The sequence below is a fragment of the Oncorhynchus masou genome, chromosome 15 (genome assembly GCF_036934945.1).
Source record: "Oncorhynchus masou masou isolate Uvic2021 chromosome 15, UVic_Omas_1.1, whole genome shotgun sequence".
Lineage (NCBI taxonomy): Eukaryota > Metazoa > Chordata > Actinopteri > Salmoniformes > Salmonidae > Oncorhynchus > Oncorhynchus masou.
In genome coordinates this window covers 12,425,333-12,494,851 of record NC_088226.1, presented here as the reverse complement: position 1 = coordinate 12,494,851, position 69,519 = coordinate 12,425,333, and the positions used below count along the sequence as shown (strand labels likewise).

The following is a 69,519-nucleotide window of genomic DNA, read 5'->3' as shown; positions in this document are numbered from 1 at the left end:
AGATATAGAAAAACAGGCCTCAATGAATCTATTCAAAGGTAGTTTAGTGTCTCTGCATCAGACTCTTAAGTTGTTTTGGTCCAACTATTTACATTTAAATATGTTTGTACAAAGCTAGTGTTAATAATACATGTCGATGTACTCAGTTCCGTCTTTCCCATTGTGTTGCCAGTTGAAGGTGGACTTTGGGTAACAATAACAGCTTTAGACTGTGTACATGATCAAATCAATATTCAAGGGAATTTTAATGCTTAAAAACTAATTGTTGAATAAGATATTTGGCTACAGAAGTGCCATTTCTTATCAATCGCTTTTGTCCAAAAACCAAATCCTGTGACATGACAACACATACCGGAGGAGTTACTGGATAGTTAACTAACGAACTCGCTACATCTGGTAGCTGCATGCATGACTAGAATGAACAACTAAAAGCACACCCTATTTCTGTTTGAAAATGGAGAAAGCGTAGGAGTTGGACTGTTTGTGCCCAAAGTCTACCTTTTAAAGCTGTTAAAAGGTTTTGAGTGACCTTCAGGACTGTTCAAATGAGACTGTACCTATGAGACAATCTGGTAACCCTACATAAGGGACCCTTTCAAGGGAGGATGTAACGGGTTTATAGATCCTGGTGGCCCGTCATTTATTTGGTTTTCTGAGATTAATGTTTTGTTTGCACATAAGACTAAAACGCCAACAAATCAGCTCCAAATAATTTTAATTTGAGATCTGTTCCAAAGTATTCCCACGCATAATAGACATGTGGTTTGTGAGCAGGTTTTGAAATTGTCTTGTTAAATATCTGTTAGTGATTCTTGCGGTCAATTTGCAGTCTGCAAATATTTGTTATGTTCTGGCCCCCTGACCATCCGCTCAAGGAAAACTCGTCCCGCACTGAATCTAGTTGCACTATCCCTTTAGAGCAGGGATCGTTGACATTTTGACAACTAAGACATGTTATCCATGAGTTCATATGACTGGGCAGGTAGAAAAAGGCAAAATAGCCAAAATATCTCTTATCCCTTTTAATCAATATAACTAGGGAATAGTAATTGACTTCTGTGTGTGCATGTCACACCTTTTCAAAGAGGGAATCCTCTTCGCTCTACGCTAACCCCATGGGCCCTTATGATTGCGTTTCACATTCTGGTTACAGCTAGCAATTAACACATCATGCAAATGTCAGGTTTTGTGATGCAAATGATATCATTAGTGCAGTCACCATCATGCACACCAGCTATACATCCTGTTGTGCCAGATTTGCTCAGGAACACATCAGTGTTGATATTACATGACCAACATGTTTATCAGGCTGTGTGATTTGAAGTGACATTCCTGTCTGATTGTCATTGACAGACTGACGTGATTATTTTGGGGGGCCTTTATTACTTAGTTTCCTCTGATCTTCCTCAAATTGCTACTCTTACTGTGTACGTGAATAATAACCAAAATGAGTGTCGCTGTGTTGATGAACCAATCCGATGCCATAAGGTGTTCCTTGGGTTGAAGTGGCATAATTCTGTAAGTCAGATTTCTAATCAGCTCAGTTCATCCACTAAGGCATTCACTTTCAGAAAATCTCCTTGGTGTCATACTTAATAAGCATGATACAAACATTGATTACACCTCAGTGACAAGATGGTGTGTTGTGGATGGCTATTGATTTAGTCAGTGTTAAGTCAGTGTTCGCTACTAGTGGTGCTGTTTTGACAACCCCACATTAAAAAAAAACATGGGACGTGGATCAGCTCAAATAGCACAACTGAAAATTTCAGGGTGAGAACAAAAAACTGGGTGAAATGGAAGAGTGTTGATGACTATCTGCAGGTTGGCTTTATGGGGCATCATTAAACATGGATTAAAGCTAATAATTTTTTGCCCAAAGTTATTTTCCCCTCCTTACTCCCTAAACTAGGGGGCTTGTTATTTAAAGATACTGTGCCACTGCCACTTCAAACTGTTCCATCCAGCTGGGGCGGTGCACTAATGATGTGGCCATGGAAACGGAGCTGCCAGAGGGTCACCCTGTGTCTTATCACTAAGCACAAAACATGGACAATCCTTTATTCCCTTCTGCAGATTTAGAGTTAGGATAGCTGACATGATGGAAGATAAACCATGGAATAAATGATTTGCATATTCATTCAGACATGCTTATTCACTGTGGAGGAATCTTACTTTTTAAAACCTTTTAACTGGGATGTGGGACACGCAGGAGAGGGAATCCTATACTAGGTTCATCAGCAAATGGAAGAGAGTCGCAACCTGTCCTTGACGAGTAGGTGGAGGAGGGAGTACAGGTGCTCCATCTAGCTGCAACTTCAAATGCCTAAGAGGACCCGTTGACTGGACTGTTGCATCCTCTTTCAATGCTGTACTTTCATTTCTAATTTCTGACTCTGAAACCCTGGAGGCCAAGTGCTGTGACAAGCCATTAAAATGTATTCCGATATAGTCACACTCCTAGAAAAAAACTTCCAAAAGGGTTATTTGGCTGTTCCCATAGGAGAAGCCTTTTTGGGTTCCATGTGAATCCTCTGTGGAAAGGGTTTTATATGGAACCCAGAAGGGTTCTTCAAAGAGTTATCCTATGGGGACAGCTGAAGAACCCCTTTGGGTTTTACATAGTACACTCTTTAGAAAAAAGGGTGCTATTGAGAGGTCCTTAGGAAGAAAGGCACCTAGCAGCAGACAAAAAAAATACGTTTAGAGTGGCTCTTTACATGGGAAACAGTCCAATCACAGTCTAACCCTTGCTCAACCCCGAGTCTCTAATTGTCAGTGACTGGGGCAAGTCATTCATTTTCATTATTAAAGGGGAAATATTAAAATAACCAACTCATCTGTTAATGCCATTGTCTGCCCACAGTCTTCCTCACTGTTTTTTCTCTCTCCTTTCGCTATAGGCATGACAAACTCTTTACATGACTCCTGAGTGACAACAACTATACCGAGCCAAATATAATTGCAACATGCTACATTTTCAAAGATTTTACTGAGTTACAGTTCATATAACGAAATCAGTCAATTGAAATAAATTCATTAGGCCCTAATCTATAGATTTCACATGACTGGGCAGGGGTGCAGCCATGGGTGGGCCTGGGAGGGCATAGGCCCACCCACTGGGGAGCCAGGCCCAGCCAATCAGAATGCATTTTTCACCACGAAACGTCTTTATTACAGACAGAAATATTCCTCAGTTTCTTCAGCTGTCTGAGTGGCTGGTCTCAGACAATCGCACAGGTGAAGAAGCCAGATGTGGATGTCCTGGGCTAGCGTGGTTACACGTGGTCTGTGGTTGTGAGGCCGGGTTGGATGCACTGCCAAATTCTCTAAAGCGATGTTGGAGCCGGCTTATGGTAGATAAATTAAGATTTAATTATCTGCCGACAGCTCTGGTGGACATTCCTACAGTTAGCATGACAGTTGCACTCTCCCACAAAATTGGAGTTATCTGTGGCATTGTGTTGTGTTTCAAAACTGCACATTTTAGAGTGGCCTTTTATTGTACCCAGCACAAGCTGCACCTGTGTAATGATCATGCTGTTTAATCAGCTTCTTGAAATGCCAGACCTGTCAGGTGGATGGATTATTTTGGCAAAGGAGAAATGCTCACTAACAGGGATGTAAACAAATTTGTGAAAAAGATTTGAGAGAATTAAGCTTTTTGTGGGTATGGAACATTTCTGGAATGTTTTATTTCAGCTCATGAAACATGGGACCAACACTTTACATGCTGCGTTTTATATTGTTGTTCAGTATAATTCTATCCACATAACTGCTGCGTTTATATTGTTGTTCAGTATAATTCCTTCCACATAACATAAATGTCAATTAAAACTCAAAAGAGCATGACAAGTGCCCTTGAATTGCCTTTCCTTCAGCAGATCAATGGATGTGAACAGCCAAATCACAAGATTCTGTTGCGCCTTGGCTTTTCCGCTGGCGCAAAGTGGTTCTATTTGGGAAGTGTCCTTCCCTGTGCCATGAAATGGTGCCTGACTGGAGCTTTTTCTTCACTGTGTGTGGAATAATTGCTGCACGTGGAGAGGCAACCTACCCCAGCAGCCGGGTAATTAATATGTGTGTGCAAAAGAGAATGAGAGAGAGGAAGAGTGCGATGTGTAGTATCTGACAGGGAAGCTAAGGGTTGTTGGTGATGGTGCCTTTCACTTGCTCCATGCTGGTTCATGGAAACTAGGAAGGAGATCCTCTGAAGTTGCCATCGTGTTGTTGTGTGTGAAAGAAAAACACATTTTCCTTGCTGACAATATTCTCATGTAGCTTATCACTTCTCTAAAAGACTAATTGTTGGCCTATTGCAAAAAGTCTGATTACAATTTGAAATCTTGGTTTCCTGGCTGAGGGGAATAACATGTAACTCAGGCTGAAGATGATCTACAATCACACTGAATAATGTGGCATACTCACTCTCAAGGCACAGGAGAGACCTTACAGATGTTTGGGGCCCCGTACACTAGTTAAAAGTCTGTAATAATCCAATTACAAAATCCCACAATGTGTGCATGGATGCCCAGATGGTTGCAGCACAGATATTCTCAACAGATCACCTCTGAGCAGTGCCCAGGAGGTGGTAACACCCATGCTGTGACTCAGAACCCCTGCGGGGACTCTTGGACAGCATTTGAATAAGCAGGCAAAATAGCCTCCACAATCCAGAGGGAAAAAGCTTCTGATCTGAAAACCTGTCAAAAGCTAGGAAAGAGAGAGCCTGTTCTTAGATGGGTATAGCATGTATCAACCTGTTATGGGATTTGATATCCTGCAGCCTATTCACAACAGTACACCATATGGCCCACCATCAAATAACATGGAACCTTAAAAGTCATGCTGGCAGTATTGGTGGCCATCCTTCAAGTGCATAATAGGTTCACAAGGAGGAAGCCAGCTATGGTCTTTTCTGAGCCAATGTCTGGTTTAGTAGCAGCCCTTTCCATATTAGACTAGAGCCAAAATACCACTCAAAAACTATCTTTTGGTATTTGTTTCATTTATTGTAAGTTTTCTTCCATATTAAGAGATAAAATATAAATATAAAATAAGAATAAAAAAACTAACAAACAGATGGAAATTGAACACTAAAGCTCGGTTTAATAAAGGAATTAGCCCCAATAGATGGAATGTACAGTATAATCAAGAGACAAGTAAACAACCATTCTAAGAGAATCCTTGCAGCATGATAGCTGATAAATCAGGTTATTGGTAATTCAGGTAAGGTTCCCACGCTTTGTACAACTGATCTGTTTTAGAATGTGATGTACATGTCAAATATTCCAACGGAACCCATTGAAAAAGCATCTTATGCCAACCTTTAAAAGATGGGACCTTGTCAATAACTGTAAGAGGATGTTTTTCCTCTCTGCGAAGGTAAGGATGTTTTACAACCTCCTTTTACCCATAGAGGTATCATGCCTACTAGGGAGACCTAATAGCAAAGAAACCAAGTCCAAATCTAGGTCAACCCCTAGAATTTGTTCAATTTCTTGAAGGACATTAGAACAGTACCTTTGTAATTTGGAAAATGACCGTGCATATCTCCAAATGTCCTCCCACATCTTCTCGTCGAATAGTAACAGACAGTTCATTCTCCCACACTGGCTTGACCCCTTGTGTGTCTACAGTAGAAAAGGGCCTTAAAGCATCCTAAAATGAACTTACAGACATTTCCTTTGTGAGGAAAAAATGCATTCTTTCAAAGACAGACATATCAGGGTTGCCAACTAAGATGGTGCTCTTCAAAATATGTCTGATTTGTATAAAGCGGAAATAGTCCTGCTTTGGGAGCTGATATTTCTCAACCATCTGCTCCAATGACATTAGAATCCTGTCAGCTAATACATAATTTAGTCTGCCTATGCCCTTATTAAGCCAAAGGTTAAAACCAACATCCAGCAATCCTGTTACAAAATCGTGGTTGTTAAGAATCGGGGTAAGAGCAGAGGTTAGTTTGGACCTTCCCTCAAAACGTTGAACTGATCTCCATGCTTTGAGTGTATTAAGTGTAATGGGATTATTGCAGCTATAGATTTGAAGCTTCTGAAAATAAAAGATCCTGCAAGGGGTATTTTGAAAAATAAGTCACAATATCTAACCAAATAGAGGAGTCATCATTTGTTATCCAACCAGTAATATGCCTTAAGTGGGCACACCACTTATAAAAACTCATATTGGGCAGATTTAAGACCCCTATAGAACTTGGCAGCTGTCTAGACTTGCGTTTATTCCATATAAAGGAATTTAACCAGCCATTTTAACATTGTATTACTTTATTGGAAAATAAGACAGGGATCATTTGGATTGGGTTAAGTAGTCTAGGTAAAACATTCATTTTCAGAAGGGATATTCTACCTAACCAAGAAATCGGAAGATAATTCCAGCGCTCCAGGTTAGTCCATTGTTGATACAGTCCCAAAATGTTTTGCTTTACAGCAATTGAGTGTTTAAGATATAGAACTTTGATCAGTGGTGTAAAGTACTGAAGTAAAAATACTTTAATGTACTACTTAAGTAGTTTTTTGAGGTATCTGTACTTTACTATTTATATTCTTGACAACATTCCTAAAGAAAATATTTACTTACTCCCATACATTGTCCCTGACACCCAGAAGTTACATTTCAAATGCTCAGGCAGGACAGCATTATGGTCCAATTCATGCACCTATCAATATAACACGTTGTCATCCGTACTGCCTCTGATCTGGCAGACTCACTAAACACAAATACTGTGTTTGTAAATTATGTATGAGTGTTGGAGTGTGCCCATGTCTGTCTGTAAATGAAAATAAAAAATATGTGCGGTCTGGTTTGCTTAAAATAAGGAATTTGATGTATAGCATTTACTTTTACTCAAGTATGACAATTGTGTACTTTCCCCATCACTGTACTTAAGTACATTTAAAACCAGATACTTATAGACTTTTACTCAAGTACTATTTTACTTGGTGACTTTCACTTTTATGTGAGTCTAACCCTAACCCACTTTCTATTAAGGTATCTTTACTTTTACTCAAGTATGACAATTGAGTACTTCTTCCACCACTGACTTTCAAAATACAGAAAGTGTCACAGTATGATGCGCTTTACATGGTATTTTCCTTTTATTAATTAGCCAAGTAGCTAACAGCTTGTGGCTATTGGCTATGCTAAACTGAGTTGGGGTGGAAAAACATCCCCCAAGCAGGAAGCCTTTTCTGCTGTGCAGGCCAATTAAGCATTGGGTATAGGAGATTCAGAGTTCACACAAATTCGAAGTTCACACGCATTCTGATTTAACAGCTCATACAGATCAATGCCTGGCATTGGGTCCAGTGTGGCTCAGTTGTCTTCCTGCAGCGATGGTTGTGGGTTCGATTCCCACAGGGACCAGTATGGAGAAAAAAATGAAAATGTATGCTCTGGATAAATGTCAAATGTAATGGAGTGAGGAAAGATTGAATTGAGTACATTTCCATGTCACTCAAAATTACATCCCATTGGGTGGTGGAACCTCCCCTGAGTGACAGCCATTCAAAGTTATTCTAGATTGTCTTCAGCTTGACCCTCATGACCGGGTTCATTCCCAAGGGTGTATGCTAGGATGTGTAAATTGAACTATTGAACCAATCGATAGACAATTTGAAACATGCTTTTGAGAGACCTAGGAGTTGTTTCGAACCTGCGTCTGATTCTTGGCTCTCCTTTCACACCACACAATTGTTGTCAATCAATCAATCACATTTATTTACAAAGCCCTTTTTACATCAGCAGATATCACAAAGTGCTTATACAGAAACCCAGCCTAAAACCCCAAACAGCAAGTGGCTAGGAAAAACTCCCTAGAAAGGCAGGATCCTAAGAAGGAAACCTAGAGAGGAACCAGGCTCTGAGGGGTGGCCAGTCCTCTTTTGGCTGTGCCGGGTGGAGATTATTGCCATTAAGGTCAGATTGTCTGGTCTACCTGAAAGATATATTTTTGTTCCATAGATAGTGTGCACATCGCTGAGCCTACCTTGTGTCATGCTATTTGTGTGATACATTTCGCAACACTTTTCCCCCAGTTTTTTTCTGTTTGGTTATGAGGGAACAAACTCACAGTCAATTTTATATCTCCCAATGTTTTTAATTAATGTCTTCAGTATAACTCTGTAGGATCTCACCTCTTCTCAGTAGCCCCAGTACAAGGAGTGACCTTGAGAAATGTCAAGCCTGTAAGTTAATCACCATGTTGGACCTTTAATACAAATACCATAAATGTCTATTTGGCATCTTCACTCAGTTGAGGGACACATTTATTTCAATATCATGAGTTTTGTAAGCTTTTACCAGAATTTGTATATTTTGGATCTGATTGGGAGGCAGACAGTTCCACCTCATTACCTGTTATCATGTTATAGCCTATTATTTAGAATTCCCATCATTCACAGAAGGGATCATCAACTATATTCAGTCGGGGGTCAGTTTTTTTTCTTGAGCTGATGGTCGGGGGGAAGGAACATAATTATAAATCATTTGTAGACTGCAATTTGACCCCAAGTAGCCCAAACAAATACAATATTTGACTAAAACAATAATTTCAAACCGTGCTTACATTTGTGGGCAGTTACATGTGTCTCTCAGATTTCCAAAATTTAAATCACTTGGAGTGATTTCATGATGTTTTACAGTCTTTTATGTCTAATAATAAAACCACTTGCAGGCCAAATTTGGCCCGTTTACAGGTTGACTTGATAATATTTGACTTCAGGTACATCGACTGTTCCCTGTACCAAATAAACAATAACCTGTTATGTTCATGTTGGTGTAGTTGGCTGAACACAAATATCCTTTGTTATTGTATAATTTTGAAGCTATAGCAAATGATTATGACAGAAGACACAGGTAGAGCTAGCTAAATGTGACAGGTGGATCTACCCTCTTCTTCACAGAGCATATTTCTTTCATCCCTCCGCAACAGCCCGAGGCGGGGAAAGTGTGCCTTGACTTCCTGTGACTATATATGGAGACCACCGGTATAGCATGAGTGAAGAAGAAAACATCTCCGGGAAAAATGAGAGCGTTTGTCTGTGATCAAATAAAATTAATTAACGTTTATTGCGGCCGATGACTATCTCCTGTCTTAAAGAGACAAACACGTATTTACCGTCGATTTTGTTGTGCTATAAAACAGAAACTCAGAGACGCAAGCAAAAACATACGCACATCGCAACTGTGAATGAGAAAGCTACAGGTGAGCAATATTTTTCTTTATCTACAGCATTTCAACTTTATTTAGTTGCACGTATACCATCTCTATTCCATGTCTGTTTTAAAGATGAAAAGAGCACTTTGCATTATTGATTGTGTGCTGTTTCAAGATGTGAACATTTTGGAGGGGGCATTTCATTTTTTTCATACCTGTTGATTTGAATTGTAACCAACTTGCGTGCATAATCAACGAATATTTGAATAAGTTGACAGATAAATATTTTATGCCATGGTAAAGCGTATGTGTATGAATGTCGTTTTGTTGACACTTATGTGATAGTCCCCCTTTAAGTTTATTATTCCAAGAAAAAGTTGTTTATCCATCACCTCAGAATCCCATAATATTAATTTCGGTTTTAAAATGAAATCCTAGTTAATCATGATGCTTTTGGTTGATCTGTTGTTTGATTATTGACCAGAAAAAAAGTACGAACGGGTGATTTCATTTCCTCAACAAGGTGTTGTCTAAATGGTACGCACAAATATATTATTCAGTAATTTAGTTGTAGGCCATAATTAGCCGACTATCTTTCAGAGGATCTTGTGTTCTCTAACATGCACTCTGCATGTGATCTTTTAAGGGATTTCATCCTGTTGTTCCATTTTAGTTGTTCATGTCAATAATACGTTTTGAAAAGCTACTACAACCTGTTCCCTGCATGGGTCAAGGCAACCCAACCTTGCTGAACTGAAACTCTTATTTGGTATGTAGAAATCATTTTAAGAAACAGACAGGCAGAGATTCACACACCTTTTTTTAAATACTCAAATATGTTTATCAATTATTATTTTCATTTAAAGGCTAGATGTGTGAATGAATAATAACTGCATAGTTACACAGATCCTTTGTAGAGCATACTTTTCCCCAATCATCCAGTCCTGCAAAATTGTCATGAAGCATAGTTTTCTGCATGAGGGATGTATTTGCCAAGGGAACCTTTATTGTGTATATATCATGCAGTTGTCTTGGAAACTGACTAACCTGATGTAGGGATGGTTGGTGTGTTCATTATAGCAATCACTCCTGGTAACCTCCCTTTTAACTTTTCTGAAAGTACCGACGCTCTCGCTTCAATAATTGTGCGATATTGGCCCTCATTTGTGAATTTCAATGAAGAGGGTTGATGCATAATCAGCCTGGTCTTTGTGGCAATACGCTCTGCACTCAGACGATTTGCATGTCCTGGAGAGGTGAATGACTGTTATGCAGATTGCAGGACTATGCTTTCCTATTTTAACAAAGCTCTTTAGAGGTAAACAAAAACAAGTGGGGTCCTAAGTGTTCACTTAGAAGGAGCTCGTTAAGTATCTTAAGGAGACAAATAACTCAAGCAGGTGTTATATTTCCACTGCACCTAGAAAGTAATCACTTTTAACAATGACTTGCATTTCATCATCATGTACCCAGTGGATGCATTCAGTGAAGAAAATATTGTTTCCTCCACTGAATTTTGCCTCTCCTACATGAGTAGTCTCATAGCCTGTAATTAATCCTGCATCATATTACACTAATCAAAATAATTTAACAAAATGTGCCTCTGGACACGTATCGTAAAGTCCCAAAAGACAGAAAATGCTGAATCTGATTTTCTTTTACCATTTTGTTTCACATAATTCTTAGATGTCCCCCTTGAGTTCTCTTGCGAAAATAGGTCTCTCAATCTTATACAAAGAGAACAATTACAGAATAGTCATGTTATGTCTGCACACTGCATCTACAGTGCTGTATTGAGAGTAACATTAGCACACAGTTTGATAGTGCTGTTATTTTTGGGTTATGCCTAATGTATTGTGACATGTGATTGTTTGATTGCTTGGTTCTGTAACGGTCACTTCAGTTTGTGATATGAAAAACACGGTTAATTAGAAATCACTGTCGCGGAGACATCATTCTAAACACAACAGTCACTTGAATAGTTGTTCCCACATCTATGGTTACATCTATGGCCATAAAAAAATCCATTCTCTTATTGATTGACAGTTTAAATCTGTCTGTGTGGTACAGTTTCTTCCCTCCGAGCTTTGAGAAAGCCTTCTGTTGCAGGTTAGAGACTACTTGATTCTAGAGCCTAGCCCTATGAGTCACACTCTCAGCACTACTGGTGCTATAAAAAACACTGGCTAACCCTGTCTATTCCCCGCACCCCTCTCTCTCTCTCTCTCTCTCTCTCTCTCTCTCTCTTAAACATCCAAAGAGCAACTTGTGGAAAGGTTGAGTGAGAGGGTAACATCATTTCGATGTGTCCGTATGTCAGTTTGGCCCTTATAGTAGGCCTACGTATGACTATGAGTCTAAGGATCCAGGCCGTATTATGTTGGTTGAAGGGTTCCCCCAGTCCTTTTTTCTAAAGAGAGACGAACACGCTGTGAATCATTCATTTGTCACGTCACTCAGGATCATGGTTTATGTAAAGGATCGAGCTCATAAGCATTTACCTTCACCATCATGCAACCTTTCATATAATAATGAATATCCTGTCCTGTGAGTTGAGTAGCATAAAGAGGAGACCTTCATTATCTACATAACATAACCAGTCTGAATTGTTTTGCATATCATGTAATGCATTGCATGTACCCAGTGTATTCAGAGAATAGTCCTAAAAGTACATTCTCATTGAATAGAGAATTGTGGCTCTCTAAGTAGTTTCTGCTCTATTGTCAGGTAGTAGCTTTGTATAGCCTAACTAGCACAGAAAGACTTTACCCATGCTGTAAAACAGCTCCCAGACTCTTTCCCACCAACACTGACGAATATTCACTGCCTATCGATCTCAGATGCAAAGTGTCAGTCTTATGTCAATTCTGAATTGAGCGCCCGCTGATCACCCTAACAGATTGGCTCATTGGCTGTGCAGGGGCTGCTGAGAATAAGCTGCTACCGTGGAACCTTTGATTGTCATCCGGTGGTTCTGCCAAAGCCTGGAGGGGATCAGAGCCCTTATCTATCGAGACATGCACACAGATCCCAATGATACTGTAGCTATGTCTCCCCATTCCATGTGAGGAATTTTCTCTCCATGTTCAACAAGATGTGGAGCTCCCAGCCCAACACCTTCTGTCTGTCATGTCGTAATGCCCAGGACTCTAGTATGGCTGTTATGTTTGTGTTGGACATAAGTGAGCTCTTGTTAAATCAATAAGGTCCCCCCCCCCCTGATTATCTGTGATGAGCCATTCACACAGGTTTCAGTCTGGGGGCCTGAGTGACCACTTGTTTGGTCCATGCACAAAGGATTCATCAATCAAATAGATAGTTGTTAATTGGGTTTGTTCCACAATTATGCTGTTTTTTGTGTGTCTTTTAATGTAATTACATTATGACAAAGCTGAAGGTCAACATGTGGATATCTTTATTATGTAATTACCACTTTCAGTCTATGTACCAAAACCACAATAATATTGAGCAGTTACAACTGTGGAAAATACAATTGGATTAGAGAAGAAACACACACACACACACACACACACACACACACACACACACACACACACACACACACACACACACACACACACACACACACACACACACACACACACACACACACACACACACACACACACACACAGTAGGCCATATACAGTACAGTCCATGCACATAATCAAGTAGATCTCCCATAGGACCAAAGAAGATCATTTAAATAATCTATATTCTGAGGGACTGGCAGGACCGCCACCAAACATGGCTAAATAGATGACACTTGTGGACTAATTGATAACAACGGCATTCAAATGACATTTTCTAAAAATTCCTGCCCTCTATTTTGAATATGATATCATGGCAGAATCTGTTCACTCAATCCTGAAGAAATGAGACAAAGAAAGCTTGCTGTGAGACTCCAGGGTCCCACTGGTGGATACTCTTTACAGCAGCAGTCTAGGCTGGCTGATGTCATTTAACCAGTAGGTTAACCAATCTATAAGGATGATAATGACATCAGCGGCAGGATGAGTCCCCAGCGACGGAGTGGGAGATTTGTTTTTATAGATATGAGTCATAAATCCATTTTTATCTTCATCACAATTGGCATTGGAAATAACTGTGTCATACTGGCTCCCTGGGAGTCTGATGATGGGGTATTTGCAGTCCTTTAGCCTCCTTGAATACGGAGCTGAGGAGATGAGAATCCAGGTGTGATCAGGACCAACTTTTGCCTCATTGGTGCTATGGTGTGATAAGTTAGCCTGGCCAGGGGAAGACTGATATAATAACATCAAGTGATTATTAATGCAGCCTGCCTCGGTAGAATTCTGTCTACCTGGATTTACCAGCCCTTTTCTCTCCCTCCACCGTTACCATAGAGACCCCTCCATCCCCTAACAGCAAGGAGCCTTTCGCTGCCGGGGCTCGCTGGCTTCTCACAGGAGAAACACAGTGTTGAGCATCGCCGTCAGTCTCTGTTAAGGTTCGGGCACCTGTGATGTGTGAGAGTGAGAGTGTGAGTGTGAGAGTGAGAGTGAGTGACATTCACTTGGCTGTGAGTGTTTCCTTGGCACGTTGACTCGTTTTTGTCACTGGGACTTGATGACTGAGACAGAGTGACATCCAGTTGGGAGGCCAGCCACGTCTAATTGAAATGAGCTGCTCACCTGGGAGAAGGCTTCTCCCTGACTGTGATGCTTTGCTAACTGTCACTAGTCAGAGCTGCAAGTGTATACCTAACATGTAAGTCGCTCTGGATAAGAGCGTCTGCTAAATGACTTAAATGTAATGTAATGTAACAGACAGGTATTGGATCTGAGACACAAGCAGGTATCTGGTGTTTGTAGTTTGCTCTGTTAAAACAGCATCAGGTGTCTAATGACCTTGGGGAAACATGAAACGGTGCACACAGATGACCAATATATGAACAAATCTCTCTCACAAAAGCCTCTCCTGAGAAATGAAAGTGTGACATGAAAATAGTACTTCTTATCATGTGGGTTTAACTATGGTGTCACTGCATAGGAAATAGTGGCATGAGATTCAAACCCACTTCATTCATAGGCAGTAACTCTTTTGACCCATATCCAAGTGGCACTGCACTGCATTCCAGAACCTTCCTCAATGGAGGCGTTATAGACATATGAATACCTACATCTATGATATTGTTCACATTCTAACTAAAAGTGCGAGGCAAGCGCACTATCTGTCTCGACCAGTTACATTGAATTATTCCTTATTACAAATATATTGTCTAGCTAGATGTGTTATTTAATGCGTCACTTTCACTGTTTGAGAGAAAGCAGAACACAGAGCTGCCAGTCTGTCTCTCTTCCTCTTCCCTCAGAGATGTGACAAAAGAAAAACATTTGCTGTCAGCTGATGAAAAGAATGTATGTCTGTCCCCTGAAAAAACGTTGCCATCAATCAAACCCTCTCTCTTGTATACATGTAAGTTCTTGTCTTTTAGTGGCTTTTAGTTTTTTTCTCTACCTCTGCATTGTACTGTTGCTGCGTCTACTGGTGTCAGCCACCATACAAGCTGGTCGGAGGCTGGAGAGTGACTCATACTCACTGAGGTGGAACCTGACATTGGACTTGTTCTTTAGAAGTCTCACATCGTATCACAGTTTAACTAGGACCCTTAAGAACAAAGTCAGGGATGAATTAGGCGTCTGTGATGATGATACTTCTATCTTAGCAGCACTTCTCTCTGCTATAGTAGATGGGGGTCGGTGGAGGAGGATTTGAGAGAGCATTGCTTTAATGAGAGTTATTGCAGGTAGGTTTGCCACAACAGTGGCCAACCAGCAAGTCTATGATGAAATCAACCAGCATACGATATCAGTCAGCTTTGGACAGAAATAGCACGTACCTTCTGCCATGGGTTGAGTATAATTGAGTTAAGAGGGTGTGATTACTGTGATTAACCCTGTGTTTATGTAGCCAAAGGGAAGCTCCTCATTTGGATATATCACATCTGTGTTAGATACTGTATATCCAACTATAGTTCAAATAAACACTGGGATAAACAATTACAAGGATTTTCAGACATTTACTGAACATTGATGTACAACCTAACACTTGTTTTAGGCTCATGTTCATGGGAATTATTCTCCTTGTGACCCCAGGTAGTGAATGAGCATGACGACGTTGCTGGACCTGAAGAGCAGTGTTCTGAGGCAGGTTCAGAGGAGCCAGTCTCTGAGGGGGAGGAGGGAGCCAGCAACCTCAGCAGCCAGCAGCATCCCTGTCACACACTTCCCTGACCAGTTACCTCACGGGTGAGTCTCACACACTGCCCTGACCAACTACCTCATGGTTGAGTCTCACACACTACCCTGACCAGCTACCTCACGGGTGAGTCTCACACACTACCCTGACCAGCTACCTCATGGGTGAGGCTCAGTGGCACACAGAAGTAACAGCAGTTATAATCACACACATGCATGTAAACATGGATATTCACTCACTCACTCACTCACTTACTCACTCACTCACTCACTCACTCACTCACTCACTCACTCACTCACTCACTCACTCACTCACTCACTCACTCACTCACTCACTCACTCACTCACTCACTCACTCACTCACTCACTCACTCACTCACTCACTCACTCACAATAATAATATAGCACTTTTTATTACAAAATGGAATCTCAAAGAGCTTCCAAAGAAACTAATTATAAAAAATGGAAAGCGAAAGCTGTCTCCAGTCAGCCTTATAGGCAGTTTGAAAAGGCAGTCAGTCTCTGGTATGGCTTGAGTGGAGAGAGTGGCATTGATGTTAGCCAGGGAGAAAGCCAGTCTGACAGATACAGCTACAAACACAGGAACATTCAGACTAGATGAAGGAAAGGTTCCCCTGTCTCTGAGAAGAAGGCCTAGTCTGGTGCTGGGGACTATAAATATTCTGGACAAACCCAATATGTTTAATGTGTCCCTCTCCTCTACTCCAGAGATGGGACCTGTTTCTAAAATGCCTCGATCATTCTGGTCTTCTCCAAGGAGACATCAAACATCCCAAAATACCAAACAGCTACATGCACAGTCAGACACTCAGTGAACGGGGAACATTGCTTTTGGGGGGAACAACACTTAGAAATACTTCAATGGTCTATCATTTATCTTTAATATGTAACTCTAGAACTTTTCATAACTTGTATCGAAAAAGAACGACCCAAATTAATCCAATACGTGTCAACATAATTTTCTTATGTTATTTATTAACACATTTATTTGATTGATTAACCCCAAACTGGGATGGTTGTGATGAGCTGTCATCCTAAGGATATTGGCAGATGAATAGGCCACAGCAGAATTGACAGGGGCAGGTGAATAAATCAATTGTTTTTCCAGTCATCCTTTGGAGCGAGGCTTCTGTTTTGATTCCTCTTCAGCTGAATGTCAAAGTCAAAAGTAATGGGCATATGAACCTTGAGGTTTCTATAGCAACCCAACAACGTCTGTTTGTTACAGCCTGCTCCTAAAATATGAACAGCTAGATGGTTAATGATGGCGCCTATTTTATTTGTGAGGGAGAAAAACACCTGTGATGCTCTTCGCAGAATTTTTTGTCATTATTACTTTGATCTGTTGAATTATCAAACACTGGCCCTTTAAAAGACTTGAGGAGCTACAGCGACACAACACTATTGATACACAAGGGAGATTGGGGTTGGTTGTCTCAGGAGTGGGTTGTCTCAGGAGTGGGTTGTCTCTCACTTGTTTGAACTTGTTATCAGTATAAAAGACACCTGTCCACAACCTCAAACAGTCACACTCCAAACTCCACTATGGGACCACGCAGCCGTCATACCGCTCAGGAAGGAGACACGTTCTGTATCCTAGAGATGAACGTACTTTGGTGTGAAAAGCGCAAATCAATCCCAGAACAACAGCAAAGGACCTTGTGAAGATGCTGGAGGAAACAGGTACAAAAGTATCTATATCCACAGTAAAACGAGTCCTATATCGACATAACCTAAAAGGCCACTCAGCAATGAAGAAGCCACTGCTCCAAAACCACCATAAAAAAGCCAGACTAAGGTTTGCAACTGCACATGGGGACAAAGATCTTACTTTTTGGAGAAAAGATCTGATGAAACAAAAATAGGACTGTTTGGCTATAATGACCGTCGTTATGTTTGGAGGGAAAAGGGGCGATGCTTGCAAGCCGAAGAACACCATCCCAACCGTGAATCACTGGGGTGGCAGCATCATGTTGTTGGGGTTCTTTGCTGCATGAGGTTCTGGTGTACTTCACAAAATAGATGGCATTATGAGGATGGAAAATTATGTGGATATATTGAAGCAGCATCTCCAGACATTAGTCAGGAAGTTAAAGCTTGGTCGCAAATGGGACTTCCAAATGGACAATGACCCCACGCATACTTCCAAAGTTGTGGCAAAATGGCTTAAGGACAACAAGGTCAAAGTATTGGAGTGGCCATCACAAAGCCCTGACCTCAATCCTATAGAAAATATGTGGGCAGAAGGAATGGGCCAAAATTCACCCCATTTATTGTGGGAAGCTTGTGGAACGCTACCCGAAACGTTTGACCCAAGTTAAACAATTTAAAGGCAATGCTAACAAATACTAATTGAGTGTATGTAAACTTTGGACCCACTGGGGATGTGATGAAAGAAATAAAAGCTGAAATAAATCATTCTCTCTACTATTATTCTGACATTTCACATTCTTAAAATAAAGTGGTGATCCTAACTGACCTAAGACAGGGAATCTTTACTAGGATTAAATGTCAGGAATTGTGAAAAACTGAGTTTAAATGTATTTGGTTAAGGTGTATGTAAACTTCCGACTTCAACTGTATCTACCTACAGTGCATTCGTAAAGTATTCAGACCCATTGACTTTTTTCACATTTTGTTACGTTACAGCCTTATTCTAAAATTTATCAAATTCAATGTGTTCCTCATCAATACCCCATAATGACAAAGCTAAACCGCTTTTTAGACATTTTTACTAATTTATGACATTTTTTAAACTGAACTTATTTACATAAATATTCAGACCCTTTGCTATGAGACTTGAAATTGAGCTTAGGTGAGTCCTGTTTCCATTGATCATCCTTAAGATGTTTCTGCAACTTGATTGGAGTCCCCCTGTGTTTGGACGTGATTTGGAAAGGCCCACACCTGTCTATATAAGGTCCCACAGTTGACAGTGCATGTCAGAGCAAAAAACAAGTGATGAGGTCGAAGGAATTGTCTGTAGAAGTCCGAGACAGGATTGTGTTGAGGCACAGATCTGGAGAAAGGTACCAAAAAATTGTTGCAGAATTGAAGGTCTTCCATCATTCTTAAATGGAAGAAGTTTGGAACCATCAAGACTCTTCCTAGAGCTGGCCGCCCGGCCACACTGAGCAATCGGGGGAGAAAGGCCTTGATCAGGGAGATGACCAAGAGCCTGATGGTCACACTGACCGAGCTCTAGATTTCCTCTGTGGTGATGGGGGAACCTTCCAGAAGGACAACTACCTCTGCAGCACTCCACCAATCAAGCCTTTATGGTAGATTGGTCAAACTGAAGCCACTCCTCAGTTAAAGGCACATAACAGCTCGCTTGGAATTTGCCAAAAGGCACCTAAAGGACTTTCAGACCATGAGAAACAAGATTCTCCAGTCTGATGAAACAAAATTGAACGCTTTGGCCTGAATGCCAACCATCATCTCTGGAAGAAACCTGGCACAATCCCTACAGTGAAGCATGGTGGTGGCAGCATCATGCTGTGGGGATGTTTTTCAGAGGCAGGGTCTGGGCTGCTAGTCAGGATCGAAGGAAAGATGAACGGAGCAAAGTACAGAGAGATCCTTGATTAAAACCTGCTCCAGAGTGCTCAGGACCTCAGACTTGGGAGAAGGTTCACCTTCCAACAGGACAACAACCCTAAGCACACAGCCAAGACAACACAGGAGTGGCTTCGGGACAAATCTGTGAATGTCCTTGAGTGGCCCAGCCAGAGCCCAGAATGGACCTGATCGAAAAGAGACCTGAAAACAGCTGTGCAGCAACGTTCCCCATCCAAACTGACAGAGCTTGAAAGGATCTGCAGAGAAGAATGGGAGAAACTCCCCAAATACAGGTGTGCCAAGCATGTAGCGTCATACCCAAGAAGACTCGAGGCTGTAATTGCTGCCAAAGTTGCTTGAACAAAGTACTGAGTAAAGGGTCTGAATACTTATGTAAATATGATTTATTATTATTTATTTTTTTATATATTAGCAACAATTTCTAAAAACCTGTTTTGCTTTGTCATTGTGGGATATTATGTATAGATTGATGCAGGGAAAAAAAACAATGTAATCAATTTTAGAATCAAGCTGCTACGTCTGATTCACATTGGAGGGTTAGGGGGTTGGTTGTCATTATCAACTCCTTTATAATACATCCCAAGCTCTTTTGTGCTTTTTTGGTTGTTGTGCTTTTAGCTTCCTTCATTGCCTCTCTTTCACAAATATAATTTCTGTCACACACCCAGACACGCACACATGCATGTGCAAACACACGCATACACACACACACATTTACTTAAAATGTCATATGGTATTCTCATGGTATAAAAAGCTTTATTTCGTTAGGAATATTGTTTATTCAAAGAAAGGCTTTGTTATTTCTAATACGCTGTATCCTATATAGCTTAATTTCCTGTTACAAAAGGAATGAGCTAGTAGCGAACAACCAACCTCATACTGTGACATCCAACCCCATGATGGGGCTGAGTGTGTTTGATGGCTTATAACTCCATGCTGGAATAAGATCAAACAGTACTATTGCCGCTTTTTTCAAGTTTTTCAAGCAAATGTCTTTTAAGGGAGTATGCGAGCACACTCGTTCGGTTTGACCGAGGCATGCTGACACCTTAAAACTTCACTAGGCTAGGGGACGGTATTTTCACATCCGGATGAAAAGTGTGCCCAAAGTAAACTGCTTGCTACTCAGGCCCAGAAGCTAGGATATGCATATTATTAGTAGATTTGGATAGAAAATACTCTGATGTTTCTAAAACTGTTTGAATTATGTCTGTGAGTATAACATTACTTATTTGGCAGGCGAAATCCAGAGGACAAACTATTCAGGAAAAAACAAACATTTGAGGTCACTCTCTTTTCAATGGAGTTTCTATGTGGATCTAAATTTCTAAGGCACTTGCTTGCAGTTCCTATCGCTTCCACTGGATGTCAACAGTCTTTAGAAATTGGTTGATGTTTTTCCTTTGAGAAATGAAGAAGTAGGGCTGTTCAGAACGAGGATTGAGTCTAGTGTACTGTTGTGGTTGGGGCACACATCCTGAAAGCTCACTCCACTCTGTTTTTATCCGCTATTGAACGCAGTTTAACCCATCTCAAATTTGATTGATTATTTACGTTTTGAAAATACCTATAGTTGCATTAGGAATGTTGTTTGAAATGTTTGGACAAAGATTACAGGAAACCTATTAGATATTTTGTAGTCATGTTGCGCGAGTTGGAACCGGTGTTTTTCTGGATCAAACGGGCCACATAAATGGACATTTTGGAGATATGATGATGGAATTAATCGAACAAAAGGACCATCTGTGATGTTTGTGGGGCATTTTGGTGTGCGAACAGAAGAAGCTCTTCAAAGGTACGGAATTAATTTTATCGTTATTTCTGAGTTTTGTGTCACGCCTGGCGGGATGAAATATGATTATCTGTGTTCGTTTGATGGGGTGCTGTCTCAGATAATCGCATGGTTTGCTTTCGCCATAAAGCCTTTTAGAAATCTGACACCGTGGCTGGATTAACAAGACGTTAAGCTTTATTTTTACATATTGCATGTGTATTTTCAAGAATGTTAAATATTTACAATTCTGTAGTTTGAATTTGTCGCCCTGCACGTTCACTGGATGTTGGTCAGGTGGGACGGTAGCGTCCCATCTAGCCCAGAGAGGTACTGGTGTTGAGAAATCACACAAGTAAAAAATAAGTGTGACAATCAACCCCGTTGCACGGTGTTTCCTCTGACAAATTGGTACGGCTGGCTTCCGGGTTGGATGCGCGCTGTGTTAAGAAGCAGTGCGGCTTGGTTGGGTTGTGTATCGGAGGACGCATGACTTTCAACCTTCGTCTCTCCCAAGCCCGTACGTAGCGATGAGACAAGATAGTAGCTAGCTTGGATATCATGAAATTGGGGGGGGGGGGGAAGAAGAAAAAAAGAATTAAAGAAGAAAAAAAGAAAATGTGACATTCTCCATCCCGCCATCATTTTGTACCTACCTGGATTGCAACGAGAGAGATTATAATTAGAACTGGCCCCTGTGTCCCCATGATGGCTCTAAATGATCACTCACTCTATCACCACTTGGAGAGAAGATGGTGGAAGGAGTGGTAGAGGGAGATGGAGGAAGGAGATAGAGAGAGACTTGTCTTCCTCTGCCAGGCAGGCAGCAACCATGGTCATCGTCTCCCACTGAAGACTGCTAGAGAGAAGTGAAGTCTGACTGAGCCGCTGAACGCTCATCATTAGGTTGTATGAAAGCCTGTTTGTGTCCTTCATTAGCCATAGAGAGGGATAGAGAGAGAGCCGACACCTATGATCCACACTGGCGCTCATTAATACCAAAGATGCAAATGAGGCATGGCTAAAGCACCAGTGTCCGACCCAGTATAGACGACCCAGGGTGTAAATTACCCAGATGGGCGTCTGACATAACGTCAGTTCCAGGTCAGAGACAAACACACATGGGGGAAAAGATTATAAGCAGTTGTTTCTTCAGTCAGAACTAAATAATCACAATGTAGCTTCTCATCCATGGATGGAAGGAAGTCATTATATGTTAGTCGTGCATAAAGAGACATCACATGTAGGAAGTAGTGTAGATCCCCAGTGAAGAAAGGTACCCTGAAGAGGAGATTATTAACCAATAGACAGACATTTCCTGAGGGTGATCCATCCTCATAACCCTCAGGATGTCTATTCATATGGGGACACAGGCTATGGAAGATACATGTAAGAGAAAACGTTTATTTTGTAAAAAAAAAATGTCATGTTTCAGCATATACTCAAACACATGAAGTATTCCTCTGTATTCATCTGTTCGTCTGAGTCTGCATGTCTAGTTGCCTCTTTCAGCTCATAATTCACCTTTTAGACAGCAAAACATGAGCAAAGATTTTGAATAAATATTCAAAATAAAATGGAATATTAATAATAAACTGTATTGGAAGAAGCTGTTTCCTAGCAACATAAAATTGTGTGTGTGCGTGTGTGCGTGTGTGTGAGAGAGAGATAGAGAAAGGGAGGAGGTAGACCGAGAGGGAGAGAGAAAGAGTGACTGACTCACACAGACCCCTATAATTTGTGATTGTGGGTTTTTCTTAATCATACAAATCTTCAAAGAGAATCCAGACATCAGAAAATGCACTTACAAAGGTTAAAAGCGAAAGGTGCCGCTGGTACACTGAACACTGAGCCAAAGTCTTGTTTTGGATACATAGTGTTAAATGTTGATAGACTCAAGTAACCTATTTAATCACCATATGACTCATGATGTAACCAACCTGTTAACAAAGCAGACAAGCTTGGCATGCCTTCATGCTGCTTCACAAAAATATCAGGCTAGCTGTCAGATATGAAAGTACCTGTTTAATGGGGCTGACACATTACAAGACTACCATTTTCCAACGTAAATAAAATATCTGTACCTTGAATTCTGTCACTGTATTGAAGTAATGTTTTTCATGCTCATTAATTAGATTTCTACAGAAATGAGCTATTTTAGCTCTTTGGGGATCCTGTCAAGCTTCCATTGTAAAGACAGACAGACATCCTCATTCCTCTGTCATCCTCGTCCCGCACTAAACGTACCCTGGCCACAAATAATCAGGGATGTTCCCACCCACTACCTCCTGCTCCCTGGAGACATTGTCTCAGACAGGGGCGTGGAATGCAATGCATGGGGAGATCAGTGGGCGCTGTGTCGGCTGCCAGCAGACTGCCACCACCAGACTGCCATGCACCCGCTGTGATGTGACAGGCAGCGCTAATAAAGGTGCGTGACTGAGAGGGGGCCATGTGGACAGCTCCTCTGTCCTCTCTCTGCATAATGAGACCGGGGGTCTGGGCTAGGAGACAGGTGGGGGGCAGTGGGGGTGGGGTGGAGGTATCAGGCCTGTATTGTTGCTCCTGGTGCTCTGCCACACAACTCATTCCAGAACACTCCTCTAGTCTGGGAAGGGAGGAGAAGAGGGGAGGGGGGTATTCCCAAGGTGTTCAGCTGTGCCAGTGAATCCCTCCGCCACGAATGTGCCTCCATCACCATGGCGACTGGGGCTATGAAATTAGCAAGTGGCAGGAGTCCAGGAGTTCACCAGCTCAGAGAGAGAAAAATTGAATGTATTTTGTATCTTCCTTGGATTAGAATAACGTTCTATGGCAGACATGGTAGAGTGGCTTTGAATCTTTGTTGAGCTTCATATTTTTGCTATTACTCAAGGGAGCACAGCAATTCCCAAGGACCTTAAGTGTAGTGCAGTGAGATGATTCTTATTAAATGATTCACCACTGAGATGGGCTGCTTTCTCACCTTCTATCCACTGTCTGTTTATACTGGTCTTAGGCTACCAATAATTCCCAGACACACACGTTATTTAAGTGATAATGCCAAAGAAGCTGTTATTTGGAGGATATATTGGCACGGGTGTTGTTAGGCCCGAGACTAAGTCGGGGCTGGCAAACTGTGCCAATATATCCTCCAACCACCGGCTTTGAGGGCATTATCACTTTTATACAAATCAAATAATAATGACATATTTTCATTCAAAACTTTATTTTGATGAATTTATTCATACTTTATTTATTTACTTTATTTCATCCTTCCACAGGATATCGTCCCGAAAAACAAATCTAGGGTTGCTACCCAAGCCGGCTGGTCGTTCGTTCTATTGGCTTGGTTGCCAGGGATGCGACCCAGTCGTTCAGTCTTTTTGTTCTGTATCTATGGACCAGTCGTTCGTTCTAAATGTTCCATTGCCATACTGGCTGGCAACGTTCTTATCCCTTGCTTGCTAGCTGACCAACGACGACTAACTTACAGTCACGTCAAACAGTACAGACAGAATAACAATAGCAATTTGTTTATACTGTTTTCTAGTGACATTTAACAATGAGCTAATGAGGCATGATTTCGCTGGCATAGAAAATGTGCTCTCTCGTTAGGACACTGTTGTTTAGAGAAGCGAGCCAACAACACAGCAAACACAGTAACTTGAAACTGAAGCTGGAAAGACTGCAAACTGGCTGCACTTAATTTCGTTTGACCTTTTTTCAATTTACATTTCTTTGTATATATCCATAAAAAAGGATGCCAGCTGATTCATGATTTAGACTGGCTGAGAAACGCTGCCTGCCTCTCTCTCTCGTCCCGACTCCCAACCCCTACACGTTCATTACTATGGGACAGTTGGAGATCGAATTTGAACATTGAAACAATGTTGCAAATGTTGGAGAGACAGACAGTAAAGTTTAAACAAATCTTAGTAAAGTTTAAACAAATATAAATGTTAGTCTAAAAGAAATGTGAGAGAATGTCTAGATGCTTTTTATAGTGGAGATCAAGTGTAGTCAGATGGAACAGAATAAATAAGCATTTTAAACGTCATAGATTTAGCCAGTGGTAATTTTTGGAATAGACACTGTCTGGAATGCGCTTTTAACCAATCAGCATTCAGGATTAGACTCACCCGTTGCATAATAACAGACAATTCCCCTCAGATTTGTTGCTGCAGGAAGGAATGTCTGTCTAGTCTAGTGAAAGACATGGGCTACTGAATCATATATAATGTAACAGTTTGTTCATGATACTCTACTATATGTGTTGCTGGTTGTGATTGACAGCTCAGCATTAGGTCTCCTTTAGTCTTTTGCTAAATGGAAACCAAGCATAATAAAGCTAATCCACATTTACTAAGGACGATAGAAGCATCTGTGAGTAACAGTGTTTACTGAGGACTTAAGAAAGCGTTTCTCTATATAGACCCTTTAGGACAGTTTTGTTTCTATAATCTTAACAGAAAATTCACAGAATGTGTCAAATGAGAATTTAATTGACAGTGTTATCCCACTGTATGTTTTACAGGCTGTCTGAGGGGAATGGAGAGTTCTTTGTGCGTATGAATGGCATCCTCCAGAAACAAGAGAATCTGCTGCGTGCTGCCCAGGCTGAGGTAAACCCTAAACCTCCTTATGTTTGTTTAAAGGGGCAGTGCATTCTAAAACGCAATTTAAAGAAAATATTTCCATTCTATGAGGTTGAAATAACAGTCTGAAATTGTGAAAAGTATGATAATGCCCTTTAAAAAACAACAACTAACTAACTAACAAAAAAACGACTGGAATTTCAGCCTGTTCAGGTGGGATGGAGTTTTTGGCCCACAGCATGACATCACAATCTGATCTGATTATTCTGACCAATTACCAGTAATCTTTTATTTGTATATGTATCCTCTTACTTTGAAGGGGTAGGCTCTAGAGTCTAGACGAATCTATCTCCCAATCAGGGCTGTGCATATTAACATATTTACATTTGTAACAACACACCAACACAATCAGACTGAGCAATGATAAAAAGTACATTTTCATGAACTAACCACATGCAGGTATTTTTTTTAGACATACAGTGATGATTTAAACAATAAAATAAAAAGACTGCATGTGGGCTTTAAGTAGGAAGATCCTTGAAAGGAAAATAACTTGTTTTAAGGAGACTATAGGGGAAAGGTCTTGGGTAGTATACACATACTTTGCTCTCGCCGGTCCCCTCTGCTATGCCTATGTAACGGGGGTCAATGTGCTGCCAACAGCTTAGCATCCTCCACTGTCCAACTGCCCCACACTGGGCTCGAACCAGCGATCCTCTGCTTCGCAACGCACGTGACCGCCCTCCTTAACAATGTTCCAATGGGTTGAACTAGCCAAAAGGTACCGACTGGATCCCTCGGTCTGGTACATTTCAAGCTATTTCTGGAGCTAGCTTACGGTACGTTCATAACTCTCTGTTACACAGTGGGCTGAGGGGACAGACGGACAAGGTTGAGAAGGCCACTCAAAAGGCTGGAGGCTCAGCTGTCAGAAGAAGCTGCTCTCCATGGCTCTCTACCCCCTCACTTCCCACACAAGAGGAAAGAGACTGGGACTGAATGGGGCGCTATTAAGATGTTTATCTGAGAACACTTGTTTTCCAGCCTCTTCAGGTTTTAAAGTGGTGAAAAGGGAACAAAAAGAAAATCAATGATGCAGTCATTGCCTCTGTCTGATTGTGTGCCGCAATTCAAAACGAAAGTGTTTGGTTGGCGATACCAGCTCATTGTGACTTATTCCTCACAACCCTTTCCAAACCTTATTGAAGCAGTCATGGTGATGGAGCCTGCTTAAGGTTTAAAGTTATCTCTCTCTGTGTCTCCGCAGTGCGAAGGGGAAGGTAACACAGCCGCACCACCAGCAGAGCACGTAGACCAGGCCTTCGTTCCAGAGAGGTCCAGCAGGAGAGAGGTGAGTAGCCTGGGCTCCCTAGGGGTAGAACATTCAACTCTAGCGATGGAGGGGTATTTGACTTGTTATTGGCCTTTATTGGCCTATCTCATATCTAGCTCCCCAACTAGAATCTAGTGTCCTGAACCCAGTTTGCCTCTATCCTCACATGGCTGTAGCTAGCTACACTGTTGCGTAAAACTCACACATTGTTAGGTACAGTAAGGTCACATCATTCTATTGACAGAGAATTGTTTCCCAGCTCTCATTTAGCAGTGACCCTGATTTAAGAAAGAAAAACGGTAGTTAAGGCATTCACTGAGGTTGTTTTCTTCCAGCTGGACCTCCTGTATGAAGAGGCCGTTTACACGGTAGTCAACAGGGTGGGCGTGCCCTCGCCAGAGTACATCACCAATGAAGGCGACATCTTCAGCTATCTGCTGAAGGTTCACACACTCTTTTGATCAGCTAAATCCGTTTAGTGAACAGCCCACCTGGCCAAACTCTCACACACACACGGCAGAGACTAACAAACACTTGCTCTCATACACATAAGCACACACACACACACTTATGAATGCACCTGAGTGTGCTGTAATTTACACTTCAAATACTGACTAATAAAATAGACAAGACCAGAAAGAGCCAAGTAAGCTGAAATAATTACTGTCCCAGAAAACAACAGCAGAAATCAGATTGTCTCGTCATGTGACTCCTGTTGTAAACCCCTCCTCTAATCTCTGTCCTCACCAACTGATCCTAGAGGTTCAGTCTGGTGGTAGAGAGCCATTTTTGCTTTGAGACATCTGTAGGAGACTGAGCAGATGTGCTTTGGCTTAGAGCTGATTAAACATCAAAGCCCAGGCCCACTGAGTATTGATGTTCAGCTGTAATATTACATCCATTCAGACTCTGTCACTCCAAAGCTGCATCCTTGCTTCCTCTGTCGCTCTCTGCTTGAGGTGGTGGACCAGGGCACTTGTCCCCATGCTTTGAAGTGACCCCTGGTTCTCTTTGGCCTTTTGAAGATAGTGAGATTGAACCTGTACAGCCATCTTGGATCGGGCTTATGAGGACGCAAATCATTGGCAAGGGATGTAATGCGTATCACCATTGTATTATTGTTTCAAATAGTTGAATAGGTAAGCTTTGATTTATAAACATACAGGTCAAAATGCAGGCAGGAGTATAGTTGGATGTGTATTTCAAATATGCTCACAAACCTATGAGGCTCTCTTGCAAAGAGCACCCTTTTCCACTGTCGTCCCTCTCCTAGGTATTTGATATGGGTCAGGAGGAACATGACATCATTCTGCAGAGAGTCCAAGAATCCAAGGTGAGATGCTTTGTTCCACTTCCCATCTTGTCAATTTACATCTCCTGTCTCCTCTCCTGTCACTTCCTGTATCTCCCATCCGCAGACACACGCCATGTAAGCTGTATGAACAAGATAGCACCGCTGAGTTGTCACTGTGAGGATCTTCAAGTCTGCACCATTTAATGTGCCTTTCTTTTGTGTTTAGCTGTACACTGAGTTTACAAAACTGCTATTTCCATGACAGACTGACCAGGTGAATCCAGTTGAAACCTATTGATATCACTTGTTAAATTCAATTCAATCAGTGTAGATGAAGGGGAGGAGACAGGTTAAAGAAGGATTTTGAAGCCTTGAGACAATTGAGAACTGAATTGTGTGTGTGTGTGTGCCATTCAGAGGGTGAATGGGCAAGACAAAATATTTAAGTGCTTTTGAATGGGGCATGGTAGTAGGTGCCAGGTGCACCGGTTTGTGTCAATAACTGAAACGCTGCTGGGTTTTTCACGCTCAAAAGTTTGCCATGTGTATCAAGACATCCAGCCAACTTGACACAACTGTGGCAATCTTTGGAGTCAACATGGGCAAGCATCCATGTGGAATGCTTTCGACACCTTGTAGAGTGCATGCCCCGATGAATTGAGGCTGTTCTGAGGTCAAAATGGGGGGTGGGGTGGGAACTCAATATTAGGAAGTTGTTCCTAATGTTTGGTATACTCCGTGTATAGCACGTTGCATTCACAAGGTTAAAGTAAAATTCATGGAAAGCACTAACAGCCCTATGTACCCGGAGAGACTGAGCTGATGGAGTGTATTGATAGCCTTAGTGAGGCTCACTGTGCACCAGGAGACATAATGATCTGTGAAAGCCCACTTTGTATGATGCCCTTGACTACCAGCAACCTTTCAAATGTCAGTTTGAAAGAGATGCTGGGCTCTTCTGCAAGACTCCTTGAAAGGTTGTGGGCAGAGAAGAACATATTGTGCCATTTAAATGTTCCATTCTACAAGGATCTCTGTTTCTCGCCGGCGCAGCAGTGTCTTTCCACCTTAGTGACACACAAAGCCCTGGCATTATACACCAGACAAAGAAAACACCCATTGATTATTCTCTCTTGACAGACTCACGTCTCACACTGCAGTGATAGCTGGTATTTTGTTTAACACTAATGAAAGTGTATTTTTCGAGTTAAAGAATCCAAATAACAACAAAGTTCACCGACTAGCTGTTGTTTTCAAAGTGCACTCTATGCCATGTTCAAGGCCCGGTTTTGGAATGCAGCGTGCTTATGGATAGTTTCAGCGAGATCTCTCACTAATGCATGACTCTTAGCCTGTGTACTGCTGTTACTTTGTGCACTTTGTTTTGCAGAGAGCCAGTTTCACCATGAGAGTGTCTGTCATGAAAGGGAAAAATCTAATGGCAAAGGATGCAAATGGTGAGGGGTGTTTGTGTTCGTTTTCTGCTATTGATGGGAAGCAGCATTTGTTTTCTGTGCGTGGATATGAAATGTCATCGTATCCATTTGCCAACTCCAACTCCCCATTGACAATGAATGCAATTGTTTATTATTGAAATACGATTAGAACTATATTGAGTGAGCCACATTGTTCTTTCTGTCTGGAAGAAAAATTAAAACTTCTCATGATACAGTGGTTCAACCAAGACACTACAGCCATCATCACATCACTGTCCACTTTAGATAACACTGGACCACTTTGTCTAAAAGTACACAGGCTGCTATTACTAGCAGATCAATTGCTTTTGATTCCTGAACCTCAATAAGGTACATCACCGTCATTCTAACAGTATAATCTCAGTGTGTCTCTATATTAGTTTAACCCTTATTGTGCCTGGGTAGGGTACAGCGACCCCTATTGCATGCTGGGAATCCTCTTGGGCCAGAGCCCTCGGGAGACAGAGGATAAGAAGGAGAGGAAGTTCAGCTTCAGGAAGAGGAAGGAGAAGCTGGAGAAGAGGTCCAGTACCAAGGAGGTTCTAGAAGCCACGTGCATCCAGGTGACTGAGGTTAAGCCAGAGACTCTCAACCCAGTCTGGAATGAGCACTTTGTTTTGTAAGTATAGTACTGACGGTATGCCGATTCTGAAAGTTGTTGGCAGAACGCTTGACATTTGTATGTGTCTCAGAGCCTGACGGTAACAATGTTTGTTTACACAATGTTAAATTATGATCTTTTTTTTCTTCTTCCAATAGTGACATTGATGATGTCCACGGTGATCTACTGCATATGGACATATGGTAAGATTAAACACAGTATGGGCCTTTCCACTTTCAGTCCAGATTCCTGAAAACGGAATCTGCATGCTAATGCTATCCAACTGTCCTACTAACCTTTTCTCTTCTTCTCAGGGACCATGACGATGACGTCTCTGTCGCAGAGGCCTGCAAAAAACTGAATGAAGTCAGTGGACTTAGAGGAATGGGCAGGTAGAACAGGCTTCTGTTTGCTAATGATAAAGTCGGTGAAATAGGCCCTTTAATATAGTGAATGGAGGTCTTGACTGTCAGGTCATTGAGACGCAGTGCTGGTTGATTGCTCTGTGTTATATTTCATGTGTTCATCAGTACCTTATCCCACCAGGTATTTTAAGCAGATTGTATTCATAATTACCTTATCCCACCAGGTATTTTAAGCAGATTGTATTCATCAGTACCTTATCCCACCAGGTATTTTAAGCAGATTGCCAAATCGGTGCGGTCCAATGGGACGTCGTCATCGGGATCATCTGAAGACAATGCTGATGACTTCCTGGGCTGCATCAACATTCCGCTGAATGTAATTCTTTAAAGTTACGGTGTTTTCACTTCCCAACTGTTGTCTACTGGTAATGTTTCTTCTTTTATACAGTAGAAATACATTTGACTTGTATGCAGTTTATTCGAATGTTTGTATCTATTAGCTGTTATAAGTGTTAAATAACATTTATTAATTATACTCCACCAAACTTGCTTCCTGGCTCACTATCTATCAGAGACACCCGTTATTAATTAACTGTAAATCCATCAAAAAGAGTGTGAAGTTTCAGTCTTCACCTTCATCAGACCGGAACGTCACTCGGTTTTAATGGATTTAGAATAAATTATAGTTTTATAATGGAGAGAGTGTTGCGCCTACATCTAAAGAGGCTATTATTTAAGGCAGCACCTCTGTCACAGTTGTTTCCTGGCTTATTGTCTAGCAGGCCCTCGGATCAATATAAAAAAATCTATATATATATATATATATATTTAGGAACTCAGTCAGAGCCTCAACTTACTGTTGAGAGTTAGAATTGTAGAATAGAAAAAGTGAAATTTTGAACTTTGGCAGTTTTTCTCTTGTTATGTCAGTCACTGATAGTCAGTCAATTAGCTCATTTCAGCAAAAAAAAGTAGATTGCTAAGTTAGCTTAGCAGCCAGCTATCTAAACTTTGTATCAGTCTCACTCAGATGTCATATTAAAAACTGCTAACATTTCTCTCCACCACATGGAAGAATGTGCAGAATTGCAGGAAATTAGCTGTAAAACAGGATGTGGGTATGCAGACCAGCCAGCAACTGCAACCCCTCATGATGCGTTCAGACCTTTTGTGGTCCCCACCCTCATCAAAGTTGCCCATCCCTGATCTAGCCTGTTTGTTGTTCGCCTGTAGGAGATTCCTGTGATGGGATATGACAAGTGGTTTAAGCTGGAGCCCCGGTCCAGTGCCTCCAAGGTCCAGGGAGAATGTCACCTGATTCTGAGGCTCTTCACTACCCAGGTAGCTATTACACTCTCTCTGCTCCACAGTACCTGTGTATTCTACCCAAGTCACTTGATCATTCCACTTTGTTCCCAAGAGAGACACTACACTGAGTAAGAGGGAATCCAAGGAAGTCATTCATAAGAAGATGCTGAGTCAGATTCTGGAGTACGAGCATGCTCATATTCAGGTGAAACTCTACTATACAGTGCATTCTATTATCAAGTGAAATGACAGCAATGGCTATGGATGGTTTCCTTATGCTATCCATGTAAATAATCTGTTTTTTTCTCTCCAGAAAGAGCCTTACAACTGGAATGGGCAGGTGAGTCCTCCAGCATGGACTGTGCTGTCTCATCATGCGGTGCAAACTGACCTCTCACCCCTGCAACAGGCCATCATGTAAGTAGCTACAATAGTAACACTTCAATGTAGACCATATGCCAAAGGTATTGCGGTGGTCCAAATGAGAAAATCAAAGTTATGCCAAGTCAAGCTGGAGGAGCCTATGCCAATAAAGTACTGCGTTTTTAAATATGAGTTGCACCTTTTCCTTCCTAGTCCTTTTAGGTCTGAAACCATTCACCTCAGCTGAGAGGTGAGGTTCATGTTAAGTACAGTAGATGTATAGTAGTATGTATTGCTTTGGTCTGCAGTCGCTGGCAGTGCTATAGCAGCCACCACCGGTCCCAGAGGATGTGCTACACTCTGCTGCTGAGGCTCCTGAGGACCATCGACGCAGAGTGGGATCCCCAAGCTGTGCAGGGAGACCTGGTAGGCCTACTGTCTCCTCACAGCTCCCCTCTGGCTCACAATCAACTTTCATCTGGCATTAGGACACGTCATTAACTCACCACTCAACATCCATCATCCTATGACCTAGGGGTCTGTTATTCAATCAAAACCTGCTTTTTTCCCCGGTGCGGTAGTTTTTCTGGAAACTAGACTGAAGCCCAGAATTCTGTCTGAATCTGCTGTTATTGGCGAGATCGATCATTGTGAGGTTGAGTGATGTGATGATGATGTACTTCCTGTGTTCAGGAGCGGCAGCTGTCGGACAGCTTCAGGCTGTACACGGACCACTGTCTGTGTCTGATGAAGAGCATGCGCCAGGTGTTCCCCTGCACCAGTCCAGCCGCCGTCACACGCTGCGAGCTCATGCTGAGGTAAACTCATACCACAGAGGCTGGTGAGGGGAGGAAGGCTCATAGTAATGGCTGGAATGGAATGGAAAACTTGTTTCATGTGTTTGGTACCATTCCGTTCCAGCTATTACTATGAGCACGTGCTTCCCAATTAAAGTGCCACCAGCCACCTGTGACTCCCACCAACCCCTCTCTCTCTCTCTCGCCGCATCAAACACTCGCCAGCGCTGTCATACCAGACCAAACACTCAACCAAGTCACTAAAATTAAACCACAGATGGAGTACCTAGAACAGTCAAGCCAATAGGAGGGCAGGGTGACTAAATCATAAGCCTATTGGGAGGGTTTTCTACTTGAATGGTGATGACTGTGCCAATAAAAGCAGGCTCATGTTGCTATACTCTTTCTCTGTGAGCAGCCCCATGGGGCACTGTACTTCTGTGTCGCACAGACCAGATGAATGGAGATCCTGCAGGGCCTTTTCCAATAAGATTTCTATGTCTGCCCAGTGATTGACACTCCTGCAGAGATCTCTGTGTATTGTGGACACAAACACACAAAAAAACCATGTACTCAAACACATACTAATCATTCTTGCTGTCAGTCACCTTAATTTAAAAAGGCTGACAGAAATGACAGGCTTGGCCAATCAGGATTGTGTGTTCCAGCAATCATTTAGATTACCCACAAATCACCTTGCATTGTGCCTTTTGTCTTTTACTCAGTAATGAGTTGTTGGGCTACAATAACAGGCCCATGCTTCCCTTTGTGTTTGTGACTCAGGGGTGTAGGACACATGCAGACCATGCCGGCCTTCAAGACTGCGTGCCCCCTTCGAAATGAACTGCATTTGGAAATTGCCACTGTTGTCAAGGTACAACATAAATATAAGGAAGACCTGTTAGTGTTAGCACTGTTGACTAATTCGAATGACTGCAATTTTTGATTTCAACAGAAAGGTACAGTGGAGTGGTACGAGAGCACAATTTCACAATTCAAACCAGAGGACGGGGTAAGTTGACACCATAAGAATTGATAACACACAAAGTCATACAAATAAAGAGAGTCGCACATTCCATATATAAACTCCCAGTCATTTATTGGGTAACACATGGATGGGCCTGTCAGGGTTGTATGTGAGCTGTAGTGTGTCGATTCTATAGGCTCTAGAGGAGCAGCTGAGGAGACTGGTCCAGGTGGTGGATGCAGTGTGTGCAGATGTACAGAGGGGACAGAACGTCTACAACAAGCTCTTCTACAGGTACACAAACAGTCCCTGCAGTTTATTGTGTTAATCAAGGAGGGTGACAGGGCGAACTTGACTTTTAAGTAGAATCCTGTTGATTATGTCAAATAGCAAATTAATCCTGTTCTTTGTTTTGTCTTTTTAAACCCCCCCCCCCAGTGCGGTGAAAGTGGATTTCTTCAGCATCGCGTATAGACAGTTGGAGAAAATGGTGAGAATTCCTTTGAAACCAAAAGGAATAGAACCTGCCAACATCTTTATCCACACATGATATTTACCCATATATATATATTTTTTACCTTTATTAAACTAGGCAAGTCAGTTAAGAATAAATTCTTATTTAAATGATAGCCTAGGAACAGTGGGTTAACTGCCTTGTTCAGGGGCAGGACAACAGAATCTTTTACCTTGGCAGCTCGGGATTTGATCTAGCAACCTTTCGGTTACTGGCCCAACGCTCTAACCACTAGGCTTACCTGCTGCCCTGATACATGATGAAAAACAGTATACTGATGCATACAGTGTTCCTGTATGTTCAGTATGCATGTATCCTCACTGTTGACCCTTGACCTCTGAGATGGGGTGACTGAACCCTGTGCTCCCCCAGGTCGCGGACGACGTGAGCGTTGCCATGGAGAAGGTGTGTGGCACTCTGGAGCAGGAGAGCTCCAGGTTAACTCAGAGCATGGGAGAGACTCTGTTAGAGCTCTACATGTCTCTGAAAATACTCAAACGCTTCAGAGAGTTCCTCCCTCTTAGGTGAGTTTGTGGACACCCTGCCATCCGGTCAGACTGGTGGATGGTGGATGTTCAGCTTGGTTGCATTGAACTTTTAGAAAACAGAAAGATTGATTAGATGTTGTTATTGCTTGGTGATTTGATCTTGCAGTGAACTTCTCCATATGCTTGAACAAACAATAGATTAGCTAAATGTCAGGTGGTTAATGAGTATTTCTCTCTCAGGGACGCAAAGATGATGGCCTTGACAGGCTATCACAGCTGGTTCAAGACATCTATCCACAAGTGGCTGCAGATAGTCCATGACAAGTCTTGTGACAGGATCCGCAGAGCAGTAGACATGGATCAGGTGAGAAGGCGTTTTATGGAAGTGTCTATAGAGATTGAAAACATGGAACATATGGCAATCAGGATATCCATTACACTTCTACAGCAGAACCCATTGATGATCTGTAACCCACCATGATGTTTCTATCTAATGTACTCGGAATATGAGTTAGTGTCTGTGTACTGTACCTGTGTGTCAGTTTATTTCTAATACAGTACATGTTTATGACTTTCTATAAGTTGTTGTTCATAGAATGTGTGTGTGTGTGTGTGTGTGTGTGTGTGTACTGAACAGCTGGAGCCAGTACAGCAGGCCAAACACAGCTCCTCGGCGGTGGATGTGACAGAGTGTTTCAGCCAGGTGCGGGAGTTCTGGAAACAGCTGTCCTGGCCAGACTCTGCAGGGGCCTTCATCTTTGTCACCCGCCTGACAGACGTGAGTGCCACCGCCACACACACACAAACACACACACCCATGCACACACACACATAGGTGCACGCTTTCACTTCGCTACACATCCAGAGACAGTGTAAAAAGCTCTACAGGTGACAAGCCACAATCACAAACAACCAAAGCAGAAAAAAATGAATACTAATTGAGGGTTTCACTCTCGATGATGATGATGATGATGAGTGAGATGTTGTCTGTGTTGCAGAATTTCTGCAGCGAGGCCGTGTGTTACTCAGAGATGATAAAGCGCAAGATTGAGAGGAGCCAGCAGGGTCGAGACATCAAGAGCCTGACGGTGCAGGTAACGCCTGTGGGAAGGCAGGAAGGAAGGGGGGCTTCAGGATGACGTGGGAAGTAAATGTCAGCGGGTGTTCTTTCCCTGGCAACACAAAGAACTCAGTGGGTTGTCCGTAGTGTAAAATGTTTGGTCTACTTCAGTGGAAGCTGCTTAGAGGAGAACGGATCATAGTAATGGCTGGAATAGAGTAAATGGAATGTTATCATTAACATGGTTTTCATGGGTTTGATACCATTCCATTCACTCCATTCTGTCCATTATTATGAGCCTTCAGCAGCCTCCACTGGTCTACTTACCGTCGTGCCTCTTTTTCGTCCTTTGTTTCCTTCAACCATTCCTCAACCTTTCCTCTGGCTTTCTCTTCTTCCCTCTGCTAATGCACTTCCTGGGTCTTGGTGTGGGCTAGCTGTGCATCGCCCTGAACAACACAGAGCATGTGCGTGTGTTCCTGGGCCACCTGCCTCGGGACCTGGACTGGCAGGGCGTGGAGCAAGCCATGGAGGAGTCTTGCGGGGTGGAGGGGAAGGAGCAGGTCAACAAGGCCCTGAACGGACAGCTCTACAACGTGGATGCGGACCTACAGAGGGAGGCCAAGCGCCTCATCACTCACCTCACAGACAAGGTCCCTCCATCTCATTGAACTGTCCTCTCTGTCGGTCATACTTCGTAACCAGTCATCAAATTGTATTTGTCACATGCGCCGAATACAACAGGTGTAGTAGACCTTACAGTGAAATGCTTACTTACGAGCCCCTAACCAACAGTGCAGTTAAAAAAAAATGAATAAGATTAAGAAATAAATGAACAAGTAATTAAAGAGCAGCAGTAAAATAACAATAGGTCCAGAAGGTGTCAAAGTTATCTATAAAAGTGATTCCAGCAGAGATACAGTAGTCTTTTAGCCAGATGTGTAATGCCAGCAGTCTGCTGAAATTATTGGCCCTTTTTTGTAGTCTTATAATACTAAAATCAGTTCTTTAAAATCCATTTTCAAATGTTCCGTTTTCGCCCTCCTTATGTCGTTTGACCCCACATGGACAACGACAGTGTCAGCTGACCACCTGGCAAGGGTCAGTCAAGACACTTGCCAGTTGGTCAGCGCATGCTCTTAGTACACATCCTGGCAATCCATCTGGCCCTGCGGCCTTGTGAATGTTGACACAGGCAAGGGACACAGTCATGCACATCAATATCAGTTTCCATGAGAACGGGTTACATAAATGATACAGACCTTGGTTCAAATAGTATTTGTTTTCTTGTTTTTTGGGGCATTTGATGGTGCTTGTTTGGAGTGCAAGACGGTCGGGGGTTTCACATTAGGGACTATTCCATTGCTCCCATGTGTCACGCAACCTTAATCCAGCACAGCTAAAGTATTTTGAAGAAAACAAATACTATGTGAACCCAGGTCTGGTTACATAATACTGTATGATATGGCATACTCAAATTAGGTCTTGCCTGGTAACCATTGTCACATTGCCTTGAACAGAGAGGTAAACCAGTGCATTGTGATATTGTGTGTTTTGTCTAGATGCTTTCAGAGCTGAAGAGGTACCTCCAACACATCAGCCTGTCCCCTGACTCCATCAACAACGATGATGTAAGGCTGAACAGTACATTGTGTTCTGCTTCTGTCATGTAGCAGCAACCTCTCTGCTTTCTTCCTTTGTCCTTTCTGGGTTTGAAGACATTTCCTCAATAGGCTTCCCCCTAAGATGGGACACTGTTCTGTGACATTGTTCTGTTTCAGGCCGTGTCCCCCCTCATGAAGTACTTACGTGACACTTTAGTCATCCTCAGCGAGTCTCTGGTGAAGGAGAATCTGGCTAGGTAATTACCTGCTGTGTCACGTCTTTATCTAGATGAGCATCTTAGACATGCACATAATAACGATACCCCTCTGACACATTATGCTGTAGTACAGGTCATTATCTAGCCATTATGATCACTTGACATACAGCGGATTGTTGTCTAACTGTGTTCTCCTGTCTTCTGCACAGAGTTCTCCTCGGCATGTGGGAGCTTCTCCTCAGAATGATCCTAGACACGGTGGCGGAGAACATGGGAGTCCAGGTGGAGTTCTACAACCGCTTCCAGTACACTGTGGAGGTCAGTGGTCTCTCTCTCTCTGTTGACCCCAGAGACAGGGAGAATCACAGTAGTGGCCTATTTCCCCTTGTTCCTCATCTTCCTCCTCCTTTTCACCATCATCAGCTACTCTATCCTTGCTAATTACTTGTGTGGTATAATTTCCATACCACTGATATTCATCAGGTCTCTTGGCGGCTCAGTCCCTGCTGAGGAGAGTCCCCACCAGAATGGCAATGTGACAGTTCCTGTATTCTAATGGAGCATAGAGCTGGCAAGGGACACACAACAGATTTGGATGAAACGTTGTGAAAATGCAAAGCTGCGTGGGTAGAACATGTGGTGTGTTCCATGGTGATCTTCTTCTCCTCCTGGGGGATTCACGCTGTCAGCGAGGATACATACCGGTCTGCTAATATCCTCTGACATATGCTCCAACCAAAGGCGTTAGTTATAGTTACCACCGCTAATTAGCTAGTCATGCCAGTCGAACAGAGCGGAGTATCAGAACATGTAACATGTAACCTGAAAACTGAAACCTTCCCTGCCACAACTCCTTTCAGGCCCTGGTGCAGTTCTTCTGTGCTGATGGAGAGGGACTTGCCATAGAAGATCTGAAGAACCATGTCGACTACAAGGTGAGAGCACCAAGGGTTTATGTACCATTTAGCTACTTGACCGTGGTAGAGAGCCTTTTTTAGTGGGGGTTGTTCCGCTGGTTCCTGACGAGCCCCCTCCCCACTGCTGTTCCTATAGGCTCTTGACGAGGAGCTGAGGCTGAACAAGTGTTCGTCCTTTGAGCTGATCGAGCAGTACTTCCTGGAGAAGATCTCTCAGCAGGTAGTCTGCAGCTTGCTGGGCTGCCACATGTGACTCTAACCCCCGGGCTAGTGTGGTGGGGGAGTGTTGATTAGGAGCTGAAAGATCACAAGACATTTTCTTTTTCTTTATCTCTTTAATGCTAATGTGGTCGCTAACTGTATTCTGTAACAGCGGTTTAGTTTAGAACGCCAGGACAACTTTACAGGCATGTCCACTTACTACAAGCATTTCGCTACGCTAGCATTAACATCTGGTAACTGTGTGTATGTGACAAATAACATTTGATTTGATTGTCCAGGATTCATCTTACTAAAGGGATGTATAACAATCCAATCAATCATCTGTTTATATATGATTTATAATATGGATCTGCCTTTCAGAGAACACTGAAGCACACCCGCTTTGGCCGCATCAGTGTGAAGTGTTACTATGATGCCTCTGAGCAGAGGCTCACGGTGGAGATCCTGCATGCCGCCGATCTCATTGCCTTGGACGCCAATGGTAAATATCAGAGTTCCATTGGCATGCAGCTCCATATGCAGAAAGAATGCCAAATCAATCTTCTGTATGAGCCTCTCATTTGTTCCTGTTCCTCTCTCTCTCTCTCTCTCTCTCTCTCTCTCTCTCTCGTCACACAGGGCTGAGTGACCCCTTTGTCATCATAGAGCTCTGTCCCCACCACCTCTTCCCCATGGCCAAGAGCCAGCGCACCCAAGTGAAGCTCAAGACCCTGCACCCAGTATTTGATGAGCTCTTCTATTTGTGAGTGTCTAATCCGCCTTCTCTATGCACTAACAGAGTAGGAAATGTTGGGATTGGTGGATGATATGATAATTCCCTCTTGACAGCAGCTACATTTGAAAAGCAAAACATGGAGATGTAGACTTCAGTTTGACTCCTTTTCCTCTATCTGCTGTCCCACAGCCATGTCAGCCCAGAGCAGTACAGGCACAGGTTTGCCTGTCTGACGTTTACTGTGATGGACTATGATTGGCTGTCCACCAACGATTTTGCCGGGGAGGCCTTGGCCCCGCTCAGTGACTTCTGTTGGCCAGGGAGACCCAACGCCTCAGCGGCCGGAAAGACCATCCAGCCGACCATTCTGCACCTGGCCCGGAGCAAACCCAGCGGTAGGGAGCAGGGTTAGGGTCAATTTGATTTAAATTCAGTCAATTAATTAAGTAAACCCAAATTCTAATTCCACGTTTTCCACATTGAAAATAATTTAGGAAAATGTGAAAATTTACTTCCTGAATCTACTGAATTGAAAGGAATTGACCCCAACCCTGGTAGGACAGTCCGCCAGATAGACTACAATACATAACCCCACCCCTCTACTCCTCACTGAGAGGAAACGGGCCCCCAGGGAGGAGAACCTGTTAAGTCTGGGAAAGGTTTCCTATTACTCCTGTAATCCAACCTATTACTCCTGTAATCCAACCTATTACTCCTGTAATCCAACCTATTACTCCTGTAATCCAACCTATTACTCCTGTAATCCAACCTATTACTCCTGTAATCCAACCTATTACTCCTGTAATCCAACCTATTACTCCTGTCATCCAACCTAGCGACCCGTTCAATCTAAAGGTAATTGTGTCAGGCGAAAGGATGGATGCACTTACGTTTCTGTTTGCTCTCTCCATCCAGAGAAGCCAATCATGAGGATTTTGGACGCACGGACAGGAGACGGAGAGGCTCAGGAGTTTGTGAGGAAGCTAAAGGAGATAGAGAAATCCATGGAAGAGGAGTGAAGCTGTCAGCACTGGTCTGGTGTATTGGTGTATTCTGACTACGTCTTTGCCACATGTGCTTTTGTACTTGTTGTACTATCCGTATGTTTACAATGTTTACAGTTTTCAAATCCTCTTGTACGTGCACTGAAAATGTAATGCTGAACAAAACACAGTAAGGCATGACTTTTTAAATTGGAATACGAATGTCCTGTCTCTGCTGTATTTTTATGCCTCAAATCAAATACTATTTATCACATGCGCTGCGCTACAACAGGTGTAGACTTTACCGTAAAGTGCTTACTTACAAGCCCTTTCCCAACAATGTGGAGTTAAAAAGTAAGAAAAATCCAAGGGTCCTGTCTGAGAAATATGAGAAATAGCTTATCTTGTAATTATTATTTTGTTTTCTAAAGAGCTCATTGAATGCTATCTTTGTTGTATTATCTTTGTTGCATTCCATCTCTAACATCTAACTGAATCTAAAACTAATTTGTAATTGATATGTGTTCAGTCGAATCATGTGGGTGGATCAATCGTTGGGATAAAATATATATTCCCACTACCGTTTCTGAGTTTATGGCGAAGTAGCACAAGGATGTAACACTGCAAGGAAAAGCCATCTGTCGCCAGGTTTTGTAAGTCATCAGAAGGAGTAGTGTCACATATGGCTGCGTTTACACAGGCAGCCCAATTCTGAAATGTTTCAGATCTTTTCACACCAGCTCTTTTTCAGAGCTGATCTGATCAGTCAAAAGAACAATAAGTTACAGAAAAGAGATCACAATTTGGCTGCCTGTGTAAATGCAACCTATGTGACGCCATCTGTGCTCATTGATGATTGGATGTTTATATCTCTTCAGATTATGAACCTTATCCCTGAAGAAAAGAGTATTAGTCCTCTATTTGTTATATTGTGAATGTGAACTACTTGCCTTGGATTGTAATGGATTGTGCTGCTGTTCATTGTACCATTCAGATGAAGCCGTCTCTGAAATAAAGATTGTATTTGAATATGATTCACGAGCTCTTATCACATTTTGTTCTCCTTCGAAAAAGATGTTTCCTTCTTTGTAGTGGACTTGCCCATATGACATCAACATGTCGCTCTTCATGTTGCATGAGTCTTCTTCTAAATGGAAACCGAAATGGACTCACAAACATATAGTAGCACTAGACACCTAGAAAAAAAAACATTGATTAGAAATCTTCTGGGGGGAAAACAGCCCTTTGTGTTTAGCTCTAAATGCCAGGGTTCATTTCGATTGTCTTCCAGACCGAAAGATTCCGTCTCTGTCAGTCTTGTGTCTACATGTTCTCTCGCTTCTCCATGTCTCTTTATTTTGCTTTTCTCACTCTATCTCTACCCTCCCCCTCTCTCGCTCTTGCTCTCTGCTCTTGTCACTTATTTTCAAGGCTTACAAAAGGAAACAGCAGATGTCTGTTTACAGGCACTCATTCTCACTTCCCTCTGAATGTCATTCTCAGATGCAGGCCTGTCTGCTCCCACCACCTCCACCTCCATTATCCTTCCACTCTCCTCACTTCCCTCTGAATGTCATTCTCAGATGCAGGCCTGTCTGCTCCCACCACCTCCACCTCCATTATCCTTCCACTCTCCTCACTTCCCTCTGAATGTCATTCTCAGATGCAGGCCTGTCTGCTCCCACCACCTCCACCTCCATTATCCTTCCACTCTCCTCACTTCCCTCTGAATGTCATTCTCAGATGCAGGCCTGTCTGCTCCCACCACCTCCACCTCCATTATCCTTCCACTCTCCTCACTTCCCTCTGAATGTCATTCTCAGATGCAGGCCTGTCTGCTCCCACCACCTCCACCTCCATTATCCTTCCACTCTCCTCACTTCCCTCTGAATGTCATTCTCAGATGCAGGCCTGTCTGCTCCCACCACCTCCACCTCCATTATCCTTCCACTCTCCTCACTTCCCTCTGAATGTCATTCTCAGATGCAGGCCTGTCTGCTCCCACCACCTCCACCTCCATTATCCTTCCACTCTCCTCACTTCCCTCTGAATGTCATTCTCAGATGCAGGCCTGTCTGCTCCCACCACCTCCACCTCCATTATCCTTCCACTCTCCTCACTTCCCTCTGAATGTCATTCTCAGATGCAGGCCTGTCTGCTCCCACCACCTCCACCTCCATTATCCTTCCACTCTCCTCACTTCCCTCTGAATGTCATTCTCAGATGCAGGCCTGTCTGCTCCCACCACCTCCACCTCCATTATCCTTCCACTCTCCTCACTTCCCTCTGAATGTCATTCTCAGATGCAGGCCTGTCTGCTCCCACCACCTCCACCTCCATTATCCTTCCACTCTCCTCACTTCCCTCTGAATGTCATTCTCAGATGCAGGCCTGTCTGCTCCCACCACCTCCACCTCCATTATCCTTCCACTCTCCTCACTTCCCTCTGAATGTCATTCTCAGATGCAGGCCTGTCTGCTCCCACCACCTCCACCTCCATTATCCTTCCACTCTCCTCACTTCCCTCTGAATGTCATTCTCAGATGCAGGCCTGTCTGCTCCCACCACCTCCACCTCCATTATCCTTCCACTCTCCTCACTTCCCTCTGAATGTCATTCTCAGATGCAGGCCTGTCTGCTCCCACCACCTCCACCTCCATTATCCTTCCACTCTCCTCACTTCCCTCTGAATGTCATTCTCAGATGCAGGCCTGTCTGCTCCCACCACCTCCACCTCCATTATCCTTCCACTCTCCTCACTTCCCTCTGAATGTCATTCTCAGATGCAGGCCTGTCTGCTCCCACCACCTCCACCTCCATTATCCTTCCACTCTCCTCACTTCCCTCTGAATGTCATTCTCAGATGCAGGCCTGTCTGCTCCCACCACCTCCACCTCCATTATCCTTCCACTCTCCTCACTTCCCTCTGAATGTCATTCTCAGATGCAGGCCTGTCTGCTCCCACCACCTCCACCTCCATTATCCTTCCACTCTCCTCACTTCCCTCTGAATGTCATTCTCAGATGCAGGCCTGTCTGCTCCCACCACCTCCACCTCCATTATCCTTCCACTCTCCTCACTTCCCTCTGAATGTCATTCTCAGATGCAGGCCTGTCTGCTCCCACCACCTCCACCTCCATTATCCTTCCACTCTCCTCACTTCCCTCTGAATGTCATTCTCAGATGCAGGCCTGTCTGCTCCCACCACCTCCACCTCCATTATACTTCCACTCTCTCTCTCTTCCTCCACAGTGTTTCCTCTATCACAGTCTTCTTCCAGTTCCCCTTTTGACCTTTCAGACCTTCACTCACCTCAAGAGAGCCACCTTGGATGGAAAACACGCTGCTGCACGACCACAGTGACCCCAAAGAGAAACACTCAGAGTTCAGTAATAAGGGCAGCAAGGTTATGTTGATTATGTCCAATCTATCAAATCAACAGAGGTCAGAACCACAATGACCCGGTTACATCCCCATCCGCCTACACACAGACCGACGTGTTGGTGACCTGATGGACATCTGCAATAATATGAGCTAAGATGGATTAGATAGATATAGATACAAATAATTATAGATATAGATAGATAGATAGATATAGATACAAATAATTATAGATATAGATAGATAGATAGATAGATAGATATAGATACAAATAATTATAGATATAGATAGATAGATAGATAGATAGATAGATAGATAGATAGATTAGATAGATATAGATATAGATACAAATAATTATAGATATAGATAGATAGATAGATATAGATCGGTAGTGTTTTGATGGATATGTTGGGATGTTTTACTGAGAGAGGGAGGGTTTATTTGGTAACATCAATCAAACACCCCCCCCCAGAAAAAAAATCACCAAGCCCAATGCTGCGTATCTGGTATTGGATTGAGTGTGGCCAGTGCTGTGGTGGCTCAGGTGTGATGGGGAACAGACATTTCATGGTTCTGTAAACCAGACGTCATGCCCTGTGGTCAGAACCTGTTTAATGTAGCTATCATGCCACCTGACAGCTCTCTGTTTCTATCCAGCTGTGACCTATCCCAGCTTCATTTCCACTCCACAGCCTCCCTCTCCCACCCTCTGATTGGTTCACTGTTCTGCAACAGGAATCTACACTACAGCTCCAAACCAACAGGTATGCTTTTATTTTGTATTTTGTTGATGCAGCAACACAGAGAAGCAAATGGAGGGAATTTGATATACAGTATGACCAAATATATTTCTGTAGATTACACACGGCAGGTAGCCTAGTGGTTAAAGCATTGGGCCAGTATCCGCAAGGTTGCTATATTAGATCTCCGAGCTGACAAGGTAAAAATCAGTCTTTCTGCCCCTTGAACAAGGCAGTTATACCACTGTTCCTAGGCTGTCATTATAAATAAAAATGTGTTCTTAACTAACTTGCCTAGTTAAATAAAGGTTAAATAAAGAACATCAATGTAACATTCACACAATGAGCTAAAGGCTATTCACACTCAAGGAAGGAATGCTGTGCATGTGATAGCTGTATTGCTAAAAAGTAAATTAAGCTCTTCTATTTTTCAGTGGAGATAATGATTATTTGGTTGGGTGAGAGGATGCTCAAAACAGCATTTGCATTGATACCCAGACAGTAAGAGCTTTATCCACTAGGTGTCCCCATAGTTTCACAAACCACTTTTCAATCAGTTCACTATTCAGACGTTAGGGGGCACATGGCACTGATGATCAATGCTGGATCTCTATTGGTTGAACTCATTACTAAGTAACAATAACAGCATGTCTCTGGTCATCCATGTGTCACTCTACATCTGTGCTGAGCTGTAGGATCGCTGAACCACCCTGCTGGGAGCTCCAGCAATCAAATCAAATTGTATCCATTACATGCTTCCTAAACAACAGGTGTGGACTAACAGTGAAATGTTTACTTATGGGCCCTTCCTAAGAATGCAGAGAGAAATAAAGTTGAAAAGTAAAACACATAATAATAAAATGAATAATAGATACACAATGAGTTGACTATATACAAGGGGTACCCGTACACAGTCGATGTGCAGCGGTATGAAGTAATTGAGGTGTCACACCATGACCTTAGAGAGCTTTTTATGTCTCTATTTTGGTTTGGTCAGGGTGTGATTTGGGTGGGCATTCTATGTTCAGTTTTCTATGTTTTGTATTTCTTTGTTTTGGCCGGGTATGGTTCTCAATCAGAGACAACTGTCTATCGTTGTCTCTAAATTGGGAACCATACTTAGGTAGTTTTTCCCACCAGTGTTTTGTGGGTAGTTGTTTTCTGTTTAGTGTTCTGCACCTGAAAGGACTGTTTCGGTTTCATTTCTCACTTTGTTATTTTGTTCTAGTGTTCTGTGTTGATAAAAATCATGAACACTTACCACGCTGCGCTTTGGTCCGATCCTTCTTCATCAGATGACCGTAGCAGCAGCGTATGTTATGAGTCAGAATTTTTTTTTAGTAAATGCAGATAGTCCGGGTAGCTACAGTATTTGGTTAACTATTCAATTAATTGTTTAGGAGTCTTGACTTGTGGGTAGAAGCTGTTCAGGGTCCTGTTGGTTCCAGACTTGGTGCCTCGGTACCGCTTTCCGTGCGGTAGCAGAGAGAACAGTCTATGACTTGGGTGGCTGAAGTCTTTGACAATTTTCAGGGCCATCCTCTGACACCGCCTTACATAGAGGTCTTGGATGGCAGGGAGCTCGGCCCCAGTGATGTACTGGGCCATATGCATTACCCTCTGTAGCACTTTGCGGTCGGATGGCAAGCAATTGTCTTACCAAGCGGTGTTTGGGCCAGTCAAGATGCTCTCAATGGTGCCGTTGTATAACCTTTTGAGGATCTGAGGGCCCATGCCAAATATTTTCAGCCTCCTCAGGGGGAAGAGCTGTCTCTCTCCTCGGGCAGTGTCTGATGCTGGTGACAAACCCACTTCCCATCTGGGTAGGGGTTGTATTTTTCCCTACTTGCAGGATATATGTTGGACTCTATCCACTTCTATTGTGCCCTTCCTGGCATGGTCTGTATGGGCCTCTTTAGGGGCTCAGACTCAGTGGAAGGTCTTTGAAGGCAAACCAGGAGGACTGTGCCATATCCTTGTTGCTGCTGGCCCAGCCCCCACAGGGCTCTGGCCCTCAACAGAGCACACGTGTGATGGGAGAGAGAGGGACCACAGTGGGCCTGCTGTGGGTCATGGCTCCCTCTCTATGTGTGTCAGGGACAGACAGCTCCATGGAGAGGACTCCTCCTGAGGCCACAGTAATACAGAACAGATGGGACCAGAGGAGAAGGAGAGATGTGGATACAGTAGCACACACATGACTTACTGTACATTGTGCTATCCTATCATCTATGTAAACCTCTGTGTTGAGTCAGTTGTGCCTACTAAAACCTGTCAAATCTTCCCAAACAATAAGCCTTGGGTATCAAAACATCTAAAATCACTACTTGATAGGAAGAAGGCAGTTTATGCTGGGGGTGATAGACAGGCTTTAAGAGATGTACAATGTGAGATCAAAAGACAGATACTGGTGGACAAGGAGGCAAACAAGCAAAGGGTGGAGAGGAGCCTCTCCTCAGGAAACTCCAGGGATGAAATCCATGGCTCGTGCTCCCTACATAGGCAGGGGGAAACCAGTGCTGACCTTGGGAGACATGAGGGCCAGAACAAGGCTAATGAACTGAATGTTTTCTTCTCAAGATTTGAATTAGACAACTTTGTGTCGGAGGTAAAAACAAATGGAAGCATCATTACACATTTTTGAGAGAGTTGTTGTCAAACAGTCTGATGTGTTAAAGTTGTTCAGGGAATGTAACACATACACAAGCCCAGGCCCAGACAAAATAAGGGATGTAACACACACACAATTTTCAGGGCCATCCTCTGACACCGCCTTACATAGAGGTCTTGGATGGCAGGGAGCTCGGCCCCAGTGATGTACTGGGCCATATGCATTACCCTCTGTAGCACTTTGCGGTCGGATGGCAAGTAATTGTCTTACCAAGCGGTGATGGAGCCAGTCAAGATGCTCTCAAACACACAAGCCCAGGCCCAGACAAAATAAGGGATGTAACACATACACAAGCCCAGGCCCAGACAAAATAAGGGATGTAACACAGGCCCAGACAAAATAAGGGATGTAACACATACACAAGCCCATGCCAAGACAAAATAAGGGATGTAACACATACACAAGCCCAGGCCCAGACAAAATAAGGGATGTAACACATACACAAGCCCAGGCCCAGACAAAATAAGGGATGTAACACATACACAAGCCCAGGCCCAGACAAAATAAGGGATGTAACACATACACAAGCCCAGGCCCAGACAAAATAAGGGATGTAACACATACACAAGCCCAGGCCCATACAAAATAAGGGATGTAACACATACACAAGCCCAGGCCCAGGTAAAATAAGGGATGTAACACATACACAAGCCCAGGCCCAGACAAAATAAGAGATGTAACACATACACAAGCCCAGGCCCAGGTAAAATAAGGGATGTAACACACACACAAGCCCAGGCCCAGACAAAATAAGGGATGTAACACATACACAAGCCCAGGCCCAGACAAAATAAGGGATGTAACACACACACAAGCCCAGGCCCAGACAAAATAAGGGATGTAACACACACACAAGCCCAGGCCCAGACAAAATAAGGGATGTAACACATACACAAGCACAGGCCCAGACAAAATAAGGGATGTAACACACACACAAGCCCAGGCCCAGGTAAAATAAGGGATGTAACACATACACAAGCCCAGGCCCAGACAAAATAAGGGATGTAACACACACACAAGCCCAGGCCCAGACAAAATAAGGGATGTAACACATACACAAGCCCAGGCCCAGACAAAATAAGGGATGTAACACATACACAAGCCCAGGCCCAGACAAAATAAGGGATGTAACACACACACCCAGGCCCAGACAAAATAAGGGATGTAACACACACACAAGCCCAGGCCCAGACAAAATAAGGGATGTAACACATACACAAGCTCAGGCCCAGACAAAATAAGGGATGTAACACACACACAAGCCCAGGCCCAGACAAAATAAGGGATGTAACACAAACACAAGCCCAGGCCCAGACAAAATAAGGGATGTAACACACACACAAGCCCAGGCCCAGACAAAATAAGGGATGTAACACATACACAAGCCCAGGCCCAGACAAAATAAGGGATGTAACACATACACAAGCCCAGGCCCAGACAAAATAAGGGATGTAACACACACACAAGCCCAGGCCCAGACAAAATAAGGGATGTAACACATACACAAGCCCAGGCCCAGACAAAATAAGGGATGTAACACATACACAAGCCCAGGTAAAATAAGGGATGTAACCCAAGCCCAGGCCCAGACAAAATAAGGGATGTAGCACACACACACAAGCCCAGGCCCAGGTAAAATAAGGGATGTAACACATACACAAGCCCAGGCCCAGACAAAATAAGGGATGTAACACATACACAAGCCCAGGCCCAGACAAAATAAGGGATGTAACACATACACAAGCCCAGGCCCAGACAAAATAAGGGATGTAACACATACACAAGCCCAGGCCCATGTAAAATAAGGGATGTAACACATACACAAGCCCAGGCCCAGACAAAATAAGGGATGTAACACATACACAAGCCCAGGCCCAGACAAAATAAGAGATGTAAACATACACAAGCCCAGGCCCAGACAAAATAAGTGGACATGTGTTAAAGTACTGTGCTGAACAATTGGCTGGTGTTTTTAGACATTTTCCAATCCTCACTCGACCAGCAACACGTGCCAGTATTGTGGAAAAACTCAATAATTATACCCTTTCCTAAAGCATCTAATCCCTCTGTGCTGAATGACTACCGCCCTGTCGCCTTGACATCCTTAGTAATGAAATGCCTTGAGAAACTTGTGTAAAGTCATATTCTCAGCGTCACCCAGAAGTTCATTGATCCATTTCAGTTTGCCTATCAGCCTAGCAGAGGAGTTGATGATGCCGTTCTTATTCTCCTCAACATGGTCTACAGACATCTAGAGGGTGTAGTCTCCTCAACATGGTCTATAGACATCTAGAGGGTGTAGTCTCCTCAACATGGTCTATAGACATCTAGAGGGTGTAGTCTCCTCAACATGGTCTATAGACATCTAGAGGGTGTAGTCTCCTCAACATGGTCTACAGACATCTAGACTCCTCAACATGGTCTACAGACATCTAGAGGGTGTAGTCTCCTCAACATGGTCTACAGACATCTAGAGGGTGTAGTCTCCTCAACATGGTCTATAGACATCTAGAAGGTGTAGTCTCCTCAACATGGTCTATAGACATCTAGAAGGTGTAGTCTCCTCAACATGGTCTATAGACATCTAGAGGGTGTAGTCTCCTCAACATGGTCTATAGACATCTAGAGGGTGTAGTCTCCTCAACATGGTCTACAGACATCTAGAGGGTGTAGTCTCCTCAACATGGTCTATAGACATCTAGAGGGTGTAGTCTCCTCAACATGGTCTATAGACATCTAGAGGGTGTAGTCTCCTCAACATGGTCTATAGACATCTAGAGGGTGTAGTCTCCTCAACATGGTCTATAGACATCTAGAGGGTGTAGTCTCCTCAACATGGTCTATAGACATCTAGAGGGTGTAGTCTCCTCAACATGGTCTATAGACATCTAGAGGGTGTAGTCTCCTCAACATGGTCTATAGACATCTAGAGGGTGTAGTCTCCTCAACATGGTCTATAGACATCTAGAGGGTGTAGTCTCCTCAACATGGTCTATAGACATCTAGAGGGTGTAGTCTCCTCAACATGGTCTATAGACATCTAGAGGGTGTAGTCTCCTCAACATGGTCTATAGACATCTAGAGGGTGTAGTCTCCTCAACATGGTCTACAGACATCTAGAGGGTGCAGTCTCCTCAACATGGTCTATAGACATCTAGAGGGTGTAGTCTCCTCAACATGGTCTATAGACATCTAGAGGGTGTAGTCTCCTCAACATGGTCTATAGACATCTAGAGGGTGTAGTCTCCTCAACATGGTCTATAGACATCTAGAGGGTGTAGTCTCCTCAACATGGTCTACAGACATCTAGAGGTCTCCTCAACATGGTGTAGTCTCCTCAACATGGTCTATAGACATCTAGAGGGTGTAGTCTCCTCAACATGGTCTACAGACATCTAGAGGGTGTAGTCTCCTCAACATGGTCTATAGACATCTAGAGGGTGTAGTCTCCTCAACATGGTCTACAGACATCTAGAGGGTGTAGTCTCCTCAACATGGTCTACAGACATCTAGAGGGTGTAGTCTCCTCAACATGGTCTATAGACATCTCGAGCCAAATCCCATGGTAGGGTTCTGTTTGTTGACTTTTCTTCTGCCTTCAACACAATCCAGCCCTACATTCTGGCACAGAGACTAATTCGGGACTTCTCCTTATATGGGGGGCTGGTTTTGAGGATGTTGGACTCCCTAAACCAACGCTCACAGCGAGTCGAAATAGGTCCCCACGTGTCGGACATACGCAACACCAACACAGGCTCTCCTCAGGGATGTGTTTTGGCCCCCCTCCTGTACATCTTGTACACCAATAGCTGTACTTGTTCCCATCCTGACAGACACCTCGTTAAGTTCGCTGATGACACTGCCTTGATCAGCCTGTTGCATGATGAAGAGGAACACCATGGCCCGGTTCTGGATGACTTTGTAGAGTGGTGTGAGGAATCACACTTGGTCCTCAATACCAACTAGACCAAAGAGATGTGCATAGACTTCAGGAAGCATACAACACCTACAGTACCTCTGCAACATCTATCAGAGGTCAGAATATAGAGATTGTAGAGGAATACAAATACCTGTGTGTCCTCTTGGACAATAAGCTTCAGTGGAGTAAATGTACAGACCTGATCTACAAAAAGATCCAACAGAGACTGTACTTTCTCAAAGACCTGGGATCTTTTAATGTAGACTGTACTATACTGACTCTGTTTAACAAATCTTTCATTGAGAGTATTTTAACTTTTTGTATTGTTTGTTGGTTTGGCAATGCCAAATGCCACTGTAAATCAGAGAAATATGCTGAGAAGGATTATCACCACAGCAAGCAAGGTACTTGGAGTCAAACAGACAGGCCTGGATGAGATCTTTAAGGTCAGGGCCCTCTGCAAGGCTCACAAAATAATTTTAGACCCAAGCCACCCCCTGTACCCGGACTTTGAACTACTCCCCTCTGGACGCAGGTATAGGGCACCCCTCAGCAGGAAAAACAGGACTCGACAATAATTTGTGCCAGGTGTGATATCCCTCCTAAATAGCTCGGGCTAATGTTCCTATCGACTCAGTAAGGCCAGCAGGCTAGTCTTTTTTATGTATTTGTTTGGTATGTCACTGTTGTGAAAGTTGTATTGTCAATTTTGTTTTGTATTTAAATGCCACTTTAAACGTGTACATGACACTGCAACAAAATGTCCCCATGGGGACAATAAAGCCAGTAAGTATTGCTATTCTTGTGTAACCTGTCATACAAATACAGCGCCTTGGGAAAGTATTGACCCCTTGACTTTTTCCACATTTTGTTACGTTACAGCCTTGTTCTAAAATTGCTTACATTTTTTTCCCCTCATCAATCTATACATATTACCCCATAATGACAAAGTGAAAACAGGTTTTTAGAAATGTTAGCAAATTGTCCATAGAGCTCGTGACAGGATCTGGAGAAGGGTACCAAAACATTTCTGCAGCATTGAAGGTCCCCAAAGAGCACAGTGGCCTCCATCATTCTTAAATGGAAGAAGTTTGGAACCACCAAACTGAGCAATTGGGGGAGAAGGGTCGTGGACAGGGAGGTGACCAAGAACCCAATGGTCACTCTGAGAGAGCTCCAGAGTTCCTCTGTAGAGATGGGAGAACCTTCTAAAAGGGCAACCATCTCTGCAGCACTCCACCAAGCAGGCCTTTACGGTACAGTGGCCAGACTGAAGCCACTCCTCAGTAAAAGGCACACGACAGCCCGCTTGGAGTTTGCCAAACGGCACCTAAAGGACTCTCAGACCATCAAAACAAGATTCTTTGGTCTGATGAAACCAAGATTGAACTTTTTGGCCTAAATGCCAAGCGTCAAGTCTGGAGGAAACCTCGCACCATCCCTATGTTGAAGCATGGTGATGGCAGCATCATGCTGTGGGGATGTTTTTCTGTGTCAGGGAATGGGAGACTAGTCAGGATCAAGGGAAAGATGAACAGAGCAAAGTGCAGACAGATCCTGCTCCAGAGCGCTCAGGACCTCAGACTATGAATGAAAGTTTACAATGTAGGTACATGGGTTGAGAGAAAAATGTAAGTAATCGAGGTGACAGACAGTGACACATTCAATACTGCCTTTCACACTGCCTGCATCAAACTGATCTAGGGTGTAATCATTAGTCCAACAGTTGCAAACGAGAGTTTCTATTGGACAAATTCAGGTATGTTTATCCCCGTTTCGTTCCATTTGCTTCAGCTTAAGATATGTTTTTCAACAGAATCCGCAGAATGAATACTCCCCAGACCCAAACACAGTTCACTTTCATAGCAGTCACATCCAAACAGCATGATAATTTTGCTTGTTGTAGAATTCCTTCTTGCATCTACTCACTCTCCACGTTTTTCCTTCGCTTGACTTCAGTGCACAACACATCAGCTGTTTGTGACCAGGCAAAAAAACCTTTCCAAGCCAAACCCTTCTATCATAATGACTAACCGCTACACACAGCCTACCTACATCATTGCTACTACAACTAACAAATTAGTAAACCCGCTACAATCATGCAGTACAGCGTACAGTCAGCAAGCAGTTTAGCAGTTAAACCAGCAGGCCCCAGTGGCAATAAAATAATAAAAACAAAATATTCCATAGCCAGCTAGCTAACATAGCATCCCTGTCTATTTGAGCTGGGTGTTTGAGTAGGCTAAACTAGCTAGCTGCATCTGCTAGCTAAGTGAAAGTGAACAAAAAATAAAAATAAATATAGTTAGCTCTCTATCCCTCTCTCTTGCTTCTCCTTCATTTTTGAAGAAATTAATTTGTTGAAAACTGTCCAATTATTGTCTTTCTCTCTTTTTTAGTCAACTACTCACCACGTTGTATGCACTGCACTGCTAAAGCTTATGCTTTCAGTACTAGATTCATTCTCTGATCCTTTGATTGGGTGAACAACATCTCAGTTCATGCCGCAGGAGCTCTGATAGGTTGGAGGACGTCCTCCGGAATCATAGTTACTGTGTAAGTCTATGGAATGAGGTTAGAACCGTGAGCCTCCTAGGTTTTGTATAGAAGTCAATGTACCCAGAGGAGGACGGAAACTAGCTGTCCTCTGGCTACATCGTGGTACTGCTACTGTAGACCTTCATTGCAAAACATTATTTAGACGCCTGACTATATTTTGTATAGTTTTATCTAAAACTGACAACTTTTTTAATGTTTCACTATTTTTATTTTATGAAATTCACTGAGGTCCTCCCCTTCCTCCTCTGAGGAGCTTCCTCTGATAGCTACACAAACTGAGCAAGAGTGGGTTTAGAGTGAGTGGGAAGAATAGGACTGGTGTTGATCCCTAGGAATGTTGGCAGAGTTGTGAGCTATGGGATGACTGCTACTGCTCCTCCACTGGGTCCTGGCTCTGGCCCTGGCTGGGTCTCTGGCAGGTATGTTTAACAACACTGTGATCTCACATGCCCATCTCACATCAGACAACCCTAATTCCCCCACAGAAATGTAACACTATAGATCCCTGCTCTGGAGCTCAGGCCTACCCAGAGCCCCCCCCACACACACACACTCACTCACTCACACACACACACACACACACACACACACACACACACACACACACACACACACACACACACACACACACACACACACACACACACACACACACACACACACACACACAGAGAGAGAGAGATAAAGCACACACCTGCAGCGTCCCATGCTGTCTGGGCTACCTGGGAAGCCTGTTCCTCTGCAGGCTTAGTCATGATATCATAGAAGATAGATTTACATCTGGGATTTATAGGCAGAGGGCTGTCATTAATGCCAGGGAGCACTTTACTCTGTTCGTGTTCAGACCTGTATAGTGATAGCAAAGCCCGACTCATTGGGAACTTCCAGTGCAGCTGTATCAAAAACTGAAACTTACCCTTAAAAAGAACCCCCTCCTCCCTTAACATGTATCTTCTTAACAAGAAGCTACTGGAGCAATGAATAATGTAATGCCACTGGGGGAAAAATCCACCCACCCAAGAAATATTCTTATCAGTGATTGAAAATGTGATCAAGACCAATGTGTCAGAAACACTGTGCTTTGAACTGACAGGGCCTAATGAGTTTCCCACAAATAGTGTCCTCTCTGGCCCGGCACACACAACGTGGGCCCAGACACCTGTTGAAAGGCTCTTTGGTTGTGGTCTGCAGAAGGGAGACGGTTTGGCCATGGCGTCGAGATAATTGCATACTTCAGAGCTCTAGCCTCTCCTCTCTAGTGGAGATGGTGGCCTGGAGGGGCCAGGGTGAGGAGAGGCAAACACAGCGGGTCCTTTGTGGTTTCGGGGCCCCTGACAGAGAGAGCAGAAATGATATTGGACAGCTCGCCTGGAGGAATGCAGCTGGGACAGGGCTGGAAAGGGGCCGAGCCCAGCGCCTCGCCTCCACTGAGCCACTTAAAATGGGCCCGTTGCTCCCAACCACTCGGCATGTGTCCAGAAAACTGCAGAGTCACCCCTATGGCTCCACACAGGACGCCCGGGCACAACTACAACAGCTCAGAGAAAAGGAGTGGGGGAGGGAAGGAAGGAAGGAAGGAAGGAAGGAAGGAAGGAAGGAAGGAAGGAAGGAAGGAAGGAAGGAAGGAAGGAAGGAAGGAAGGAAGGAAGAAAGAAAGAAAGAAAGAAAGAAAGAAAGAAAGAAAGAAAGAAAGAAAGAAAGAAAGAAAGAAAGAAAGAAAGAAAGAAAGAAAGAAAGAAAGAAAGAAAAAGAAGGCATGAGGGAATTCATTATGAAATTGTGGAGGGATGAGGTGTCTCATTATCTAGGTGTGTATCATAAAGCTGGTGTTCATGTACAGACCTATGATTACACTAGCTATACACATGGTAAACAGTAATCAGAAGACACTATTGTCCTAACAACACGCTGTTTGCACTGAATGAGTTCTAGGTAATAAAACATAACATTTTATAGAACGTAGAAAGCACACCAAGGCTAAAATATCATGACTGAAGACATATGCGCTAAGTTGTTTACAATGAGCACATAACCATTTTTCATTGAGGCCTTTCTGAATAGAGCTCTATATGAGTGCTCCCTCCAGTTCAGCCACAGGATCTAGTTCTGCATAATCCCAGCCAGAAAAATACAAGGAAGTCATCACATGAGCTGCATCTGATTCTCTCCTGGTCCTTGTGTTTCTGTGGCTGGCACTTTCTCAGAAATGGAATGGACAGAAGCCAGCAGTGGAAAACATGTTTTGCCTCACAATTCCTACTGACTCTAGGGCCTTCAGCTGGCCTGATCAATGTTGGCTCCCATCCTTATATAGGCAATCTAATCACAACATATTGACAACCTTTGTTTGTCCATTTTTTTCTCTCTGCCTGCAGCCAATTTCTGGTCGGCTCACCGTGATGAGTGGAAATACTGCAAAAACAAAGTCTCCATGATAAAGATAAGAACATTTTGAAAGTGAAGCTACTCAACAAATCCCAGAAAACCTTTTGAAGTGCTGGGAGACATGGGGCGGTAGGGTAGCCTAGTGGTTAGAGCATTGGCCTAGTAACCGAAAGGTTGCAAGTTCAAATCCCCAAGCTGACAAGGTACAAAATATGTCATTCTGCCCCTGAACAGGCAGTTAACCCACTGTCCCTAGGCCGTCATTGAAAATAAGAATTTGTTCTTAACTGACTTGCCTAGTAAAATAAAATAAATAATTTTTAGTAGCGGAATGAAAGCAGCCTGAGTTTTCCTCTCTTTGGACTGGTCTGGGGGCGATCTGTAGGCCTCTGAAGTGTAGTACACAATGTTGTGGCGTGGCCTGTCCACATGAATCCTCTGCTTACCTATTCAGCTCTGCTTTTCACAGACCCTGTGGTTCCCTCCACTGGCCCCTTACACACACATCAGCGCCCAGGCTTTCTGCTACAGCACACACGCCCCAAACATTTAGACTCAGCCTCCGCACTGAGCAATCTGTAACGTTACATCTAGCTCAAACCTCACAAACATAATCAGAGGTTAGAAATCAAAGGGACTCTATTTTTCAGCTTGTTATAACTTCAGATTTGTTTTGAGCTAGATGCATCCATCTAAATTACATCCCATGAGTTTGTTATTAAATAATTTATTGGCCTTGAGCAGAATTTCACAGAGTGAGGATTAGTCTGGGGTGGTTGCAAATCTAAACCACACCATTACATCAGGGACCGAGGTGACTTCAGAGATGACTCTTTGACCAGAGCACTTTACTGGTCTTCCTTCTTTCTATCTCACAGTCTCTCGGCTTTCCATGTCTGTCTAATGAACGAGTATAGAAAGAGAAGGATTTTTTGTATTGCAAAAATAAATCATATATCTTACTCGTCACCACCAAAATCAGTATAAATTGAATTTGAAGGACCACCACCCTCGTATTTGTCTCAGGATGCCCCCCACCCTCGTATTTGTCTCTGGATGCCTCCCACCCTTGTATTTGTCTCTGGATGCCCCCCACCCTCGTATTTGTCTCTGGATGCCTCCCACCCTTGTATTTGTCTCTGGATGCCCCCCACCCTCGTATTTGTCTCTGTATGCCCCCCACCCTCGTATTTCTCTCTGGATGCCCCCCACCCTTGTATTTGTCTCTGGATGCCCCCCACCTTTGTATTTGTCTCTGGATGCCGCCCACCCTCGTATTTGTCTCTGGATGCCCCTCACCCTCGTATTTGTCTCTGGATGCCCCCCACCCTCGTATTTGTCTCTGGATGCCCCCCACCCTTGTATTTGTCTCTGGATGCCCCCACCCTTGTGTTTGTCTCTGGATGCCCCCACCCTTGTATTTGTCTCTGGATGCCCCTCACCCTCGTATTTGTCTCTGGATGCCCCCCCCCCCATTCTCTTTTCTCCTCTCTGAATTGGCATTAGCCCTATGATGTAAAGCCAACAATCATCCATTGACACTGTGGTGGTAGTAACCTTGAGTTCATTTCCTACTACAGTTCTCCACGAAGAGGGCATCCGAGGGTCAAGTGGTCAGTCCCCAAGCCAAAGTTTTCACAACTCCCTCTTTGATGTCTTTGATGACCAGCGAGTAACAAAGACAACTGTATCCATGACCACCAGCAGTGAATGAGAAAGAATGCAACCAGTTGCCATAGATGTAATCCCCTGGTTCATGTCAAGGTCAGCAGACTGCCTTGACTTCCCTAACATGGAAAAACAGTCCTGCAAGTGGTGCTAATATACACAAACTGTAACATAGAATTAAAACAATGAAGAGGTGGAAACACTAAACAGACTGTAATAGTTTCCAAACCTTCTTGATTAAATGACACTGCATACTGTTTATCAGATTACGTCCTCCCCTGTTGAACAGTGTAGCCTAATCAGTATTGGATGAATGTAAGATTGAAGTGCAGGGGAAGACAAGTGTAGTACATTATGTTAGTATGATGCCAACCATTCAGTCCTGTTGGACAAGTGCCAGTCAGTGCAAGTGAAGGGCCTCACATCCCTCCATCGCACCACTAACACTGACACACAACACTGAGGGGGCGAGATGCACATTTGAGGACAAGCGAAGACAAAAGTAATACAAAAGCAATGGTCTCCAAATGTCTCAGAGTTTTGTGTTGGATTTTCTGAAAGTTACCGGAATTGTGCAACCCGAAGTCAGTCAGTCGGTCAGTCGGTCAGTCTGTCTGTCTGTCTGTCTGTCTGTCTGTCTGTCTGTCTGTCTGTCTGTCTGTCTGTCTGTCTGAGGCCTGTCTGTCAGTCTGTCTGTCTGAGACCTGGTTGTGGGGTGTCGTCTGAACCTGAAGGAAATGCTCCTCCAGTTCATTAGAAGTATCATAAAATGTCCCCCAGTAAAACGTCCTGCGGCGTGAGGGAGACGTGGGCCTAGAAAAGGCTCTTTCTTCTCCTCCTGTGACCCCGCTGACTCCTGGTGGGACCAGGACATGGAGGCTGTGGGAATGTACTCAGGGAGCCTTCCCACTAGGGACCTCAGTGTGAGTGAGAAACACAGATTCCAACACACACAGCCTCTAGTGCCATGGTCACGAGGGGGCTGTAGTGGGTACAGTATGTGTGTCTGAGGAACAGTTTGTTATGTCAACTTCACTCTCTCTCTCATGCCCCGGCCCAGACCTCCATCAGACCACAGAGAAACAAGACCCAGACCTCTCCAGGCCTGGATGACACCCATCCACCATCCAGCCCAACCTCCAACTCATCCAGGGAAGGGGGATTGAACGGGCGGTTCAACAGCAGAGGGATGAGGGTGTGGCAGAGGGGAGGTCGGGGTGGAAGGTTTTGATTAAGGCAGGAACAGCTGTTAAAATGTTATCCTAACATTCTCTCAAAGCACATAGAGAAACCATGTGTCTCAACTCGCGCAGCTGTCCACTTTAGTTCCATAGTCCTGTGAACCTGACACCAGCTCCAACTGGGAACACATGTTTCAAATATAGATATATATTTCACCTTTATTTTACCAGGTGAGCTAGTTGAGAACAAGTTCTCATTAACAACTGCGACCTGGCCAAGATAAAGCAAAGCAGTGCGACACAAACAACAACACAGAGTTACATGGAATAAACAAGCGTACAGTCAATAACACAATAGAAAATAATTAAGTCTTATATACAGTGTGTGCAAATGGCGTGGGGAGGTAAGGCAATAAATAGGCCATAGTAACAAAGTAATTACAATTTAGCAGATTTTTCCTGTTGGAAATGAACATCCCACATGAGCGCCACAGGTGAGAACTAACTGTAGGCCCTCAACACGTAGTTCATGACTGAATGACAGTCCATATCGACATTAGGGATGATATGTGCAGTGAGAGAAGAACATTCTGACATGACATGCTGTATACAGAGTCTCTGAGGTTGGTTTCCTGTTGGGGAAAAGGGCCCTGTCTTCAATCCCTCCTACTGCTGCCTGCTGCAGAACGTTTGGAAGGATTTGACAAGATTCCAAATCCATGGCCTGATTTATGTGAGTTGAGCTCATTCCATCACATTGAAGTCACATGTTCTTGTGGTTTCAGCTTATCACGCTCTGCACAACATGCTGTCACATTGGTACAGTATACAAACTCCATATCAAGTACTCCTTATTAGCAATAATTGAACATAACTTCCATGTGTTCCAAATGTATGTATTTGCAGTGTGCCAAAGGCAGACCATAGAGACACTGGCACAGTGGAACAACACGGCTGGGAGAGAAAACACATCTGGGCCAACATTTTACTCTAAAGCACATGGCAACATGTCCCCAACATGCCAAGCGTTTGTGTGTATCCATCCATCCAGCCATGGATTTAGCCTACATCCCACATCGTAGGCTCTCCTCCGCCTGATGGATGTCATCGTTGACTCATAAGGGACCACCGAGGCTGCTGCCAACACTCACAATCTGCTCTCATCAGCCCCCACAACCACAGCGGCAGGCTGTGTGGAATTGTGGCTTCGCCATTCAGCGCTGCACTCTGTTTCTCTGTCATGTGGATGGCATGTGGCGAGCTCGGCTTTCCTGAAGGACCTGCCATCTAATGCTAAACCTCCATCCCCAGTGTGGCACGGTGCTGTACGCTCCTCTCCTCCCGCTCCCTGGCACAGGCTCCCCTACACTAACGCTGGTCAAATCTAGCGTGCACTAAGTTGGGATGAAAAGGAGGGGAAATTGTGTGGGTCATTGAGCCAAGGCTTTGAGACCTACATCACTTACTCTCATATGTTGCTTAATAGGGTCCTGTTATATTCCCATAATTTGTTCCTGTTGACAACAGACTTTATCGGAGAGATAGGATCTGTTTTAATGGATCTGTTTGCTACAGCCATCTGGCCTCAAACCCTGAATAACAGCTCAGAGTCCATATTGGATGGTTGATGTATTTCTCCAAATATAAATACAACATTTTATGATAATTGCGATTAGCAGGAACTACTGTGTTATGACTTCCTTCTCAGAGTGAATCTAAAAGCCCACAGAATAATGATTCAGCCTTGAATCCGAAGGCCCAAACCCAGGCCCAAACACGCACTGTTTTTATTCCTCATTCACAAACATTTTCAAACCAACTCAAGGTTGGACTACCAGATTCGTCTCTCTTCTACGGAGCCCTCCCTCTCTACTCTGACCACAGAGCTGCCTGGGCAGAAGAAGAACTCTCCCCTCTGCAGGAAGTGTTATTAAAACTGGTCCTTTGACAAGCACAGGAGTGTATCTAAGAGAGAGGGGCTGGACCTCTGGTTCTAATCATGGCAGGTCTGGCTGTTTATTTAGTGAGGAGAGCAGAGCCCTGCATTGCCTTGCTGGGGATCCAGCCCCGCTGGCCCGGGGGGAGCAACTACATCCAGATGCCTGTTAATTGGCAACACAAGCCAGTGCTGTCTCGTCCCATCCCATTCTCTCTGGTGCTTTTAGTAGCCGATCGGTATTGCCACACAGCCCCATAGAAGTCTGATACTTTCCTGTGCCCTGTTCATATTCATGTAGGCCGTGTTATGTGGTTGTTCAGTGAGCCCATGTGTGTGTTTTTAGGGTGAGGCAACTCCTCACAGTTCTAAGTAACTATAACGTTACTTGAAATTATCTGTTAAAAAAGCCTGGGAAGAAAGTCTGCTTTAATACCATGCACTTCAGGACGTTTCATGAGACAGACCTTGAACCATGAATTCAAAAAGGTGAGATATTTTGAAGTGGAATTTACTGGAATTTGTCATTACTACGAGTCAGGGCAGGGGGGCTATTCTATTTTCTGGAATCGTTCCATGAAAAGACAGGCCTCCGGTGAGCAGTCTTAGAAAAAGCATGATGTATTATTGCACAATGCCTAGGTCTGCAGTCTGCAGTGTGCCTCACTACATGGTGTGTTTTCTCTCTTTGAAGAAGTGGGGAAGCATGGAGGGGAAGGAGCCACGGCATCTTCACGAGAATCCCTAATGTACATAATAACACACACACACACTCTTTTTCTCGCTCACCCCCCCCCTCCCCACACACACACACATAAGCCTTCTCAGCATTTTATTTATCTGTGTTTTGTTGGCAGGGTAGAGTCAGCTAGATGCAGCAGCCAGCTACATAGAAATAAAAGGGGCTGTCAAAATACTTTGTCTCTGATGGGACTTTACATCCTGTCTGCTCCCTGTTAATTGTGGCAGAACACTCTAGTTACATCAAAATGAAAGGCCAAGAATGACCATTAATTCAAACAATAAACATGCAGTCATTATACCCTTTGGCACTTACATCATCTGAAAGCCTGGGGAGGATACCATAAGGATTATGAGAGATGTGATATAGACAGACATGGTGACGCCATCTTTTATAATCATTGTCACATCCAGAGGCATGAAGTTAAATCAACACTAATGAAACAGTTGTTGTGTCTTTGGCTATGCCGGATTAAGTAATATGACATGCTATTCTATAAAATCATTTCTCTGTAATTAATATTACCTGATTGAGCTAATCATGTAAATGTAATTAACAAGAGAGTCGGGGCACCAAGAAATAATATTTATAGAACTGTTATCTTCCGAATAAACTCTTAAAGACCTAGTAATATTTTACATCAATAGCAGTCAATATTAATCGGCACCTTAATTCAGTCTCATCTGAAAGTTGTAAATTCTTGGTTATCTTCACGAACCCTGGCTAACAAGTTGAATCAGCAATACAAAATTGGGTTTAATTATTTATTTACTAAATACCTAACTAATCACACAGAATTATACATACACATAATTAATCATAACTTGATTACAAATTATGTCATAAAGGAAAACGTACCTAGCGGGCGGAAAAGATATGACAGCTTGTTACACAAAGGAAAAGGGGCTGGGTTTGAGTGAAAGAGCGGGAAGACTGAGTAACAAAGGAAGAAGCTGTGTTACCGTAAATACAGTATCTTATGCATTCTGAATTACCGCCCATTTGGAAAAGGAAAATGCAATAAATATTTACTCTGAGCTGTGCTTCAGTAGGTTGGTGGTAGATGGAAGGCCGTGTTGCCAAACCGAGTCCTCTGTCCTTTGAAGAATGTCTCTGGTGGTCAATTGGATACGTTGTGGTAACGTCATTGTGTGATAGACGGGATACTCTGTCTGTTCCTTCCTAACCCTCGTTTGCAGCTGCTGTTGCTAACTCAACAGCTAGGAGGTATCACTTCTGTAGTGAATAAGATTTCAAAGTTCATACCATTCGCAACCAAAGCTCACGCTGATGTTGGCTTCGTTCTGTAGTTATTATCTGAACCATTCTGACATCGGACCGTCGTCCTCACATCCTCGGAACAGGAGGTTATATTATCGTCAAGGCTTTATATAGTGGAGCGAGAAGGGTGTGTCTGAAAAGTTTTATAACCCATGACTCTTCACAGGGGCGGGCCACTGACTGAGCAGAGCCCTAACCTTATGAAAACACAACTCTCACATTTTAGAAGCTAAAATCACATTTCATCCCATCACGAATAATTTAATGTTCAAACATTTAAATTGAACAACAATTCCATGTGAATCCGAGAGTTTAGAGTTTATGTCATCTTATCATTGAGGAGAATGTCTCAGAAGACAACCGAACTGACATCATATTCATTAAGTACCACCGCATATGTTCAATTGTTAAACCAATTGTTCTGTTCAACCAGAATACAGTTAATTCCCCCCCACCTTCTGATGTTCCCAGAATCTCTATGTTAACCAAGGGGTTTGCAAATGTAACATCAGTAGGGTAGAGAGAGGGAAAATGGGGGAACAGGTATTTATGACTATCATAAACCTAGCCCCAGGCCAATATCATGACACAGTCCTCAGTCTGTCTGCCTGTATAGTACTATGGGAGGTTGGCACAAAAGGCTCATACAGTGCCTTGCGAAAGTATTCGGCCCCCTTGAACTTTGCGACCTTTTGCCACATTTCAGGCTTCAAACATAAAGATATAAAACTGTATTTTTTTTTTTTTGAAGAATCAACAACAAGTGGGACACAATCATGAAGTGGAACGACATTTATTGGATATTTCAAACTTTTTTAACAAATCAAAAACAGAAAAATTGGGCGTGCAAAATTATTCAGCCCCTTTACTTTCAGTGCAGCAAACTCTCTCCAGAAGTTCAGTGAGGATCTCTGAATGATCCAATGTTGACCTAAATGACTAATAATGATAAATACAATCCACCTGTGTGTAATCAAGTCTCCGTATAAATGCACCTGCACTGTGATAGTCTCAGAGGTCCGTTAAAAGCGCAGAGAGCATCATGAAGAACAAGGAACACACCAGACAGGTCCGAGATACTGTTGTGAAGAAGTTTAAAGCCGGATTTGGATACAAAAAGATTTCCCAAGCTTTAAACATCCCAAGGAGCACTGTGCAAGCAATAATATTGAAATGGGAGGTGTATCAGACCACTGCAAATCTACCAAGACCTGGCCGTCCCTCTAAACTTTCAGCTCATACAAGGAGAAGACTGATCAGAGATGCAGCCAAGAGACCCATGATCACTCTGGATGAACTGCAGAGATCTACAGCTGAGGTGGGAGACTCTGTCCATAGGAAAACAATCAGTTGTATATTGCACAAATCTGGCCTTTATGGAAGAGTGGCAAGAAGAAAGACATTTCTTAAAGATATCCATAAAAAGTGTTGTTTAAAGTTTGCCACAAGCCACCTGGGAGACACACCAAACATGTGGAAGAAGGTGCTCTGGTCAGATGAACCCAAAATGTAACTTTTTGGCAACAATACAAAACGTTATGTTTGGTGTAAAAGCAACACAGCTCATCACCCTGAACACCCCATACCCACTGTCAAACATGGTGGTGGCAGCATCATGGTTTGGGCCTGCTTTTCTTCAGCAGGGACAGGGAAGATGGTTAAAATTGATGGGAAGATGGATGGAGCCAAATACAGGACCATCCTGGAAGAAAACCTGATGGAGTCTGCAAAAGACCTGAGACTGGGACGGAGATTTGTCTTCCAACAAGACAATGATCCAAAACATAAAGCAAAATCTACAATGGAATGGTTCAAAAATAAACATATCCAGGTGTTAGAATGGCCAAGTCAAAGTCCAGACCTGAATCCAATCGAGAATCTGTGGAAAGAACTGAAAACTGCTGTTCACAAATGATTTCTATCCAACCTCACTGAGCTCGAGCTGTTTTGCAAGGAGGAATGGGAAAAATTTTCAGTCTCTCGATGTGCAAAACTGATAGAGACATCCCCCAAGAGACTTACAGCTGTAATCGCAGCAAAAGGTGGCGCTACAAAGTATTAACTTAAGGGGGCTGAATAATTTTGCACGCCCAATTTTTCCGTTTTTGATTTGTTAAAAAAGTTTGAAATATCCAATAAATGTCGTTCCACTTCATGATTGTGTCCCACTTGTTGTTGATTCTTCACAAAAAATACAGTTTTATATCTTTATGTTTGAAGCCTGAAATGTGGCAAAAGGTCGCAAAGTTCAAGGGGGCCGAATACTTTCGCAAGGCACTGTATGATATGAAACCCCACAAGACTTGGAAACCATAACAGTATCACAATCATTACATATAATGACACCATATTATTTACGCTAAATCTGGAAATACAATGATGCCATGACATCTTGCGTTGATGGACAAGAACTCATTTGCACAATGATTTATTGTGTTGGCCGGACTTCAGTAGTCAAACTACATAATCATGAACATTAGGATTATGTAAACTGCAACAAAGAAGGGGGGAAGTGCTTATACGTTTTCTCTTGAACAATGGAGCGAGAAAAGTTCAACTGACATGTCGTGATTTGAATCCAACAGATGGATTTTATGGCCTTTAGGAATCAGATGAAGAAACTGAAGGCATTTATTTTCTGTAAGTAATTACAGTAAATGCATCTCCTGACAGGAAGCAGAGCATTATGTAAGGCTGGTTCTGTTCCAGTCACATATGCATACAGATTTGATAGTGAATTTGAGCATTGCATTCTGTTCTGGAGACTGAAAGCTAATAAGAATGTTTACTCAGAAAGAAGGAGAAAGAAGGAGGGAGAGAGAGAGAGGAGTTGATTTGGATATTGTTTTTAATGCACACATGCAGCAGGGAATGACATGTTATCAATTTTTAGAGTTCAATGTAACGCAATTGTCCTCTGTCAAGGGCATAAATCCCACAGAATAAAACTTAATCTAAACAATATCCCATTTAGTCTGTAGCTATAACTTCAAATTGCTCCAAAACACTCTCAAAAAACATCTTTAATAACGGAATCATGACAAAGAGAATTTACGGCCTATAACAGCCCTTTCCAAACCACTCTAGTATAAATGCACTTAAATGTCATCAGAGGTTTGTGGATATGGTGAGTGGTGAAACAGTGTATGCCTCTAGTCCCCACTATCTCCCTGCCAAACCTCTCTCTGCTCCTGGATGCCACAACTGGGTGGTCCCCATGCCTAGGTGAAGATGTGGGCTTCAATTGAATTCCCTTCCTGTGTGATCAAATAACATTCAGAAGAGCCAAAACCGTGTCTATCTATCAAATTTATTTATTTATTTTTTATTTTTTTTTACCTTTATTTAACCAGGCAAGTCAGTTAAGAACAAATTCTTATTTTCAATGACGGCCTAGGAACAGTGGGTTAACTGCCTGTTCAGGGGCAGAACGACAGATTTGTAAACACATGCAACACATACAACCTCAAGCACAACACATACAACCTCCAGCACAACACATACAACCTCCAGCACAACACATACAACCTCCAGCACCACACAGCCCAAAGGAAGAGAACCCACCATGTGAAGATAGAGTGGGCAGACAAAGGCAGCCTTGTGTGTGGTAGGCAGCAGTGGTGGAATGCTCAACCTCACACCAGGCCTGTTTTCTAGGTTTATCCTTATCTGATAGAGTGGAAAAGCCTAGGTCTCTAATTTGGCACTTTAAAACAAGCCTACATGTCAAACAGGGTGCTTTTTGAGATCTGTTCGGTTTTGGTTAGATTTTTTTTATATCACAGTTTTCAATTTTTGGGATATTTTTTTAAAAACTTTAAATGAACCATGCATTATGTGGGTTGAAAAAAAAATAAAAAAAATAATACAAGTCCCGTGATGGTAGTGGCTGCCCATTACCGCTTATCAATTATTAACCATCATTTATTCACATTACTTTACTTTAATAAATATTTAAGTTCTTGTGAATGTTGCATTTTTTTATTTCATGACTTTATTATTTCATTCCAAATAATCATCTCATCTCTATAGAGCTTCTGCCTATGCTGCCTGACAAAATCACAATTTTAGTAGTAAAGAAGACAAACTTTTATGACTGTTGAATACCAACTATCAATCACTTATATCATGTATTTTCAGGTAGAGATACCTCGGGAAGCAACTGCTCTCTATCCCTCTCAATCGAGCTTTCTTTTCTCTGTCTGCCAAACACAGACCAGACAAGTACGCATGCAAATGATTTTGGGCGTTGTAGTTAATTACCATGTTTTCAGTGCTAAACAAAAATATTGGCCTGTTGGAAACAATAACCCGCCTACATCGCACAGTTCGGGCTTGATCTGATTTATCGCTAGAGAAAAAAACAAAATGGAATTAAAATAATTGAACCGAAAATAACAGAAATTTGGGTTAATCGCTTAGCACCTTTTAGGGCCACTACAGAATCCGAGCTACTATGTCAAAAGGAATTTATAGCAGTATATGGATATACTGTATATGGTTTGTGTGCATTTCCAGTTACATTGACAGACAGTCTGTATATTTGTCTCTTATGATTTTAACTGAAGCATGTCCAGTGTGTTTAGTTTAGTCACATGTTTTGGCTGTCAAGGGAATGTTGTGGCTGATGTGTAAAAACAACCTCTCTCTCTCAGTAATGATTCTCCAGGAGGCCACAGATCCAGATACCATTCAATCCCTTCCATGTGTTCACTATAAACATGTGAGTGCTGTGCCCCACCCACCCACCTCAACATGACATCACCAGACTCACTCACACAGCTCATCCCTCTCCCATCAGAACCAGTGGAGCTGAACAGTACACACACACACACACACACACACACACACACACACACACACACACACACACACACACACACACACACACACACACACACACACACACACACACACACACACACACACACACAGACAGTACAGAGCTCGACAGAACAAGACGAGAAAATAACCTGCAGTAACCAGTGGTCTAAACACTAAGATGTAGTTACAGGGAAAGACTACACAGGAGGCAAAGAGGAAACCAAACAGAATCTGATGGTGCCAGTAATACATTAGCTGACAAGCATTAGCATCTCCCAGAAAAACCTCTGTGGTCATTCAAGAGCTCCCATAAAGCATGGCTTCCAGACGAGCGCAGCCACCTCAGCACTACCTCCACACAAACCTCCCAGAACGCACCCAAATGTAGCCAATAAACAGACATAGCGGAGAGTAGAGTAGAGAGAGAGGGTGCCTAGGGAGGGCTGGGATCAGCGTGAGATCTGATGTAGCCAGACAGACAGAACCAGGTTGGGTTGCACTGGGAGTGCTACGGGAGGTTTGAACGGAGGCCGACCCTGTTCAACCCTGTTTGGTGTCATAGTTGATATCTATTTGTTTTAGGGAGGGGATATAGGGAAAAGCAGGGAGGAGAGAAGTAGGGAGGACGATAGGAAGGGAGCAGGCTATGCTGTTGATAGGGACTTGCCTCACAGGGAGGCAGCCACCACAAGAACAATGGAGATTAAGAGCGGTTCAGTGGGGGACGGGGGCCCATAGAGGGGCGGCAGTACGGTCCAAAACCCAGCGGGATGGGGAGAGGGAGGAGAGGGGGAGGAGGTGGTGTACTGCTAACAGTACACCACAACTCCCACACAGACGAACCAATGGGATTCCCGAACTTTACCCACCGCATAGACAACATAGACATGCTCTGTTCTGTGTTTATTTATTGAGATGCAACAGATGACAAACAAACAGCCAACTGTCTTCTAATCTGCTATGCCATAGGGAGGTAATGGGGCCAAAATCTGTCAAGTCATAAGTTGGTTTCTTAGTCTTTTTTGGTTTTTAGCCACATGCAGCGTATAACGCTTTGGTTGAACTGAAGTTGAACACCATGTGGCTGAGACAAAATGGCCATTGTTTAAGAGCGTCAGCCAGGCTTTTGCTTTAATAGTGTGCCCTGTTATAAATGCATCCCCTTGAGGTTGAACAGAGACCAGTGGTGATGTTTTCTTTTTACTTCTCCTTCGGCCTCATCTGTTTTGCTTGGCCGTGTGAGAGAGGAGAGGCAGGAGGCAGAGAGCTCAGGGCTGTTCCGGTGCATGGTGTGTGTGTGTGTGTGTGTGTGTGTGTGTGTGTGTGTGTGTGTGTGTGTGTGTGTGTGTGTGTGTGTGTGTGTGTGTGTGTGTGTGTGTGTGTGTGTGTGTGTGTGTGTGTGTGTGTGTGTGTGTGTGTGTGTGCGCGCGTCTGTGTGCGTGTGTGTGTGTGGTAGTCTAATGATTAAGCTGTGCAGGAACCATTAGAGGAGAGCTGCCCACACCACCCACTGGTGACAGGATGTTGGATGTGTACTCAGTGGTCATCTCCCTCCTACATCAACCTCCTTCTCTCCCTCCTCTACTCCCTCTCACATCCAGTTTATCTTATCTGCAAGCCTTATTTGAAGTGGGATATGATCTTCCATGACTTAAGCACAT

General features: G+C 43.3%; 2 protein-coding genes across 2 annotated transcripts in view; both read left to right on the top strand.

Annotated features, from left to right (window-relative positions):
- Positions 1 to 1,868, top strand: part of LOC135555653 (SUMO-conjugating enzyme UBC9-B) — an 11,987-nt gene extending 10,119 nt beyond the window's left edge. Inside the window, exon 7 of the mRNA XM_064988277.1 lies at positions 1 to 1,868. This exon is cut by the window's left edge and continues 426 nt beyond it. The gene's annotated coding sequence lies outside the window, so the exon portion shown is untranslated.
- Positions 1,869 to 8,873: 7,005 nt separating this feature from the next.
- Positions 8,874 to 41,605, top strand: LOC135555652 (BAI1-associated protein 3-like). The gene is made up of 34 exons (XM_064988276.1): positions 8,874 to 9,223; positions 15,295 to 15,447; positions 25,287 to 25,374; positions 26,615 to 26,698; positions 27,016 to 27,123; positions 27,954 to 28,013; positions 29,365 to 29,431; positions 29,855 to 30,068; positions 30,209 to 30,253; positions 30,365 to 30,442; positions 30,683 to 30,791; positions 31,649 to 31,756; positions 31,836 to 31,928; positions 32,037 to 32,140; positions 32,395 to 32,512; positions 32,780 to 32,904; positions 33,667 to 33,757; positions 33,839 to 33,895; positions 34,047 to 34,144; positions 34,289 to 34,340; positions 34,737 to 34,888; positions 35,093 to 35,216; positions 35,490 to 35,630; positions 35,851 to 35,946; positions 36,350 to 36,565; positions 37,475 to 37,543; positions 37,694 to 37,773; positions 37,944 to 38,052; positions 38,595 to 38,669; positions 38,788 to 38,871; positions 39,234 to 39,354; positions 39,492 to 39,615; positions 39,778 to 39,983; positions 40,504 to 41,605. The coding sequence occupies exons 2-34, from the start codon at positions 15,302 to 15,304 to the stop codon at positions 40,605 to 40,607; spliced, it is 3,546 nt and encodes a 1,181-aa protein (XP_064844348.1). The 5' UTR covers positions 8,874 to 9,223; positions 15,295 to 15,301; the 3' UTR covers positions 40,608 to 41,605.
- Positions 41,606 to 69,519: the final 27,914 nt, after the last annotated feature.

Coding starts and splice junctions, on each gene's coding strand:
- LOC135555652 (XM_064988276.1), top strand. CDS start 15,302: ATGAGCATGACGACGTTGCTGGACCTGAAGAGCAGTGTTCTGAGGCAG. Junction 27,124..27,953: donor TCTTCAGCTATCTGCTGAAG/GTTCACACACTC, acceptor TCCCTCTCCTAG/GTATTTGATATGGGTCAGGA. Junction 37,774..37,943: donor GTGAAGGAGAATCTGGCTAG/GTAATTACCTGC, acceptor TCTTCTGCACAG/AGTTCTCCTCGGCATGTGGG.